The sequence below is a fragment of the Aspergillus undulatus genome (genome assembly GCF_047715775.1).
Source record: "Aspergillus undulatus strain CBS 261.88 unplaced genomic scaffold BDV17scaffold_96, whole genome shotgun sequence".
In the NCBI taxonomy this organism is placed as follows: domain Eukaryota; kingdom Fungi; phylum Ascomycota; class Eurotiomycetes; order Eurotiales; family Aspergillaceae; genus Aspergillus; species Aspergillus undulatus.
In genome coordinates, this window is record NW_027396700.1 from 1 (window position 1) to 60,959 (window position 60,959).

At 43.9% G+C, this 60,959-nt stretch overlaps 20 protein-coding genes across 20 annotated transcripts; 11 read left to right on the forward strand and 9 right to left on the reverse strand.

The window, feature by feature from the left end:
* Positions 1-2,650, forward strand: BDV17DRAFT_246335 (non-SMC mitotic condensation complex subunit 1-domain-containing protein). Its single transcript, XM_073756050.1, has 2 exons — positions 1-2,102; positions 2,178-2,650. Exons 1-2 carry the CDS (start codon positions 54-56, stop codon positions 2,352-2,354), a joined length of 2,226 nt encoding a protein of 741 aa, XP_073610112.1. The 5' UTR covers positions 1-53; the 3' UTR covers positions 2,355-2,650.
* Positions 2,501-4,996, reverse strand: BDV17DRAFT_277437 (putative oxysterol binding protein (Orp8)). The gene is made up of 6 exons (XM_073759433.1): positions 4,449-4,996; positions 4,292-4,368; positions 4,179-4,218; positions 4,048-4,117; positions 3,933-3,992; positions 2,501-3,867 (listed from the first exon to the last, which is right to left on the reverse strand). Exons 1-6 carry the CDS (start codon positions 4,532-4,534, stop codon positions 2,917-2,919), a joined length of 1,284 nt encoding a protein of 427 aa, XP_073610113.1. The 5' UTR covers positions 4,535-4,996; the 3' UTR covers positions 2,501-2,916.
* BDV17DRAFT_277444 (ubiquitin C-terminal hydrolase 37) lies at positions 4,997-7,187 on the reverse strand. Its single transcript, XM_073759434.1, has 6 exons — positions 6,680-7,187; positions 6,534-6,628; positions 6,373-6,472; positions 6,130-6,311; positions 5,884-6,068; positions 4,997-5,830 (listed from the first exon to the last, which is right to left on the reverse strand). Exons 1-6 carry the CDS (start codon positions 6,812-6,814, stop codon positions 5,268-5,270), a joined length of 1,260 nt encoding a protein of 419 aa, XP_073610114.1. The 5' UTR covers positions 6,815-7,187; the 3' UTR covers positions 4,997-5,267.
* Positions 7,188-7,301: 114 nt separating this feature from the next.
* On the forward strand, positions 7,302-11,527 carry BDV17DRAFT_246345 (putative nuclear envelope pore membrane protein). Its single transcript, XM_073756051.1, has 4 exons — positions 7,302-7,926; positions 7,980-8,128; positions 8,188-11,169; positions 11,231-11,527. The coding sequence occupies exons 1-4, from the start codon at positions 7,486-7,488 to the stop codon at positions 11,430-11,432; spliced, it is 3,774 nt and encodes a 1,257-aa protein (XP_073610115.1). The 5' UTR covers positions 7,302-7,485; the 3' UTR covers positions 11,433-11,527.
* BDV17DRAFT_246349 (rRNA-processing protein UTP22) lies at positions 11,427-15,104 on the reverse strand. Its single transcript, XM_073756052.1, has one exon. It carries the CDS (start codon positions 14,925-14,927, stop codon positions 11,622-11,624), a length of 3,306 nt encoding a protein of 1,101 aa, XP_073610116.1. The 5' UTR covers positions 14,928-15,104; the 3' UTR covers positions 11,427-11,621.
* A 351-nt stretch (positions 15,105-15,455) lies between these two features.
* On the forward strand, positions 15,456-17,772 carry BDV17DRAFT_301906 (cystathionine gamma-synthase; the record flags this gene model as incomplete). Its single annotated transcript, XM_073764341.1, has 5 exons — positions 15,456-15,500; positions 15,602-16,994; positions 17,045-17,228; positions 17,293-17,335; positions 17,408-17,772. 5 exons carry the CDS (start codon positions 15,456-15,458, stop codon positions 17,528-17,530), a joined length of 1,788 nt encoding a protein of 595 aa, XP_073610117.1. The 3' UTR covers positions 17,531-17,772.
* Positions 17,773-19,131, reverse strand: BDV17DRAFT_246359 (uncharacterized protein). The gene has a single exon (XM_073756053.1). The coding sequence runs from the start codon at positions 18,908-18,910 to the stop codon at positions 17,837-17,839; it is 1,074 nt and encodes a 357-aa protein (XP_073610118.1). The 5' UTR covers positions 18,911-19,131; the 3' UTR covers positions 17,773-17,836.
* A 531-nt stretch (positions 19,132-19,662) lies between these two features.
* Positions 19,663-20,758, forward strand: BDV17DRAFT_277449 (mitochondrial 54S ribosomal protein mL58). The gene is made up of 2 exons (XM_073759435.1): positions 19,663-19,733; positions 19,827-20,758. Exon 2 carries the CDS (start codon positions 19,915-19,917, stop codon positions 20,515-20,517), a length of 603 nt encoding a protein of 200 aa, XP_073610119.1. The 5' UTR covers positions 19,663-19,733; positions 19,827-19,914; the 3' UTR covers positions 20,518-20,758.
* Positions 20,759-20,842: 84 nt separating this feature from the next.
* On the forward strand, positions 20,843-22,989 carry BDV17DRAFT_277452 (M20 family dipeptidase). The gene is made up of 5 exons (XM_073759436.1): positions 20,843-21,071; positions 21,131-21,162; positions 21,222-21,289; positions 21,349-22,466; positions 22,517-22,989. Exons 1-5 carry the CDS (start codon positions 20,854-20,856, stop codon positions 22,698-22,700), a joined length of 1,620 nt encoding a protein of 539 aa, XP_073610120.1. The 5' UTR covers positions 20,843-20,853; the 3' UTR covers positions 22,701-22,989.
* A 638-nt stretch (positions 22,990-23,627) lies between these two features.
* On the forward strand, positions 23,628-29,768 carry BDV17DRAFT_285530 (DNA repair protein SMC6; the record flags this gene model as incomplete). The annotated part of the gene is made up of 15 exons (XM_073760728.1): positions 23,628-23,800; positions 23,848-24,367; positions 24,416-24,643; positions 24,697-25,256; positions 25,340-25,400; positions 25,460-25,725; positions 25,784-26,440; positions 26,490-26,592; positions 26,647-26,721; positions 26,865-27,007; positions 27,063-27,111; positions 27,160-27,257; positions 28,172-28,244; positions 28,304-28,900; positions 29,046-29,768. 15 exons carry the CDS (start codon positions 23,628-23,630, stop codon positions 29,766-29,768), a joined length of 4,326 nt encoding a protein of 1,441 aa, XP_073610121.1.
* Positions 29,769-31,009: 1,241 nt separating this feature from the next.
* On the forward strand, positions 31,010-32,591 carry BDV17DRAFT_246524 (putative mitochondrial tricarboxylate transporter (Ctp)). Its single transcript, XM_073756055.1, has 9 exons — positions 31,010-31,134; positions 31,196-31,250; positions 31,305-31,325; positions 31,380-31,511; positions 31,583-31,730; positions 31,832-32,089; positions 32,147-32,182; positions 32,253-32,402; positions 32,460-32,591. The coding sequence occupies exons 1-9, from the start codon at positions 31,105-31,107 to the stop codon at positions 32,515-32,517; spliced, it is 888 nt and encodes a 295-aa protein (XP_073610122.1). The 5' UTR covers positions 31,010-31,104; the 3' UTR covers positions 32,518-32,591.
* Positions 32,592-32,664: 73 nt separating this feature from the next.
* BDV17DRAFT_285533 (putative mitochondrial translation release factor (RF-1)) lies at positions 32,665-34,036 on the reverse strand (the record flags this gene model as incomplete). Its single annotated transcript, XM_073760729.1, has 3 exons — positions 32,665-33,642; positions 33,696-33,862; positions 33,937-34,036. The coding sequence occupies 3 exons, from the start codon at positions 34,034-34,036 to the stop codon at positions 32,665-32,667; spliced, it is 1,245 nt and encodes a 414-aa protein (XP_073610123.1).
* A 147-nt stretch (positions 34,037-34,183) lies between these two features.
* BDV17DRAFT_246526 (DnaJ and TPR domain protein) lies at positions 34,184-36,114 on the forward strand. The gene is made up of 2 exons (XM_073756056.1): positions 34,184-35,336; positions 35,393-36,114. Exons 1-2 carry the CDS (start codon positions 34,359-34,361, stop codon positions 35,975-35,977), a joined length of 1,563 nt encoding a protein of 520 aa, XP_073610124.1. The 5' UTR covers positions 34,184-34,358; the 3' UTR covers positions 35,978-36,114.
* A 137-nt stretch (positions 36,115-36,251) lies between these two features.
* BDV17DRAFT_285535 (protein-L-isoaspartate O-methyltransferase) lies at positions 36,252-37,143 on the reverse strand (the record flags this gene model as incomplete). Its single annotated transcript, XM_073760730.1, has 2 exons — positions 36,252-36,866; positions 37,042-37,143. 2 exons carry the CDS (start codon positions 37,141-37,143, stop codon positions 36,252-36,254), a joined length of 717 nt encoding a protein of 238 aa, XP_073610125.1.
* A 291-nt stretch (positions 37,144-37,434) lies between these two features.
* BDV17DRAFT_277506 (uncharacterized protein) lies at positions 37,435-38,786 on the forward strand. Its single transcript, XM_073759437.1, has 2 exons — positions 37,435-38,082; positions 38,145-38,786. The coding sequence occupies exons 1-2, from the start codon at positions 37,932-37,934 to the stop codon at positions 38,675-38,677; spliced, it is 684 nt and encodes a 227-aa protein (XP_073610126.1). The 5' UTR covers positions 37,435-37,931; the 3' UTR covers positions 38,678-38,786.
* BDV17DRAFT_277509 (putative dihydrolipoamide succinyltransferase) lies at positions 38,787-41,060 on the reverse strand. Its single transcript, XM_073759438.1, has 12 exons — positions 40,982-41,060; positions 40,721-40,908; positions 40,607-40,665; positions 40,485-40,556; positions 40,381-40,436; positions 39,977-40,333; positions 39,517-39,909; positions 39,397-39,456; positions 39,282-39,336; positions 39,163-39,230; positions 39,035-39,106; positions 38,787-38,946 (listed from the first exon to the last, which is right to left on the reverse strand). The coding sequence occupies exons 2-12, from the start codon at positions 40,885-40,887 to the stop codon at positions 38,902-38,904; spliced, it is 1,404 nt and encodes a 467-aa protein (XP_073610127.1). The 5' UTR covers positions 40,888-40,908; positions 40,982-41,060; the 3' UTR covers positions 38,787-38,901.
* A 180-nt stretch (positions 41,061-41,240) lies between these two features.
* On the forward strand, positions 41,241-41,775 carry BDV17DRAFT_296507 (NADH dehydrogenase [ubiquinone] 1 beta subcomplex subunit 9; the record flags this gene model as incomplete). The annotated part of the gene is made up of 5 exons (XM_073763308.1): positions 41,241-41,260; positions 41,313-41,445; positions 41,504-41,582; positions 41,647-41,688; positions 41,747-41,775. 5 exons carry the CDS (start codon positions 41,241-41,243, stop codon positions 41,773-41,775), a joined length of 303 nt encoding a protein of 100 aa, XP_073610128.1.
* Positions 41,776-42,145: 370 nt separating this feature from the next.
* Positions 42,146-42,703, reverse strand: BDV17DRAFT_285538 (histone H2A; the record flags this gene model as incomplete). The annotated part of the gene is made up of 4 exons (XM_073760731.1): positions 42,146-42,198; positions 42,247-42,450; positions 42,502-42,590; positions 42,651-42,703. The coding sequence occupies 4 exons, from the start codon at positions 42,701-42,703 to the stop codon at positions 42,146-42,148; spliced, it is 399 nt and encodes a 132-aa protein (XP_073610129.1).
* Positions 42,704-42,859: 156 nt separating this feature from the next.
* BDV17DRAFT_246880 (histone H2B family protein) lies at positions 42,860-44,112 on the forward strand. The gene is made up of 4 exons (XM_073756057.1): positions 42,860-43,500; positions 43,552-43,623; positions 43,682-43,769; positions 43,821-44,112. Exons 1-4 carry the CDS (start codon positions 43,329-43,331, stop codon positions 43,909-43,911), a joined length of 423 nt encoding a protein of 140 aa, XP_073610130.1. The 5' UTR covers positions 42,860-43,328; the 3' UTR covers positions 43,912-44,112.
* BDV17DRAFT_247060 (cysteine protease ATG4) lies at positions 44,055-45,865 on the reverse strand. The gene is made up of 5 exons (XM_073756058.1): positions 45,614-45,865; positions 45,255-45,545; positions 45,023-45,191; positions 44,741-44,968; positions 44,055-44,670 (listed from the first exon to the last, which is right to left on the reverse strand). Exons 1-5 carry the CDS (start codon positions 45,768-45,770, stop codon positions 44,313-44,315), a joined length of 1,203 nt encoding a protein of 400 aa, XP_073610131.1. The 5' UTR covers positions 45,771-45,865; the 3' UTR covers positions 44,055-44,312.
* Between the last annotated feature and the right edge of the window lie 15,094 nt (positions 45,866-60,959).

The following is a 60,959-nucleotide window of genomic DNA, read 5'->3' on the forward strand; positions in this document are numbered from 1 at the left end:
GGAATGCCATCAAACTGCTTGGCAAGTTAGTTTCAACGCATCCATTCAGTGTCATGCATGGCGGACAACTCTCTCTGAAAGAGTGGACAGAGCGTCTAGACGCTGTCGATGCCGAACTAAACGCGCTAAGGCCACCAGAGACCCCAGGATTCGATACTGGGGATGTTTCACATATCGACAGCGAACTTCTTGATGATGCGACACAATTACCGGACGATTCGCCATCGAAGGCACCGCGCATGTCAGAAGAGGAGAAGGCTGCAGCGATGAAGAAGGCCGCGGAGCAAGCCGCCACGTCAGAATTGCTTGCGCGGCTGCAACTGACCAGGAAATATTATAATGAAGCAATTCGCTTCATAGAAGTTCTCCACTCCGGTTCTAGTGTCGTAGTCCAGCTTTTGTCGTCGAAGAACAAGAGTGAGGCTATTGAAGCGATGGACTTCTTTGTCATGTTGGATGCATACAAAGTTGAAACTGCGCGTACCGGCATTCGGCGAATGTTAAGGCTCATTTGGACCAAAGGTAACAGTGATGAGGGCAAGGGAGTTCAGACACATTTGATCGACTGTTACAAAGGACTTTTCTTCGAAGCGCCAGATTCGTTTAGCCCCAATGATGCAGCGAACTACATCGCTCGAAACATGATCAGTCTCACATTTGGCGCTACCCCTGCTGAACTTACGTGTCTCGAGCAGCTGCTCAGCACTATGATGAAAGCTGGCCACATATCGGATGCTGTCATTGCTAAGCTTTGGCAAGTGTACGGTGTTCAGAAGAAAGAAATCTCCAGGACCCAACGCCGCGGTTCCATTATTGTGCTAGGCATGATTGCTTTAGCGGATCCTGAAGTCGTCATCAAGGAGAATGAAATCATGCTCAGAATCGGTCTTGGAAGCCTTGGGAGATCCGATCTGATTCTCGCGAAGTACACTTGCATTGCACTGACACGAATGGTTCCCGGCCGTCAAGCCAAATCTAAGGAGTCCAGCATCTCCAAGCTTCTGAACGACCACGCCGTGCTTACGAAGCTTGCAGCCATAGTCGAATCCGTCTCTGACAGCAAAGAGTGGTATGGTGTTGCAGAGCAAGCCATTAGCGCCATCTATGCTTTGTCGAAACACCCCGATGTTCTTTGCTCTGACATTGTCAAGCGAAAGACGAGAGCTGTTTTCCAGCCGCAAACTCAGCGTCCATCTTCCAGCCACTCTGGCAGTGAAGAGGAGCAACGGCCTGGGACAGCGTCATCCGAAAAGTCCAGTTCTGGACAGAAGACCTCCTCAGCAGCGCTATCTCAACTCCTATTTGTCGTTGGTCACATTGCGATTAAACAGATTGTTCATCTGGAATTGTGTGAGTTGGATTTCAAGCGCCGAAAGGCAGAGCAAGAGAAGAATAAACCTCTTGCCCCAGCCCAAAACAATGATGAGGCCGCCGAGGACGACGAGTTAGACCTCATTGGGGGCACGACCGAAGACGACTTCACAGAAGCGATGGCGCATATTCGTGAACGAGAGCTGTTGTACGGCGAGAATTCGCTACTCTCAAACTTCGGGCCATTGGTTGCAGAGATTTGTGCGAACAACAACACATACTCTGATCGCAACCTTCAAGCTGCAGCAACGATATGCATGGCCAAACTAATGTGTGTGTCGGCTGAGTATTGTGAGAAGAACCTCCCCCTGCTTATTACAATTATGGAGCGCTCCGAAGATCCTATCGTACGGAGCAACGCAGTCATCGCTTTAGGAGACATGGCTGTCTGCTTCAATCACCTGATTGACGAGAACACGGACTTCCTTTACCGCCGACTGAACGACGACGATGCGTCAGTCAAACGTACTTGTCTCATGACTCTCACCTTCCTCATCCTAGCTGGCCAGGTTAAGGTTAAGGGACAGTTGGGCGAGATGGCCAAATGCTTGGAGGACGACGATAAGAGGATTGCCGATTTGTCCCGCATGTTCTTCACAGAGCTGGCAGGCAAGGACAATGCTGTTTACAACCATTTTGTTGATATGTTCAGTCTACTAAGCGCAGAGCGCAACCTGGAGGAAGGCGCGCTCAGACGCATTGTCAAGTTCTTGATCGGCTTCATCGAGAAGGTCAGTTCATGTCCAAGACGAGAAAGCCCGTCCATTCGTTTAGCAGCAATTTGTTATTAACATATTTGACTGCAGGAGAAACACGCCCGTCAATTGGCGGAGAAACTCGCCGCTCGATTACCGAGGTGTGAGACTGAACGGCAATGGAATGACGTCGCCTACACGCTGTCCCTCCTTCCTCATAAGAACGAGGAGATCACAAAGACAGTGGCGGGAGGTTTCAATAAGGTTGTCAACAGCGCGGCTGCTTAGGCCTCGGGGCAGAATTCCACGAATTGCACATGACTGTAAATGCTTTCTATTTTGGGATCTATATACGGGTGGCTTTGGATGGCGCATCACGGGGAGGGGGTCTATTATTGTATATACAGCGTGATGATGAGCAATCTGATAATTCTCTATCCTTCTTCTACCTGGATCCCTTGGTATCAGTAGCGGCCTGTGCGATTTGTACATCGCGGCGGCCCGACAAGGTCAGGTATCCTCTTCATCCGTGGTGAGTTCCTTCTGCTACAGCAGCTCTAATTGTACATTGCGGGCAAGAACCAGACGCAACATCGTCTGAGAAACAACGTTCAAGTGCATTTGAAGTTTATAAGAGGCCCTGCCACTAGTGCCACCAAGATGAAATCTAAATTATTAGAAACGGTCTTATGACTCAAGGAGATAGAAGCTGATAGTAGAAAGAAGGCGAGTCGGCAGCATTTCAAGAAACGCCCACCCTACCATCTAGCTTGTTGGTTGGTATGTACGAGAAAATGAAGTTGGTGTATGTAAAAGATTCAGAAGGTATACTTCAGTTGAAATTCCGCACTTAGGCGCCCTTGACCTCACTCTCTTCTAGATGATATTGTTCTGTGCGGAGGCCCTCGAGCGCCTTCAGCCCTTCGTCGCTCAAGGCTGGCTTTCCCAGCGGTGTGACCGCGCCCGTGAAAAAACGCGGTTTCCATTCTTCGTTCTTTTCTTGCCGTTCAGCGGCCCGTTGCCGTTGCCGGTCTTCGATCTCAACCTTCAGCTTGGTGGCTTGGCTATATCTCTTGTCCAGTATTGCCTCGGTCACCCCGGACCAGAATTTCCGAGACTCGTTGGATAGTTGGCTCTCGTCGGGTGGCAAAGATTTCGCAACGGGAAAAAGAGGCGCAATATCAATCAGGAGTTGAGGCTCGCTTGACCCAGCCAGGGTGTAGTAGATCTGATTGTGCCATGATCCTGAGATTTTGGCCAGGACGTCACCCTCCGGAACGTCCTTTATCCTTGTAGTCGTATCCTTGTCTGGGTTGTAGCGGAAAATGACACCTTCAACCTTATTTTGAGCTCGGCTAATCCAGCCTTCCTCTAGGTATTGTAAAATCACTTTGGTCCGGGTTTTAGGACAGATGATGAAGCATGTGTCTGCCACAGTAATGGATAGAGCCCCTCTTAACAGGCCACCCAGATGAGCAGCAGGATGTGTTAGTTGATACTCTTCGTTGTCTCTTTTGTCGAGATTGATAAATATTCCCAAATTGTGCTGGCCTGGAGCGACGCGAATGCTCGTGCCCGTAAATTTGGCACTGATCTGATCGAATCCACGAGCAGAGACTCCTGTTTCTGCACAGTCAATATAGAATGCAGATACTGGCGGGTGATGAGACGTTTGTTCGGTCAAAAAGCACACTCTAGCCAATTTTCCGTCTCCATCTTTCACAACCGAAGCGCCGTTGACTGGGGCTCCCTGGGACGGCACGGGCACTTCGGGAAGGGTGGAACCGACTTCCCAGCTACACTGGAGGGTTGAGAAGCGGTCAGCTATATCACTAGCGGAGTATTCAATTCAAAGCTCAAGCTCACCCTGAAAAATTCACCGAGTGTGGAATTATAGGGTTTGCATGGCTTGCCCTTGATGTATTTCTGCGGAACAATTAGCGGAAGCGCATTCCCTTCGTGAACAGAATGGGAACCATACCAAGTCTTTAGTGAACCAGAATCTCAAAACCTCCAGCATGCGTCCCAGTGGTTCGTCTGATGTACCAATGCTGTAGGATTCCCAGTCAGAAAACAAGTCCCTAGGTAAAATGGATAGTCGACTTTGCTGACCTTGCGAAGGTCTCCGGTCTATCCAAATAGTTCCAGTATTCTAGTAATTCGGCAAGCCAGTCAGCAAAATGTACCAGGCATTGTATGCTATCGTCAAGGCTCAAACAACCCACCTAGATTGGGAGTTGGCTCCAGAAGTTGCGCGGGTAAGGAAAATCTCACGGAGGCAATATCGCTTACGCCAACAAATCTGGAACAAGATCACAATGAAAAGTTAGCACAACCATGTCATAAATAGAGATTTTGGCAGCAGACGCCCGGAGTGCGTACTTCCGAAGGATAGATAGGAATGTCTTCAACTTCGAAGATTCATCAGGTGCCTTCTCAGGCAAATCGGCTGTTGACGTGGAAGACATCACAATGTTGTGCTTCTGAGAAGATATGTGGAAATAGAGCTAGATGATCCAGCGGGCGAGCAGCTATTACAAGCTCGAGCGTACACAGAGAAGTTAAAGATTCGACAGGTCTAATTTCGGCGTCCAGACACAAATGTTATAGAACCAAAACACGGCGAGGGAGAGGCGCAACGGCGGTAATCGCGGTGAGGGTAGGATAAAGGACAGACAGTGACAACGATCTCCTATAATATCAAGGCAAAAAAAGTGAAAGGTGGAAGCTCAACGTTGGATAGATGTTGAGCCAGAGCGGTCGGTTTGGAGAGCAGGCGGTGACGTCTTGGGTCGGTCAACACTCCGAGTCTCCGAGTCTTCTTAACGCCACCGACCTGATCGCAGTAAGATGCTCGGTGAATAGAGTGTACAGATGTGAAATGTGAAATGGTTTTATGGGCAACACGGTGAGGGGCAACTCAGAAGGCGGGGGGACGAGGTCAGGGCGCGCTGAAGCTCTTTTGTCGCCGCAGGCTGCTACTTTTCAATTATCTAGTAGTTCGGGTAGTCTTAAGTCCCAAATCCATCCATGTGAATGCAGAAGCTCTCGTCCAATCGGCACATCACGAGGCCGTCCGAAGCTTCTCCCCTGGCCGAAGGCAGCTTGACAAGCCTTGTCTGAAGTGGCAGGCCCCTCCCTTCGTACATCATTGACCGTCACCGCCACTAACTCGGCGATACCATGCCCGGCACATCAACCCTAGCGGAACTCCTTCGTCTTAGAAACCAGATCTTCAATGACTTGCTTGCGCGCCAATAGGCGTAGCCATGTTCTTATGGCTGGCCCATAATCATACCGTCTTCCCGCGGCATACTCTTCATCCGCCCGCCGGGACTGCTGTTCCTCTCGAATCGCCGCCCGGAGCTCCAGTTGCGCCCTGCCCAGATCTATGCCTTGCTTCACTAATTCATCCGCTGAGCACCCTATATTCTCCTCCTGTTTGCTAACAGGCACAGCTGCCTCTTCAAGAACTCTTTCGGTCACTTCGTAGGACGCGTCGGGACCTAAAAGCGCGTTGTCGGAAAGGAAGGCCATTGTTTGCGGGTCGGCGCCGATTTCCCTCTGTTTGCCCGCAGTGATAGTTCTCGATATAGATTGAAGCTGTTTGATGTTCACAGCCAGCTGGCTAATGAGGTCAGGTAATGGATCTCGCGCAAGGCTCAGAATGGAGAACTCGATTTGGTCTTCTTCGTACGCTTCCATCCGGGCGCGTATGTTGGGCTTCACTAATTCTAGCCAATCGCTGTCCGGTTCAAACGGTCCTGTGCTCTCTATGTCAGCCTTCTTGCCATTATAGCCGATATACAGCACTCACCTAGAGCCTGAGGCTGGCGTTCCAATCCATCAAATTTCCACACCTTCCCCAAAGCAGGAACAAATGCAATGAAATGAAATCCTGCATCGGCTTCATGCTCCTCGCGACCACGTTTCTTCAATCGATTGCGCTTAGATGCAGCCTCGGATTTGAGTAGGAGGTCAGAATTGAGTATATCCATTCTTCTGAGCCAGTGTGTTAGCGGCAGCATAGAGGTAGAGTATCAAACGGCTTCTGCCAACTCACCTGGCAAACGAATTATGTATCTTCTTCACAAACTCGAAGTTGTTGATTGCGTCTCCCCTCAGTGCCGGCGTGAATGGCATGGTGAAGTCCTTGAAGCTCCGCAGATTCTCTCCAAGATCAGCTCCTTCAATGTTGTTTACGATATTCAACAGAGCAACGCTTGCACAGGAATTGCTCGCCGTCTAGGACAATGGGCAAGGTGAGTCACCAGCATTTCTGAGACAAAGACACAGAGGGACGAACCTGATTTGCAAACCAGAGCCCCTCAGGACAGCTCGCTTCCTGCTTGTCGGGATCATCCTCACGCCAACGGAACAGGAATATCAAGCCGTAGACAGGCTTACTGCACGGGTTCGCGGATGCTCAGTAAATGAGACAGCGGCAAGTAATTCGGATGCTCTTACTTCAGAAACGCCAGAAGTTCCTCATCTAGCGAAACTACTTCTTGGACTTTGATGCCTGTCACTCCAAATTCGCGGAGCATTACGTTGAAAATAGCCTTCGTCTGTTAGTATGGATTGGCTGATTAGATCTGAGTAGATGCAAATACAGGCTCGGACTCCAGCTCACAGAACCCGTTCCATGAATCCTTGTCATCCTTTGAGGCTGAGCGATAAGAATCAATCTTGCCGTCTATATCATCTGCTAGATCATTCAGCCTCCGTCGTTTCACGCGCCCACTCATAGTTTTTGGCTTAGGTGGAGAAGTAAGGTGTGCAGTAATGTGGATGAGCCGGAGAGAAGGTTGCGGGATCCGGTAACTAGGTAAAGTAGAATCAACTGAGGTCTATTTGGGATAACCTAGATGAAGAGATATATCGTTGCCGGATAAGTGAAGTGAGATGAGCTTTCGCTGCCTCGTAGGATCTTGCACGCTCCTGAGTCGCGGAGGAGACGAAAAGTTGAGATTCATTCAAGCCCACGAAGTGAATGAGTGCGGGAGGTGAAAGCAGGAGCGTCATCCTTATTGCGGCCGATCTGGATGCTCAAAGAAGGCAAGGCCGCAGCCTAATACTCGTAGTCTCGCCGTCCGTCCCGCGTGTAAGCTTAAAGCTGCTGGCGGAGTTGGCCCGACGGTGCTGGAGCTTCCCAGACTAGTCCTGATTCGGTGTGCGCGCGCGTCAAAGAAAAATATCGGCAATCAAGAGTTGCCATCTTCTTCACCTGCAACATCTACGAGCACCAGGTGTGCACCCAACCTACCCAGTACGGATTTCCTTGCGGGAGAGCTGCACTTCGAATCTGATAAGTTGCTTTTTATATCTGCCCAGCTTCCCATCGGCAGTTGGAACCCCTCGACTTTCAATCTACAGCACTACTACATCGCCCGCGGAAAGCCCGCGACTACAGCATGCCATGAGCGATACTCCCCGACTTCGCTCCGCGTTTCCTCAGACGCCCAGAACCACACAGAAGACGAGAGACTACAATCGCACACCTTCGAGGTCTATACCACGAAATGTTTCACCTTCCGCGCCTCTTCCAAAAGCACCAACCGCCGATCAGGACAGGGGCGCGGCGCTCATTCCATCCCGCATAGTCGACCCCCCAACACAGCGGATGTACGTGGCGGCCGTTTATGTTGCTCTCAATGCATGGCGATTATACGAGGCCTATGCGGCTTCCGATGACTTGGATTCTACTTGGCTGTTCTTGAAATGGGCCTCTATAGATGGCATCTTTCTCTTTGGTCTCCAGGCCTTGCGCATTCCCTGGTTGGAATGGGCTTTCCCGACAACACTTGCCCTCTTTCTGATTCATGTCGCATTTAACATCTTCTTGATGTTCCGCATCCCGGTATAGTTCATGTCTCAGAACTAATCGAGCCGGTGATTGCTAACTTCGATTAGATTCCCATCGGCGTATGGTTCTCAGGAATGGTGAAATTGGCCTATGATCGAGAACTCTCGATATCTGGACAAAGTATCAAACCTGGGGACATCATTAACAATGCATCCCTGATTCTCGGAAAGCAGATCGTCAATATTCTTCCCGAAGGGTAATTTCACCCCCCGTCTACTTCAGCTGATGGCTTGTTTTGCTAATTCAACAAAATAGGTCTGCCATATTGAACCCAGAATTGGCACCACTATGTTTGGATTCTCAAAAAACCACTATCGATCTGCCGATCCGAGTGAATCAAACCGATCCTATCTTGATTGAGCTGCTACGCCTCGATTTCAACAACGGCGATAGTGAAGTTATCACGATTCCTGCCAAGCAGCTGAAACAACTGAAGAAGCAGGCAGACAAGAGGCATTCACAATCAAGTTCAGACCTTCACCGTGACCTTCTCCTTCCAGTTCGGAAAACCGGACTGTATCGCCTGCAGCGAGTTGTGGATGAGTCTAAGCTTGAGGTTCGCGTGCGAGCTTCCGATTCTATCGTCACATCCTGTCCTCGTGCTTTGATCAAGAACTCGTACACGCATAAATGCCGTGGCGAGCTATCAAACTTGGTGCTGGCCGTTGAGGGTACGCCTCCGCTCAAGATCAAGTACAGCAGGCAGGTTAATGATCATGATCGGGGCTTCTCGTTCCAGAACATTCAGCCTGACCACTTACGCACTCCGCTTTTGGGTCACAGGTCCCTTGGACGGTTATTCGATGCACGAGAGCCCGACATTGCGTGGGCTCAAAGTCAAGTTATTAAGATACCTCTAAATGAATCCTTGAACATTGGGGGTGACTGGCTTTACATGATCGAGGAGGTTCACGATGCGTCCGGGAACGTTGCGAATTATTCAATGATCATGGAAGATGCCGATCGGCACTCTGCAAAGTCTCTAGCCCAGTGGCATCAATTCTCTGTTCATGAAATTCCCAAGCTATCGCTTTCCGGATGCAATGACCAGCACTTCCTCGAAGTCGCTCGTGGGGAGAGCCTCCCGTTGCCCATCAGATTCCTCAACTCCGACTATAGTTATGACAATGATGGTCCCTTCTCTCTAATATATTCTTACGGCGTTAATGGCCAAGAGAGTGTGGAGGATCCTGCTCGCACTGTTCGGCAGCTGTCACTGAAGACAATTGACCAGAAACCCCTTATCAAGGAACCGGGATGGTATAGCGTGAAGCACGTTTCGAGTCAATTCTGCTCGGGAGAGATATTTGAGCCCTCGTCTTGCTACCTGCATAACCCGCCAGAACCCGAGGTGTCGATTCGCTCCGAGAAGATTTATGACAAGTGTGCGAATAACCCAATCGGATTGCTTGTCGATTTAGATCTTACTGGTTCGCCACCATTTCGACTTCGATACGCTATCGAGACTTCGAATGGTGTTGAGACCAAACACCACGTCATTGACGGCTTACGCTGTCAGTTGGACTTCACCCCTATGGAGGCCGGGCATTATCGCTATCGCTTCTTGGACATTTCCGACAGCGTTTATGCACCTCGACCCTTGGAGAGTACAGTACCAGTCCTGGAGCAAGATGTGAAACCACCCGCTTCTGCACATTTTATCGGTACCAAGGATGTACGGAAGGCTTGTTTCGGCGAACCTATATCAGCGGATGTTGCTTTTCTCGGAGAGGCGCCTTGGACGTTAGAGTACGAGCTCGTCCATAACGGCAAGAAGATAAAACATAACCTCAAATCGGAGACCGCAAGGTCAACCATTGTGACAAACAAACTACTCAGCGGCGGCGGGTACAACCTCGTGCTAACAAGCGTGAAAGATCGCTCGGGTTGCAAGAGGAATCTCAATGAAATCCTCAAGATTGACGCTCGGTCCAAGCCACCCCACGTTGCTTTCGGCCTCATTGAGAAGAGCAGGAAATACTCGGCGCTTCAAGACTCCAAGGTTGATATACCTATTCGACTGAGTGGTGAACGCCCGTGGACTTTACAGTATAAGAATTTGGACTCAGAGTCTTCAATAACCACGAAGACTTTCTGGCAAGAGAACAGCTTCTTGACCGTGAGCCAGGAAGGGCGTTACGAGCTCATGGGAGTGACTGATAGCTCATGTCCAGGATCTGTCGATGAGGCAGCGAAAGTCTTCGAGATATCCTGGATTCCCAGACCCCAAATCACCGCTGTAGACGATACGCCTGTGGGTCCGGATGGCCTAGTCGCAAAAAGTGATGTTTGTCAAGGACAGGGTGACAGTCTCGAGCTTCGCCTAACAGGAAACCCCCCCTACACAATTCAGTGTGAACAGCGAAGAAAACTATCTCGTGGTTCTACATCCGCGCAGGTACGGAACCTCAAGACGGCTCTCCATAGTCTTTCTATGGAGCTGGAAACTTCCGAGCCGGGCGAATACTCTTACCGATTCAAGGAAGTTGGTGATAATCTCTACAACACCGACCCGAGAGGCAATCAGGTCGTGGTCACTCAGAAAGTGAACCCCCTACCCGAGGCGCGCTTTGACGCACCAGGTCATATCTACGGCTTTTGCAAGGAAGACGACAGTGGCGAGGAACTCATTCCTCTTACCATGGAGGGTGTACCGCCTTTCTCCCTTGAAATATCGATCAAACATTATGCGAAGGCGAAGCCGGAGATTGTCTCCATCCCGAATATCAAATCAATTCGACACAGTCTTCCCATCCCAAGACGACATCTTGACTTGGGCCAGCATGTTGTCAATATTCACAAGGTGAGGGATGCACGGGGGTGCGAAAGAACCTACCACACAGATTTGTCCTCGGTGAGAGTTATTGTCTCGGACGTACCTACGATCATCCCGCTCGAGTCAAAGGTGGACTACTGCGTTGGCGAGCGTCTTTCATTTTCGCTCTCTGGTCATTCTCCGTTCGATGTGTTCTACACCTTCAATGGCGTCGCCAGAAAGGCGTCCTCCCAATCCAACCATTTCCGTCGTATTGCGGAGAAACCTGGTGTCTTTACTATTACTGCCGTCAGTGATGGTGCAAGCGGCAAATGCAAGGCTCACAAAGACATCGTGAAGACAATACACCAGATGCCGAGTGTCAGAATCAGTAACGGTCAGGTCTCAATCGTGGACATCCATGAGGGTGGCGAGGCAGAACTTGAGTTTGAGTTCTGGGGTACACCACCGTTTGAATTCACGTATGCAACATCCGTCTCCTTTCCCCGCTCTTTTTGTCTAGTTTATCTAACAATTTTCTAGTTACATTCGAAGCACCAACGCTCGCAAAGGGAAGAAGCCCCAAATACTTGATATCAAGCATGACATTTCTTACGAACATTCGAAAATCATCAAGACGTCCGACGAGGGTACATACGAAATCGTGGCAATCAAGGACAAATACTGTTCTTTCTCTGCCCAACCATCAACGGAGAGGAACGAGAAGCTATTGACGGGTTCATGATTGCAGGAGAAGGTTGTTGTGGATTTAGTTTGTTTATTTTATATGACCATGTCCTATCAGTTTCCGTCTCTCTCCATTTCCAATAATGCCTTGTTTGGGTCCTTCTGTATATAGCATTGCAACGGCGCTTCAAGGTATCATTTTTTACATCACAACCAATGCCCAACTACTTACATATCTAACAAACATTCACTTCTTCTGAACATCAATGCGACTTACCATGCCCGACCCCAGCCTGGAAATCTCGTTCAGCATGGCCGTACGGTTGGTCGAGACCTGCGCCTCCGATGTAGAACCGTTCACTTCCTTAGGCATTGTCGAGTACGCAAGACCCAAACTCCAGCTTTTCGGTTTGAGATTTTGCGGATTCCAGAGCCCACCAATGGTATCAGATTGCTCACGTCCAGCGAATAAGAGAATGTTGGGACTGAAACAAGCCTGCAAATCACGAACGAACGCTTTGATGACGGTCTGTTTTGAGACGCGAGTCGGGTCACTAGGTACACTGACGTTCTTGAATTTGGATGTCGACGCTGAACGCTCCCGAAGAAGTTTTGGGCGAAGATGAATAACAAAATCGTATGGCTCCAAAGCGGGGAGGAAAAGCTGCGACACATCAAGCTCAGGTCCTTGCTCCCGTACTAGTTTCATTACGGCCTTCGCGAGCGTGCAAATTCGCGCAGCGACCACCTTCGGTGGCATTTCATACTGCGTCCATGTCACGCCTTCGGGATCGATATCGGAGCCGATGAACATGGATAAGCTGTTCATTGCTGGGTCAATACTTCGCCATGCGGCGAAACGGGTCCGAATTGTTTCGATTGCGGCCTGGTCCAACTCGCCGCCTAATTCAACGATCATTGGTTCTTGTTGCCAATCCCATCGGGAGAACGCATGCAAAGTTCTGAGGAAACCGGCCATTATACTTGAGGGGGTCTCCCAGGGATGTGGTTGGGTAAATACCCGTACCGCCATCAGCTCGATGAGTTCTTCGTTGACGTGCGCGTCGAACAAATGACAGCTGAACCAGTACTTGACAAGGCGTATGGTAGGGGATAGGAGGGGGAAACGAGTGCAGAGTGTTCTGATGGCCTGCGAGAGGCGGGGGCTATGAACAAAGAGTCGCTTGTGCGCAAAAAGTGCATATGCAACCTCCTGTTTTGTCTGCGGGCTAGCACCCTGCTCCTTGACCCTACGCTCAAGCAGTGTTTGTTCGCGGTCATGGTAAATTCGCAGACGGAACGTGATTCCTGATACGTGGGTGACATCGAGGAACGCGTTGTTGAGGATCTTGCTTTGTTCGTTCTCCAAGCCAACTTGGGCCGATGGGAACTCACTAGACTCGGTCAGGGCATCCCCGATCTTCACCAGAAAAGCGACCTTTGTCATCTGAATGGCCACAAGATCATCCGGCCATCGTGCAGAACTCTCAAACTGAAGCACGACATCGACAGGGGCAATGCCATGGCTTCGGTCGACGCGTAGAGCTGTGTATCGAAGCAATGAGCTAGCTGGTGCTAGATGCCTGACGGCCAGAGGGACCCCGTCCATGTCTTGTACCGATCTTTCCAAGTTATTGAAAGCGTCATTGATCAGCTGAAACGCAGAGCTTGAGTACGACAGTATGTTATCGCCGTTTCTCTGGAGCTGCTCGTCAAACTCGTCACCGACAAAGCCGATGTCGTCCTCGCCATACTCGAAGTGACGGTCCAGAATATGGAGAATAATCTGTTGCACTATCGACGAGGAGGAATCCTCCGTCCATACTAGACTCTCTCGAATGCTGCCATCTTTGAAGCGCCGAAGCTCGGCCTTCTCACCCCAGAATGCTCGGAATGAAACTGCTGCTTCCTTCTCCTCAGCGGACGGGCCGTGGTCGACGACGCGCGTAGCGTTTTCAGAGTTTAAGAGCAATCCCACAGACAAGCTGCGTACTCCTGTTTTCCGAAAGCCTTTCGTCTCCACAGACCAAGCGCCAGCAGAGGGACTGGATATGTAGATGAGATCAGCCCTGTCACCAAGAGCTTGGGAAAGTACTTGGTAAATAGCGCGCTCTTTCTGTATTGCTGCAAGCGCATCGCCAGATTCATTGGTCGGAAGCGTAAGAAGTCGGTCAAACCTGAGCAGCGGTTCATCAATCTTGAAGATGAAGACTTTCTCGAAGTTGTCATCTCGAGACTCATTCAACATTCTAAGGGTTGTGCCTGCTTCACGACGGAGGAACGAGTACGACCATGGTGTCATCTTGTAGAGGATATTCAGCCCACTCTTGCCGTCATAAACCACGGGGCCTTCGCCAGGCCACGGAATGTCGGTGGCAGAGAACAGAAGAGGTTCTGTCAAGTCCTTTCCAGAAAGATACTGCATAGTCGCCTTGAATAGTTGGTAGCTACTGTACGATTTCAGTAACGCCGGCTTTCCACTTGGACCTCCACTCTCAAGCAGGAGCGCCATGAGTGTGGACCATTCAAAGCCACCAAAGCCACCCTTGTGAAGTGATGACTGGAATCCACGTTGCCGAAGCCATATGCGACCAAGAAGGCATGCATCTCTGAAGGATTCACAACTCTGAGCAGCGGAAGACAGCATCTTGTGATAAAACGCAACAGTGGCCTCTGAACGGAGACATGAATTGTAAAATGGTGTAGGTTCATTCTTATCCTCCCCTTCTAAGCCATGGCGTATGTTAGCTTTCATTGGAAGTGTACGCGAGATGGGAAATAATAAGTCTTCGACTGCCGGAATGATGCGGATCTGGAACTTCAGGCGTCCAGGTTCAGCTGGTTGTAATATGACCGTGGGACGAAGAGCATCCCCATCCTGAAGTTCAAATTTCACATCCAGTCCCGTGGTTTTCTTGTTTTTGATACCAGCGGCAATACAGGCCACATAGTATGCTCGTTTGTGGAAATATCGGTAGTTGGTGAAGTCCTTCTCTTGGAATATCGAGCTTGGCATTGTCACAGACATATCCAGAACATATTGCGCTGCAGGTTTTGAGCTCGTCCTGAGCGCAAAGCTTCCGATCACATTAACGTTCGTCGGTCGAGCGAACGTAACCGGATACTTGGTGTCTTTTCCAGGACGCGGTTCGGGGTATGGGACGTAAACACCATGCAATTGACGCAATTCCTTCTCGGCTTCCAGCGGTGTTTTAGCCGGTTTTTCCGGCAGGCTTTCGATCAAATCCTTGACACCATGAAGAGTGTCTTTGAGTGTCGCTAGCTGTTTTTCGTAATTAGGCCTTGACTCTGCAATCAGTTCGTCGAGCTGTAACTTGAAGAAACTGGATTTGTAGATCCCGCTAGCAAGCGCCATCTCCGCAGAGCCTGAGCTGCCGGTTTGCCTGGCTGGCTTGGAGTTACCCTGCTTCAAGCCATTTGAGGCATCCACGGTCGATCGGCTGGCGCTGAGACCTAGCTTTGATACATCATCGCGAGAAACTCTGTCAGGAGATGGACTCAATCTCCGTCGCTTCGCCGTGTGGCTAGACATGCTGGAATGCCGGTCTGTCAGATGGAGCAGGGGAACTCAGCAGACGATCAGCAACCACAGCAATCTCGAAACTTTTTTTTGCAGTCATCAGCTCCGTCCTCCGATAAGATCACGTGCTGACACCCGATAACGGTCTTTTGCACGTGATTGTCAAGCCGGAGCCTACCTTAAGTCACTGGGAGTTCTCCGTGGGTAGGTAGGCTCAATGGCGCTTGATTGATGTTCGAATTGGCTTCGGTGCCTCAACCAGCATGGCTTATGATAACTATGGCTTGTATATGGATATAGCACTAAAGTCTGACTCAGTGCCGAACAGACTCTGCCGAAGTATGACTCCTCCCGTCGACCCTGACAGCCGCAATATGTAATTGGTTGAATTGCCTCGCCGACATCGCTGGCCGCTCTCTAATCTCTGTGCTACAAGCTTATAACTCCATTTTGCAACCCCAGTTCTACGTACTCATATGTCTTTATTCTATTTGCATAAAGAATCTATTTCCTGCACTTGAATAATCTGTTCAGACCAGCATGCTCCAGGAGACCGGAGGTTCTGTACCTCCTAACACCGATCATGTATGTATAACCCCGCGTACCCCGCGGTCTCCGAAGCCTTTGCGACCATGAAACGAATTGACACGCTCGGAGTCTGGAACTGCTCTGTTGACGATACATAGGCTGTCAGTGTATCACTTCCCACGTGGAAAGCGAACGTCGCGTACGAAGAAGGAGAGCCGTGGATCGTGAAAAAGATGCAGTGCGGTTATCCCCGATTCTTCGTCCACCCAATCATCCAGGAACTTGCCGGAGAGATAGTTTCTCGATTTGGGTCTCCGGACACCGAGGCAGCGACTTTATTCCCATCCCTGAAGACTGCACAAATGTGCCACTCGTTCATCCTATCGAAGATATCGCCCGAAGAAGCACACAAAGTCCGGATCTTGGAGTTCGCTCCCGCTCAGCAGCTGGAAAAGGAACTGACTACTATTAAGTCACTCCTATCATGTGTTATATACCCAACAGAGTATACAAAGATTGCAAAGCAAGTGTGGCAACATTCCGGCGACGGCATATCGAGTCGACGAGGCGAGTTTTGTCTCAGTGCGTTGAGGGACGATCTCCTTGTGGAAAAGAAAGGTTCCGGGACAGAATCAGCATCACAATGGATACACAAGGGCCCTCGGAGATATCAGGGACGGAGCTCAATCAATGGGCTAGGCAAGGGCGTATTGCACGGCGCAGCTTCTGCCAACCAACCTCAGGAAGGACGTGAATCAGTTCAATTTATTGAGGAACGCTTCGGGAGAAATTTAAGTACCTCATTGGCCACTCAAGCCAAAATTGCTGTGCGCAGGCGTATAGCAGGTGTCTTGACCGCAGACGTGGAACTGAGTGAAGCCTTAGAGAAGTCTTCGGAGGAGGGAAGAGTCGCAGGACTCCAGGAGTCTGATGTTTTCCTTTTCCCAACTGGGATGAGCTCAATCTTCAACTCCCATCGGCTGCTGCTCAAAGCCAGGGGCTTCATGAAGAGTGTCTGTTTCGGGTTCCCCTATATTGACACCTTGAAGATCCTCGAGAAATGGGGGCCCGGCTGTGTCTTTTACGGCCGTGGAGCTTCCGAGGACTTGGACGATTTGGAGTCACGGCTGGCCGATGGTGAGAGGTTTCTGGGTCTCTTCACTGAGTTTCCTGGAAATCCCCTTCTCAAATCGCCCGATCTTAAACGGGTCCGAGCCCTGGCTGATAAATATGACTTTGCCGTCATTGTTGATGAAACGGTGGGAAACTTTTTGAATATAAACGTGCTCTCCCATGCAGACATCGTGGTCAGCAGTCTGACGAAGATATTTAGCGGGGATAGCAATGTCATGGGAGGTAGTGCAGTGCTCAATCCGCACGGGCGGTATTATCAATTCCTCAAGAACACGTTCAATCAGGAGTACGAAGATACTGTGTGGATGGAGGATGTCGTCTTCCTCGAAAGAAACAGTCGTGACTTCGTTTCCCGTATTGAGAAGATCAACCATACGACAGCGGAAATAACAGCGATGCTCAAAAATTCCGCGCTGGGTAAGCTAAGATTGTGAGCAGTGCTGATGTCAAATCTAACCATCGTCCAGTCAAAAATGTGTATTACCCTAAATGCAACCCTTCACTGCCCTTGTACGATGCTTTCCGTACTCCAAACGGTGGCTACGGAGGGCTGTTTTCGGTCACTTTCCACTCTACAGCAGCGGCGGTTGCTTTTTTTGACAATCTAGAGGTTCTCAAAGGTCCCAGCCTTGGGACTAACTTCACACTGAGGTAAAGTCTTATGCATCACGGCGCTGTTGGGCTTCAGGAAGAGGTTGCTGACCGGATGCCTCAGTTGTCCGTACACATTGCTTGCTCACTACGGTGAATTGGAATGGGTACGTACTCATATTCTCTCTCTAAGGACTCGTCTAGTCTTCGGTCTAACTGGGCTAACTGTTGCTGTCTAGGCGAGTTCATTTGGTATAGAATTCGACTTGGTGAGGATTAGTGTTGGTTTGGAGGATGTGCCCACTCTTCGCGCTAAGGTGCAGCAAGCACTGGATGCTGTGGCTACGACTTCTCAAGAATAGACGGTCATTCATCGGATGCCGAGCTCAATCTCGATTGAAAGATATTCTCAAGGCTGTTATCAAACTGGACCGCCCCAATGCTACATGCACTTCAGGGCAGCCGTCGGTGCCTGGAGAGATCAAGCGCATACAGATTACTTGGTTGTCATTATTGAGCGACATAGCTTGTAGAACTTAAATCACGCGAGGGTATAGGTGACAAAATTCAGGCCATAACATGTCGAGATGATGCAAACAAGCATGACCCGTTTAGAGGTAAGCACAATAAGCGAGGAACTTCAGTTTAAGCAATAAGAAAAGAGGAATTCAATCATCGTTGACCGTCGTATTTGTTGGCTGGCTGCGGGAGGCTCCCATATCTCCGCTACCTGTTCGTCTCAGAGCCTGCCTCATGGTCTCTATGTTCAAATCACCACTCAAGCTGGGAGAAACTGGTCTTTGGACAGCAAGAAGTGGACTTTCTGCACCTCGAGAACCGCGATGTGGAGACAGTTCCAGCCCCTGTAATGATGTTGAAATGCTGGTCGGTGGAGAAGTTCCGAAACCATGAGAGGACACCGGTGAGTACAAAGGCGACGGAGAAATGTTGCGATATGCTGTTGCTGACGGATTTTGGCTACCCGCGCTCCTTTGAGGAAGGTCATTGCTAGGCGGATATTCGCCTGTTTCAGCATTTTCAGCATTCACAACATCAGCAAATGAGATGAAGCTTAGGCGCCTGATATCATTAACTTCCTGACTCTGATTGGCCAATGGAGGCTCTTCGGTATCACCGATACTCATCGCAGCATTCTCAGGTGAAGGTGACCGTAACTGCTGGTCAGTATGCACCCCGTTCGTGGCAGGCTGGTGTATGTTATGGGTGACAATTTCGACTGAATCCGGATTGAGCCCGCTGTCGGTAATTGCTGCAGAGGACGCTTCCAATACTGGAGGAATGTGATTCTCTGTTCGAATATGCGACGGGATTGATGGTGATGTCTGAGGTATCAGAATGTCTTCTTGAACACTGCGTTCAAAGATCAAGGATGCAGGCGAATTGGCTTGTAGTGGTGATCTTTGACCCGCCCGATCCGGTGATGATGGTGTTCTCCGGGAGGCTCGTCCTCGTGGAGGCGATAGTGAGCTATTGCCATGGGAAAGGGTCAATGGTCCTGGGCGGGAAACACTGGCGTCCATTGTGGAATACGACTCGTGAATTGAACCCATAGCGGAGTATGTATCCTGTTCATCCTCCCCTTCATTTACGCAATTGCAGCGCCGTGCAATAATCGTGCGTCTTGGTCTAGCGTGCTCGGAGTCACCCTCATAATGTGTCGATTTACGGGGGTTTTCTTGCAAGATTGCGCTGCCGCTTCCACTTTTCATGGCTTCGTTCATTGTCGAAATTCAATAATATCGGCTCACTGTTTCCAAGAAAAATGTGGGTGAGAGGGTATATTCGACAACCGAAACATTCATACGATAGCGGGGGCTCTGGCTCATTTGATTGATATCAAATGAGTGGTGCTTTGTCTGGCGATGATATATACCGACAGTCAACTCATTCGTTGATTGTGGACAACGAAAATGGACGAACTAATGACATCAAATCATGGAACCAGTCTACAGGCATTCACCAGAATCCGCAAGATTTCGTGAAAGCGCAAGGCTCGAGTGTCAGCAAAATAAAAGCCACCGAGGAACCAGCGCCTAGACACTCAGGAAGGTTGCTGGGGCTGAGAGATGAATTCAGGCGGTTCAGACGGAAAGTGTTCATGCGCAATCAGCGCAAGTTGAAGACAATAGGATCAAATGAACAAATTAGTTGTGCGCAGAATGTTTATGATTCGGACACATAACACATATCCTGAAGTACTATTAAAAGACACCAGAGTCTGGCGAAGGGGAACGAGGTATAGCGATAGATAAGAATCATCACGGCCCTGGCCTGCAGGTTAGAAGTGTGCTGAGATGCATGGATCCAATGGAATCAAGTGAGGAGCTAGCTGGAGTGGACACATGACACCTGCCAAGATCTCTCGGGACGGGGATGCACACAGCTCTTATGCAGTGGCTGACAAATTGTGCCAAATTCCAAGACCGAGCAGCGAGCGGAAAAAGTTGACGGGGCCTCGAGTCTTTGCCTGTGTCTTGTGCCGTCAGAAGCGTCTCTCAAGGACTCACACGCTCCATCTCCGTGCGAAAGACATTAGTGCCTCTAGTATGTATACTATCCTATCCTTTGGTGCTTTTGTTCAACGATATTGCTTAGCATCTTCCATCTTCCTTGAACTGACCGCTCGCTTGTCCAAAGGTGATCTGCTTTGTCTGGATTCTGTCCACTTAATATCGCCTCTTTCCTTGCCTTGTTCGATCTACGACAGTTTTAGGGAGATCGATTGATGATGGCATCTTTCGTTACTGTTTCTCGAAGACCGTTTCTGTGCTCACCATTCCTGCCTTCTTTCGAGCCCGTCTCTCTGGAATTTCGCCGAAGTCAATCCTCTTACAGGCGCACAAAACAACGCTTGCGCGTCAAACCCGATGCTTCTTTCGGTCCGTCCTCCGATAAAACCCAAGACCACATCATTTACAACCCTCCGTCGAGCTCTCCGTCCGTCTATCACACCCCAACGAAGTTTCTCCCTCCCGATGACGCCCGGAGGAATCTTCGCCCCAATAGTTCTGCCACTGGCCAAAATGTAGAGGATCTTCCTGCCGCATTTAAGTCAGCCACTGAGAAGAGATACCATTTGACGCCGTCAGACGTGCTCGAAATTCGCAGGCTTCGATTAAGCGACCCAATGACGTGGAGCCGAGGAAAATTAGCAAAACGTTTCGATTGCTCCCCGATATTCATCGCTCAGGTATGCGAGGCAAGCCCGCAGAAGAAGGAGATTCAGAGACAAGTTTTGGAAGCAGTACAGTCACGATGGGGTGCCAAGCGCCGGATGGCCAGAGAAGATCGCAAACTGCGGAAGGACGCCTGGGGCCGGGACGAATAAAGCTAGAGTTTATCTATGCTCCTGCTTTCATCTGATATACACCAAATTCTGGTCAGCGCTTTCTAGGGACCTGCCCGCAACAGCGCCTCAATCTTGTACAGTAGTAGCCAGGGTTGTTTAGCAAGCCATGTATTCTAGATTTTCCCTTTTGATTCGACTCCAATAGATAATGGCTGTAATAATTTACACTTGATAAGTCAAGCTAGTCAGGACGAATCATAGCCTTTCGATTAGATCGGGCTACCCAGCGGCGCCATCACAACCGAGATCCAGCGCGCTTAGCTACGGCCGTCGGGGATTGCCGTTAGGTAACCCACCCAGAAAATGGCAGGTCGCATGAATCACGACAGAATAATGCCCCTCCGTCGCATTGCTGCTTCACTTCTAGCAGACTGGCCGTGCCTTCCATCAGCTTCATCCTTCTCCAGGCGATTTCAACCATCACAGCACACTAGTACTTGCTGGAATAAACGCCCACTATCGTCCCGTCGCTCATATTACGGCTATATCAGCGACCGCAAAATGGCTCCCCAACTCGAGCCTTTTTTCAAGCAGTGCGTGCCCTTCAGCACGAAATAGAATACGGTCTAACCTAAGCACATGGCTGTCGTAGGGTCGATGACCTGTCTGGCTCCTTCATTGACCGTAAGTCTCTGTCTTGTCGACCAGCCTACTGCGCCAGCTGTGCTGATAAGCCTTAAAAGGTCTGCGCAAAGCTGTGGCAATCCCCTCTGTTTCCGCACAGGATGAGAACAGAAAGGATGTCTTCAAGGTACGCGCCGCAAACCTCGTGCCCCTGAGTCCTAGTCTAATTTCTGTTTGCTTCAAAAGATGGGCGAGTTTCTTGCCTCGGAACTTCAAGCCCTAGGAGCTGAAGTACACCAAAGACCTCTCGGTAAACAGCCCGGAAAGGAGCATCTTGATCTTCCTCCTGTTGTCATTGCGCGGTATGGCAATGACAAGAACAAGCGAACCATCCTAGTCTATGGTCACTACGACGTGCAGCCTGCATTGAAAGAAGACGGCTGGGCTACAGAACCCTTCGAACTTACCGTTGACGATAAGGGAAGGATGTTTGGTCGTGGCAGTACCGACGACAAAGGCCCAGTCCTGGGCTGGCTGAATGTCATTGAGGCTCACAAAAAGGCTGGCATTGAGTTACCGGTCAACCTTCTATGCTGTTTTGAGGGCATGGAGGAGTATGGCTCTGAAGGCTTGGAGGAATTCATCCACTCTGAGAGTAAAGGGTTCTTCAAAGACGCAGACGCCGTATGTATTTCAGACAACTACTGGCTGGGAACTGAGAAGCCCTGTTTGACTTACGGCCTTCGAGGATGTAACTATTACTCCGTCAGTGTCTCGGGCCCTGCTCAGGATCTCCATAGCGGGGTTTTCGGTGGCTCCGCGCATGAGCCGATGACAGACCTGGTCAATGTCTTGTCCAAGCTGGTGGATTCTCAAGGCAATATTTTGATCCCCGGCATCATGGATCTGGTCGAGCCAGTCACAGAGGAAGAGAAATCACTCTACACTAACATAAGTTACACCATGGATAATCTTCACGAGTCTTTGGGCAGCGAAACTGGTATTCACCCTACCAAGGAAAGAACCCTTATGGCTCGTTGGAGGTTCCCGTCTTTGTCCATCCATGGCGTTGAAGGAGCATACTCTGCACCCGGCGCCAAAACTGTCATTCCAGCAAAAGTGATTGGCAAGTTCTCCATCCGAACTGTTCCCAACATGGAAAGCGCGGACGTGAATAAGCTCGTTTTTGATTACATCAAGTCGGAATTCGCTAAGCTGAAGAGCAAGAACACGCTCGATGTATGGCTGCAGCATGATGGGAAATGGTGGGTCGCCAGCCCCAAACATTGGAACTTTGCGGCTGCAAGCAAAGCCGTGAAGCAAGTGTTCGGAGTCGAGCCAGACATGACTCGAGAGGGCGGAAGGTATGTGCTGAACTCACGCCGCGTTTTACACAAATGCTGATTCAACCTAGCATTCCCATTACCTTGACTTTCGAGGAGGCGACCGGTAAGAACGTCTTGCTTCTACCGATGGGTAGCTCAACAGATGCCGCGCATTCCATCAACGAGAAGCTAGACAAGAGAAACTATATTGAAGGAATCAAGCTGCTCGGTGCTTATCTGCATTACGTTGCAGAAGAGCCTACGACAGCCTAATATCGCTATGAGGGTTAATATGTCCTGGAAAACAAAGTCTCAAGATTCAGACTCCAACACAATATGGAATATGTTTGTGTTATGCAGTACTTGTGCATTGGCCAGCGCGAAAGCCTATATGGACTGCGTAGAGTTGTAGGTAGAAAGTGAACCATAGGCTGACTGTACACCGGTACGGAGAGGACACCCAAAAGCTTCCTACATAGGTTAGGTACAGAGCAGGTAGACCCGCCGTACACAACTGTACCGACGAAAGAGGGCTAGTTATTGATCACGTGAGAGGGCGCCGCTGTGACGCGCCGGCGCGACTGCAGTTCGCGGGCGACAACCACAAAAGACAAAGACAACCAGCGGAACCATATGCGTCGTTATCGCCTTTGTCCCAGAGCCGTTCAATGAAAATACCCAAGCCCACGATATAATAGATATTTTCCAGAAGCGAGGGGCCATTGATCCCTTAATTCTACGCGTCTCGCAAGCCTACTATGGGCGGTGTTGATTGAACTCTTTGATGTCAATACCACCTGGTCAGAATGTCAAATCGGAAGCGCACACAGGATTCTCAGGAACCGGTCGGCTCGGATGGTGAAGACTTTTCATCAAATCACTCCTCTGCTTCCCCTCGATCGGTACGAGCCCCGTCCCAGGTACAACAAATTCATGAGCTAACAAATAGGACAGCGAAAACGCGCTCGTGTGTCCGGCTCCCCAGAATCCGGAATATCAGAGGAAGGCTCTGCAGCTAGCTATTATGAAAGGGAACCTGAACGCGGCGTCAGATACTCCACCGTTGATCCTGACCAGGACGAAGAGGAGTTAGAATTACTCGCGACTCAAATGGTCCAAGAGAAGTACACCTTCGCCAGTGATGCGCCCAACGTGCCTTCAGATCATGGGATCCTTGAACGTGTTGAATGCTATAATTTCATGTGTCATGACCACTTCCAAGTCGAGCTCGGTCCTCTAATCAACTTCATTGTAGGAAAAAATGGCAGTGGCAAGAGTGCAGTTCTCACAGCCATAACACTCTGTCTGGGTGGAAAGGCTTCGGCTACTAACAGGGGCCAAAGTTTGAAGAGTTTCATCAAGGAAGGTAAAGAGTAAGTGTCGTTCATGCCATTGGGCTTCCAATACCTGACTTTCTCAGGTCTGCTACGATCGTTGTTCGAATCAAGAATGATGGCGATGGCGCCTATTTACCTGACGACTTTGGGAAATCAATACTGGTGGAGCGACATTTTTCCAAAAGCGGCGCAAGCAGCTTCAAGATCAAAGCAGAGAACGGGCGCATCATGTCTACTAAAAAAGCTGAACTGGATGCCATCATCGATCACTTTCAATTGCAGTTTGATAACCCCATGAATGTTCTATCGCAGGACATGGCTCGCCAGTTTCTTAGCTCCTCCAGTCCTGCTGAGAAATATAAGTTCTTCGTGAAGGGTGTCCAACTGGAACAGCTTGACCAGGATTATCGCCTAATTGAAGAGTCTGGCGATCAGATCGAGGAGAAGCTTCAGGCTAAAGCGCAGGATATCTCTATCTTGGAGAGCCGTAAAAACGCGGCTCAAAAAAGACTGGATATATCAGACCAGCAAGATTCTCTTAGGGAACGTATAAGGGATTTCCAAAGTCAAATGGCATGGGCACAAGTAGAAGAACAAGAGAGAGTATGAAGCAAACTAATATCATTAAAGTGCTAGGGCTAACTCATCCAGATCAAAGACGCTTTGGAAGCCGATATTTCTTCTACAGACAGCAAAAAAGCCGAGTTTGAGGCCGAGGTCGACAAATGCGACGCAGCAATTCGCGAGGCCGAGGCGGAGAGTGAAGCAGCAGCCGTGTATTCTAGAGAGGTATCCAATCGGGTTGAGAATGCTCAAAGTGAAAGGAATGATATTCAAGCCAGACACGATGAGAAGCTGAGTGAAAGACATGAACTTCATGTACCGTCATTTTCCTCATCTAATCAAAAAATATTTTTTCTGATTCTATTTAGGCTCAACACCGCGGAATCAAAGAGTTGGTGGACGATACGAGAAAACGAGCCGAAGGCATACAACAAAAGATTGAACAGGAAACTCAGCGTCTGGCCGATCTTCATGGTGGCGGTTATTCCCGGAAGTTGGAAGAGCTCGAGCAAGCCAAACAAGTTGCCGCGGACACCCGTAGGCGAATCGAGGAACAGAGTCAGGATACAAATCGAATTTATGACGACGTAAGACTGGCCGAGGAGCAAGTCAGGGCCGCAGAATCGCCGGTGTCACAGGCCAAGCGGGATGTTGAAGAAGCAGATTCCCTACTACGGAATCTTGGTCGAGAAAGTGGGAACAGAAATACCGGATTTCCTGACAAGATCCCAGCTCTGCTTAGGGCAATCCAACAAGAGCAAACCTTCAAGGAGAAGCCCATTGGGCCCATTGGTAATTATATGACTCTGCTCAAACCAGAATGGTCATCTATCTTGGAGAGCTCCTTTGGTGCGACGTTAAACAGTTTCATTGTTACCTCAAAAGGGGATGAGGCTATATTATCCAGAATAATGCGACGGGTCGAATGGTAATGCTTCCCGTTGTTCGCTTCCCTTGCTCACTTCATGCCGCTAATGGTGCCCCCAGCCAGGTCCAAATTCTGATTGGTAGTGGTGGTCACATAGATACATCGCAGCACGAGCCCGATCATCAATTTGACACCGTATTGCGAGTCCTCCAGGTGAGCAACGAGCAGCATCGGAGTATCTCACGACTAATATCGCAATTCAGATTGATAACGAGCTCGTGCGTCGGCAGCTGATCATCAATCATGGTATAGAGCAGAATCTCCTAATTGAGAACCTGGAGGAGGCCTCCTCCGTACTATTTGACGGGGACAGGCCTAGTAATGTCAAACGTTGTTATTGTATAAACCAGACAGACAAGCGCCGAGGGATTCACTTATCCTACAGCCGGGCTGGTGAACCGAGTCAGGCGCCTGTATCTGTCTACAATGGTAACCCGCGGATGAAGTCTGATCGTGACTCCCAAATCAGGTATGCAATATACATTCAATCTGTGTTAGGTTTCGGCTTACAGGTCCTGTCTCGACAGAGTACAGCGCGATACTGTAGCAAATCTCAGGCGAGTGCTAAGCAGCAAAGAGGAAGAATTGCGCTCTGCTCGGTCTCACTTGACACGCTGCAGACAAGCGCGTGAGCGACATGAACGAATGAGGCATGATCTTCGTGTTGAAAGTCAAAGGAAAGATGACCGCGTCGAGGAGCTCGAAGAGGCGCTTCAACGGGAGAATAGGGAAGGTGGGGATCTTGAGATACTTCAAGCGAGTCTCCGAGATATTGAAGCGGAAAGGCTCATAAACGAAGGCTCTCTGAAAGATGCTGTCGAAGCAATGGCTGATATGATGCAAACTTTAAAAAGGGTCAGGCAAGAGCTCTCGGCCAAAGACACTAAGATCGCTCAAATCAAAGAAGAGCTCAGGATTGCTGAGAGTGAACAACAAGTGGTGGCTGACAAACGGCGCAAGAGAATTGGCGAGAAGAATAGAGCACTCGAGCTTATTGAAGAGACAACTCGAAACAGAACTCGTCTCGAGCGAAAATTGGAGCAAGCCGAAGCCACAGTTCGCGAGTACTGTGAAAAGGCCGGTCTGGTTTCAGAGCGTGTTGAGATACCTCAGGGCGAAACCGCCGATAGCCTGGACAAGAAACTCACGAGGCTTCAAAGGGATATGCAACGATATAATCAGGAGTGCGTCAAGAAATATCTTCGTGTGATGCACCGGCTAATGAGGTTCTAGACTTGGAGGTACTCGAGAGGAAATCCGCAGCGATGCCCAGAAAACAAAAGACGACTATGATCAGGCACAGAGACAAGTGGAGGAGTTCAGGAAACTTCTCGATGTACTACCACTCCCCATTAACACCGAGGCTGATTGTTGCTAACACAACACACAGGCCCTCAAGAGTACTCTCAAGTATCGCAAAAAGCGCTGGCGTGATTTTAGGGCACATATTTCCTTCCGCGCCAAAGCACAGTTTAGTTATCTTCTCAGCGAGAGAAGCTTCCGTGGAAAGCTCTTAGCGGACCATGAAAACAAAGTTTTAGATCTGCAGGTATGTTCGCCCATCGCGTTCTGTCCAGCATAACTAAATCACGGATACCTACTTCGCAGGTTGAACCCGACATCACCAAGGACGGTAGTGAGGGGCGTGGCGCGAGAACATTATCTGGCGGCGAGAAATCGTTCTCTCAGGTCTGTCTTTTACTGGCGCTCTGGGAAGCCATGGGATCGCCTGTTCGTTGCTTGGATGAGTTGTAAGCAGAGCAGTACTGGAAGTCGCTTGGGCCTTTCACTAACAACCTTCCGCAGCGACGTTTATATGGATCATATTAACCGGAAGATGGCGATTGATATGCTGGTATGTATCCGAGAACGGACAATTGGGCTTTACTAAGTCTATCTCCAGTTGTACGCTGCCAGACGGTCGATTGGGCGCCAGTTCATACTTATTACGCCCGGTTCAAGGGCTGAGATTAGTCTTGCGCCTGATGTGAAGGTTAAAGAGTACGTAAGATTTGTTAAAGTCCGCAAAGAATATAGCTGACTCTGATTTCTTGTAGGTTAGCAGAACCGCAACGGGGTCAGGCAAGACTGTCATTTCGCCAGTAATACGTCCTCATCTCGAACTCTCTTGCAGACGACTTTCTCCATTCAGGGCATTCCACATCTCTTTCAAACGCTATGATGCCATGTTCTGAAGAGGTCATTGAAGGCGTCATGAATAGTACTACTCTCTCATTCTGCGTCTTCGTGGACGGGTCATTCCCATTGTACAGTGCTATCTCTATCTCTGGAATAATATGTGTAAATTTTTGAGAATTGTCAAGCTGCGGTAGGGTAGCAAGATACAAGAACAAGCAAGTCCAAAGGCGGAAGCAAAGGTGCCCGCTCGCCAAACAGGAACACACCACGAGTATCGCCATTTTTTACCGCCTCCAAGCTACAAGACGTCCACCTTCCACCTTCACCTCCACCCGACCACTTTTACCACTGTCAGCGCACGACAACATCTCACTTTTCTTGAACGTTTTTCTACCTAGATTATTGTGACTCAAGACGCCAGACCCCCGGACATCCTGATCACATCACCCTCCAGCTATTATAAGCACCACGCATCTGATCACTCAATTGCTAGAGCGAACACCTACTTCTACCACGACTCCGTACTCTTTCAGCTATTCACTCCGCTTCGTTCGGATCATTCTGCAGCTTTCGCATCAATTTCGAACAAGGCCTTGTGTACAAGTTAACGTTTACCTGGCAAAGCTAAATACCGCACTTCAACCACCTCACTTCCTGCTCACACTCCACAATGGCCGACGCTCTCGCCACACAGCTCAATAACACAAGTCTTGGGTATGCCAATTGTCATTTCAAGGTCTCTGGCATACCTTTGCTAACGTGCCTTACTTTATAAGGGATGCGAATTCAGATCTGAAATGGAAAGACCAACTAAAACTCCCAGCAAAGGATGGCCGACCACAAACAGAGGTTGGTTGCATCAGAGAAAATCCACTTGCTTCTTTCGCCAAGTTAACTTACTTCTTCAGGACGTGACTGCTACCAAGGGACTAGAGTTTGAAGATTTCTATATCAAACGAGAACTTATGATGGGCATTTTTGAAGCTGGCTTTGAGAAGCCGTCGCCTATCCAAGAGGAAACAATTCCAGTGGCTCTCACCGGGAGAGATATTCTGGCCAGAGCCAAAAATGGCACAGGAAAGACTGCCGCGTTCGTCATACCCACACTCGAACGTATCAATCCTAAAAGCACAAAAACTCAAGCGCTTATCCTCGTCCCGACACGAGAACTCGCACTTCAGACTTCTCACGTCTGCAAAACACTCGGGAAACATCTCGGAATCAATGTCATGGTTACTACTGGAGGTACTGGCTTGATGGATGACATCATCAGGTTGAATGATGCTGTCCACATCCTTGTAGGAACACCAGGAAGAGTGCTGGATCTTGCCAGTAAGGGTGTTGCGGACTTGTCCGAATGCCCCACTTTTGTGATGGACGAGGCCGATAAGCTGCTTTCTCCCGAATTCACACCTGTTATTGAGCAACTTCTTTCATTTCACCCCAAAGACCGACAGGTCATGCTCTTTAGTGCCACTTTTCCGATGATTGTCAAGTCTTTTAAGGTGGGTTTGAGACTTTTCCAGCCTACATTTGGTTGTTATGTTAACGACCAGGCAGGACCAACACATGCGCAACCCCTATGAGATCAATCTGATGGACGAGCTTACCTTGCGCGGTATCACTCAATACTATGCATTCGTGGAAGAGAAGCAGAAGGTCCACTGTCTCAATACGCTTTTCTCGAAACTACAAATCAACCAATCCATCATCTTTTGCAATTCAACTAACCGTGTGGAACTGCTGGCAAAGAAGATCACAGAACTAGGCTACTCGTGCTTCTATTCACATGCTCGGATGCTGCAGCAGCACCGTAATCGTGTGTTCCATGACTTCCGAAATGGCGTTTGCCGCAATCTTGTTTGCTCGGACCTGTTGACACGAGGTATTGACATTCAAGCTGTCAATGTGGTCATTAATTTTGACTTTCCTAAAAATGCTGAAACCTATCTCCACCGCATTGGCCGGTCCGGTCGTTTTGGGCATCTAGGTTTAGCCATCAACCTCATCAACTGGGATGATCGCTTCAATCTATATAAGATTGAGCAAGAATTGGGAACTGAGATACAGCCCATTCCGCAGAATATCGACAAGAAACTTTATGTATACGACTCTCCGGACACCATTCCCCGGCCGATTTCGAATCCGGCCCAGCAATCACAGGGAGGTGCTCCAACATCAAACAACAGTAATGGCGATCGCCGTCACAATTACCACGCAACCGGCGGACACTATCAGCCGAGAGGGAGGGGCTCTTATCGCGGAGGCCGTTGCCAAGGTCAACGTCGCAACATGCAGAACGATGGGCCTAGGTACAACATTCCTCAGGGCCAATCCGGTGGTAAACCTCAGGCCCCGGCACAGGTATCCTAGGCGAGTCTCTTCAGCACTGCAGACTTTGAAATGTCGTGCTCTGCATTTCTCCTCGAGTATCTGCGAATACTGTCCCCAAAGTACCATTTCTACGTACTTTCTGCTGTTTTCGAACTCCTCAATACTCTGCCTTTCTATTACTTGTGTTCTCTTTCTCATCAGTTCTATTATATTGCGCTAGTCTTCTCGCTTGTCCTCTGTCCTGTCCTCTATCCTCCTATCCTGGGATTGCTGCTGCATGGTTATCCTGCGTTGTTCCTTTCCCACTCTATTCATTCCTCACCGATTCAACTGACGCATACAGCACATCTAAGCTGCAACAGGCAGGTGCCGTTGATTTTTTTTCGCCGTTGTAAATACGCTTTTCTCTGTCGTTTGGTCCGGTCCTTTTCCAAAGCATGATTCGGAGTTTTCGGTCTTGTCTTTGGCGGGACATTAGTTGGGCGGCTGTTGACTATTACCTGGTCATCCCTCACTGACCTCTGATGAAACATTTCTCGAATCTGCTCACTGGCAGCTTACGGCACATATACTCAGGAGTTTTCAGGTTTGGTTTGCTCTATTCTCGGGTTCGCCTCGTTGAGTATCCACCTCGTCCAAGGCGTTCTTGCGTTTGGTGCGGTTATATCGAGGGCGGATCTGTACATTGTCTTTAAAGTTCATCGTTGCATCTTCACCTGCTATTTTCTATCCCAGTTCGTTCTCTGACATTGGTTGTTTCACTCAAGCCGGGCTTCAGGAGGAAGAGCTCACAAATGCGGTTCGTTTCGGTACCCTCCTTGTTGAGATGGGCAGCATTATATCTTCGCCTTTTTTCACACTCGCCAATCCAGGTTTCACAGACATCCTCTTGTCATGTCTGCGGCTAGAGTTGAAGGCCAGTGAGGGGGTTGTTAGCATCTACCTCCCGAATGGTCACGGACTCTACGCCACAACCTACAACAGGATGCCATCTGCGCCTTTACGACATGTCAGGAGCTGATATTGAAGGGTGTGAAATGAAAGGATAAAAAAAAAGAAAAAAAAATAGGGAGGGAGTTTAGAGGCTGATCCAGTGTATCTTGAGTTAGCGTCTAACAATTGTCAACTTATCCCTCCACACTCATTGCCCAAGCCTCTGCGGGGGAAAAGTTAGTTACATAGATAGTCAGATGGATCTCAAGCAATCCAAGTAGATACTCTGTATATAGTATCGACGAGAAACTGAAACTATCCGATTGCGGTGTGAAATCGGCGTATCGGGTCTCCAGGCTGCTGACCGAGGCATGACATTGCCGGGAGCTGCTTGGGCTTCCTCTCCGACACCGCGACGTCTTCTCTCCAGTGAATTCCAGCAATGGCTACCGCAGGAAGCGACCGGCGGAAGGTTTGTCTATGATCTAGGACTCGTCCAAGAAATAGGCTAATCACTAGTATCTGCATCCCAGCCGAGCACACTAAGATCCATTCTTGCGGGCTCTACTGCTGGTGCAATCGAGATTGGTAACGTTGCATACCCAAGCTTTCCTCCAGCAACAACGCTAACATGATGCTCAGCGATCACATATCCAGCCGAATGTATGCGCATGGTTCTCATTCTCGTCCTTGACCTCAATACTAATTATCGTCCAGTTGCAAAGACTCGATCGCAACTCAATCGCAGACTTCCTGACTCGAAGAAGCTCCCGTGGCCGCCGATTGGGAAACAATGGTATGCCGGGTGTACAACCCTGATTATTGGGAACTCGCTGAAGGCCGGCATTCGTAAGTTTGGGGACCCGCGCCCATTTATCGTGTTGGTGTTGTGGGTATTAATGCGTCGCAACCCTGCTTAGGATTCGTCGCGTTCGACACATTCAAGTCAATGCTCCAAGATGAGAGTGGGAAAATATCAGGCCCAAGAACCGTCATAGCTGGCTTTGGAGCTGGGTTTACCGAGTCACTGCTAGCAGTAACTCCGTTCGAAAGCATCAAAACCCAATTGTCGGTTACATCCAATGTCCCCAGTCGTATCAAGCCGGGGTTCTCTCTCCGCGGCCACCTGTCAATCGGTAGCTAATGCGATGGCTTTTCAAATTGCGCAGGATCGACGACCGCAAATCTGCGAATCCGCGCATGCGCGGGTTCATCCACGGCAGCGGGGTAATATTCAAGGAGAGAGGCATTCGCGGTTTCTTCCAGGGTCTTGTTCCTACGACGGCGAGACAGGCCGCTAACTCGGCCACGAGATTCTCAAGCTACACGATGTTGAAGCAAATGGCGGAGGGCTACGTTGCGCCTGGCGAAAAGCTAGGAACAGCTAGTACCTTCGCGCTTGGGGGTATGGCAGGTCTGATCACTGTGTACGTCACTTCCCGTCTTGCATCATCATATGAAGAATTTACTGATGGATTATTCAGATACGTAACCCAACCCCTTGACACGGTCAAGACTAGGTATGGTCGCACATCTTAGGCTCGCACATGTTGGGGTCACTTAAGATCAGCAGCATTAACTGCGATATAGGATGCAATCGCTCGAGGCGAGCAGGAATTATAAAAACAGCTTTGTCTGTGCAGCGCGAATCTTCAGGGACGAAGGTTTACTAACCTTCTGGTCTGGAGCCGTTCCAAGACTGGCAAGGTTGATCATGAGCGGCGGCATAGTGTTCACGATGTTTGTTCAGACCATAGACATATACCTGTGCACATTTAACTAATATTCGCACTCTAGGTACGAAAAGTCAATGGACGTCCTTGACTCCATAGACCCCGAAAGAAAATATCTATGATATCGCTGAATCTGGCGGCCTCGACCTAGCCGTCGCACTGATTGTATAACGGCACCATATTCATGGAAATACACCTATCCCATAGAAAGCAAATCCATCATGGAACTTATTGTACAACCTTTACAAAATTTCCCGTTTATGCTACTCCTATACCCCGGAAGCGATTGCCAGCATCTCGCGGTCAGTAAGCCACATTCGCACACTGTCCATCACGGTTTCCAAACTCTCACCTCCCTCCAGCACATCGTCCAAGTTGTGAATTGTGCAGCCACTTCGGTGATCCGTGCAACGGCTCTGGCCGTAGTTGTAGGTTCGGACTTTATCTCCTCGGTCCATCTTTCCTATACCACCTAACGCCCCTCGACGTAGCTCGACCAATTCCTGTTCCCGCGCCTGCTGTCGGCCTTCAGCAATCCTTGCCCGCAGTATTTGCCACGCTTTTTTGCGATTTGCTTGCTGCGACCGCGAATCTTGCATGGAGACCACGATGCCGGTGGGCAGGTGAGTTAGGCGAACAGCGGATTCGGTCTTGTTAACGTGCTGCCCACCAGCGCCCCTGGCTCGCATCTTCTCTGAGCGGACTTCCTGGGGGTCGATGTACCAGTCGCTGCTGGGATCGTCGAAGTTGAGCGCACTGTCTGCGCCAGACCCTGTGTCCGGGAAACTAGGAAGAACCATGACACTAACAGCACTAGTATGCGTGCGACCCTTGGCCTCTGTGGTCGGGACTCGCTGCACTCGGTGTACGCCTGCCTCGGTTCTCAGAAGGTCGTATGCTCCTGGAGCTTCAACTTCCAAAACAGCCTCAGTCAGAGCGTCTTCTCGGCCATCTCCAAGCTCCCGCTTTATTACGGTTGGGCGTAGGCCTCGGCGAGCACAGAATGCAATATACATCTGCAGCAACTCAAAGGCAAATATACTGGCTTCATCACCGCCCGCACCTGGTCGTATCTCGAGCAAGCATGGAAGGTCTGCAAACGGATGGCGTGGAACGAGGGCGCGTTTCAAGTCATTTGATACCGAGGTCAGTACAGCTTTGGCGGTTTCTAGTTCTTCGACGGCAAGGGACCTCAGTTCCGCTTCGGATTGCGGATCCTCTAGTAAGGACTGCAGCTCTGATATGGACTTCGCGATGTCAGTCAGGTGCTTGGTTGCCTCAAGACGGACAGGCGGCAGACCTTATTGGCATTGTTCCATTGCTCTAAGGCTTTTGTAACTGGGCCTAGCTCGCCAATGCGCTTCGCGATTTTCGAGTCAAACGACGTCGCCAGTTGACTAGAAAGAGACGCATGCTCAGTCGCTAGGGTACGGGCACGTACTAATAGAGCAGGAGAGAGCTCGCTGTCTGAAAACTCAGATATACACAATCAGTATCAGTCGTAGTGAAAGCAACTGGATGGCAACACGTTGTATACCAACCAGTTTGTAGGCCTCGCCGCTGATAAAATAGACGCGGATTTCGGGTGAGTCTAGCAGACCGTGCAATGCACCGTGAACACACCCAGGGTACAGAAAGCATGGTGGAGTGAGTGATACTGTGTGCCACTAACGACCATGCAATGTCCGCATTCATTCCGATGGTGGTCACGTGTGGTAATTTTGGGTTGTAATGGACTGTAAAGGCCAGTCTGGAAGAACCTCAAAGTATAGAAACCGATAGATGAACACGATTCACTCATGATGAAGGCTGCTGTCACCAGTTATAATGTAAATTGCTCTCAGGCTTCTTGCGAGCTGTGATATATATTCCCTCATTCCGTTCCTTTCTCTCTTTTTTTTATCTTCCTGGTCGCGATACCTATATTACCATCGTCTCCGTTTTACACTTTTCGACTCCGACCATGCTCCTGCTATCATTCTATGCCCTGACAGCTTTCCTTGCCTTCGTGCCAGGTAGCTTGGGGCAAGAGTCGTCGATTGCTCCTGATACACCTGTATCGTCCTTAATCGCTTCCGCGAAAACACATCTTTCTAGTGGCTCGCCTCGGGACGCTCTGGTCTATCTCGATGCGGCGATCTCAAAAGACCCGACGAACTACCTTACGGTCTTTCAACGCGGTGCCGCCTACCTATCACTGGGGCGTCGGACGCAAGCGCAGGATGATTTTGACCGTGTTCTTCGATTGAAACCAGACTTCGAGAGCGCTCTTCTCCAAAGGGCTCGCCTTAGGTCCAATACGGCCGACTGGTCAGGCGCATTGGATGACCTTGAGAGAGCCGGAAAGAAGGACTCGCCCGAATACAAAGAATTTCTGAATGCGCGGGACGTTGCCTTTCGGGCACTGCAGGCAGAGAAGAGGGGCGACTGGGAAGCATGCATAAGTGAGGCGAGTGCCGCTATTACCAAGGCCAGTGCATCTCTCAGTTTACGTCAAGGCCGAGCGCATTGTCGCTTTGAGAAAGGCGAGCTGGAAGAGGGGATCAGCGATCTCGTGCACACGTTGCACATCTCGCCTGGCCTAATAGACCCGCACTTGCAGATTTCGTCTATGCTTTTCTATACTCTCGCAGACAGTGAGCAGGGTCTTTCGCAGATACGCAAGTGCTTACATTCAGATCCGGACTCGAAACCATGCAACAAGCTCTACAAGCGAGAGAAGCAGCTGGATAAGCGTCTTCGGAGATTACAAGATGCTGTATCCGTGCGCAAGTTCAACAACGCTTTAAACCTCCTGGTGGGTGTTGACGGTGAGCTCGGTCTCATCGACGATGTTAGGGGAGATGTAGAGCAGGCAGTGGAAGCCGGTCACATTTTTTCTGACTCCCAGGGTCTTCTCTATGCGTCGTTGATCGAACGAGCTTGTGAGGCGTACAAGGAGGTATGTGGACTGCTGAAGATGTTTTGCTCTTGACATGACTGATCTTTGAAACACAGGTACATATGCCCAAGCGCGCCTCCACGTTCTGCTCAGAGGCACTCGGGTTGAATCCCCATTCTTTGCCAGCACTCTTGTTCAGCAGCCAGACTGCTCTGGATGAGGATAGGTTTGAAGATGCCATTCGTGATCTCAACACGGCGAAAGAACATCACCCTCAATCCAGGGAGGTTCAGAATCTCCTCCAGAAGGCTATGGTTCTGCAGAAGCGTTCCAAACAAAAGGACTACTACAAGGTATTGGGTGTGAGCAGGGACGCTGATGAGAGGACAATCAAGCGAGCTTATCGGCAGTTGACGAAACAGCATCACCCCGATAAGGCCTTATCCCAGGGTGTCACCAAGGAGGAGGCCGAGAAGAAGATGGCCGGTATAAACGAGGCATACGAGGTACTATCCGACGCCGAACTCCGGACACAGTATGACAATGGCGTGGACCCCAACGATCCAGAGTCGCAGAGGTCAAATCCTTTCCAGCAAGGTAGCCCGTTTGGAGGTGGTCAACAGTTCTTCTTCCAACAGGGTGGCCCGCAGTTTAAGTTCTCCTCAGGGGGGTTCAACTTCCCTGGTGGTTTCCATTTTTAAGGGACCAGCATTGGTCTATGGTTTATTCAGCTATCGTTCTGACTTTTGAGACAAATCAGATTTTCTTCTTCCACTCAGCTAGGACTCTGTAGCGATCCTCAACCGAACAGCATGCTTCGTATTACAATTTCCTTTGTTCTGTGCATAATGTGCTAAGGTGACTCGCTCTGCGTGATGTATTCCCAATTTTCTCGACGAGGTGTCTCGTTTGCGCCAAAACGAAAGAAACAGATGGCCTCGCAGTGATACTAACTCGGTGCCTGCGCGATTTTGGCTACTTTGGTGAATCAGTAAGAGGCACGTAGCTGACTGAGAATACTTTCTCTTTGTGGATGGAGCCATCCTCCTTCTTGTCCACTACCCAGATGTACTGCCCGCCGCCGAGCGCTACGCTGGCCGGTGTACCTTCGGCGCTGACAGGTATGAACATCCGTCCAGGCGCCTTCAGTTGCTCGACGAGCAACGGATGGAGCTCTTCTGCCGCCGCACCGACGTGAATGGCATCATACGGTGCCCCCTCCGGCCAGCCACGGCGGCCATCAGCCTTGATAAACTTGACGCTTCCGGTGTCTAGTAGCTTTTTGCCCCCTTCAGACCTGCTCATGTTGTCGTGCGCTAAAGATACTAAATCTTGTATGTGGTCGACTCCAATGACTTGTCCCTTTGGACCTCCATTGGATGGTGTACCAACGACAAGGTTGGCGAGTACGTGGGTCAGGTACCCTGAGCCGGAGCCAATGTCTAGGACATGCGATCCGGGTCGAAGGTAGTTGATGAGATATTCGCAAGCATGGCCATGCATGTGAGGGGCGGAAATCGTCGCATTGTGGCCGATTGGCTGCGGGGAGTCGGAGTATGGTCTGGAGGGCGCATAATGGCCGCGGTCAACCTTGTTCACTCATTAGACGCTGGTGGCTAGACAGAGGGCCTTCGGGTGCTTCTGTTTGGAAGCTAGGCAGTGCTCATGTAGCAGCGTAGTTCTGGGTAATCTGGAACTTGAAGTGACAGTGTGTGCAAGTGACAGTGTATGCTGTGTGGGGTAGACAACGGGGCAGTGTGCTCACCTCCATCATTGCCCGTTTCACTCTCTCATTTTTGATGAGACCTTCTCTGGATAAGTTCTCGATCAGTTCCTTGTTTGTCGAGCCGGTGCAATACCAGGCCATTGTATTGGATCTTCTAGATATTTGTTTTGTTGCGGTGGTGGTGGGATTCAGTCTCTTGAGCATGTGGGCAGGTCACGGAATGCCTAGTTTGAAGCATCACGCTGATGCGTTCGGAAGATTAGGTACTGTAACGCTGTTCGCTGAGATGGAGGTGAGATTACGGGTGACGCTGCAATGGTGACGCCATTGCAGCGTCACCGATCACGTGGTTGGCCGCTCACTTAGGCCCTTGGTACATCCTCGCCCGTAGGGCTCGAGTGGTAAGGCGCGGTGTTGTAGTTGTGGAGATTTTCCTGCTTTGGGTCTTATGCGTTCTCTGGTGTTACTGCTCCTGTTGGCGGTTCGTGTGTGGGTGCGCGATCTGGCCGCTATTGTCAAATGATCGGCGCGCAAAATATATATACTCAAGTTACATATCCACAAGCCGCCAGCGGGTATTGACTGCACCACATTCCGCCATAAATGGAAGACACACAGGGTATCAAGTACCACAGCAGGGAGTGCCTTATCACCACGCGACACTGGCTTTAGAAGCTGCTGGGCTAGAGCGCAAAGCCCATAGCCCGTCGCATATAGCTCACTGACACTGAAACCCACAGCGCGAGAGAACCGAAACCTTGAGATCGCCTGAAAGTCCTTATCGACAAAGCCGTCGCGCCGTTGAACGATATTACCAGACTGTCGCCATCATCGCATCTACTACGTCAAAAAATAAAACCAACAAAGTATCTGGGCGTGGTCAGGTTCAGAAGACCATACTATCCAAACACCAAACCCGATAAGCAAACATGGACACAACAGCAGATGAAGACACAAGACATGAGGTGAACTTACTCATACTTGATTACATGCTATGCATGGCCATCCACACGGCCATGCATGCGACAAAGAGCAATACAAACGGGTGGGACATGACCTGGTTGGAAGACACGATCCGGGGTAAGTGGCGAGAATATATCAAACCTACAAGATTCGGATGGCTGAAGATTCGAGATACCTAGCATTAAGGACGGGACTCGCGGCGGCCAATAAGTTACCGATTATGCTCCTGATCAAGGCGCAAGTGTTCGAGATCATCAGCATATTGAAGGATACAGACACACGGCCGAGCGTACTGGCGGAAATGGCAAGCGGTTTTTTATTCAACTGCAAGTCCGTGAACTCCGGCCTTATCGAGGCCCAAGCAACTACAGCTGCTGTCCAGCTCTGCGCCCATGCAGTATCCAGAGCGCATCGAATTTTAGATGACCACGCTGGCGAAAATCCAGCTAGATACGCACCCACTCCCTCCGAGGGAGAAAAACCAGGAAACTTACCGGTATGTGTCGCCAAAGCGCTGCCAACCATGGGGATCTCTGCAGAGGCTGTGTACAACACCAGCCAGTCCGTGCATATACATGATACAATCAAGTCCCTTTTTGATACCATGCAGCTACTTCCACCTCCCGTGCTCCTGCAACTTGAAAGAGGAAAGCTCGATGGATTAAGCCGCGCCGAGACGCAAGAGTTAAAGTATTTGGCAGGCATGGGTTAAAAGTGGATAAAGTACTGTGTATCAAGAAAAGACATGTAGATAACGAGCCAAGGCCCCAAGCCAGGCCTGTCCCGATATAAGCTAAAACACAATGACGGCCAGACAATGCAATACGTAAGCTGATAAACAAAATCTACACCTGCATTCACCTATTGCTATATATCAGAATTGTGGAATTGAATAATTTACAGCACGACACAAGGAGAAAAAGGGCGACAACCCGCTTAACCCAACAGCATACGCCGGGGGTCTTCAATATACTCTTTGACCTGTTGAACCACCGTTAGTCTGGTACTTCTAAAAAATAACGCAGAGAAAGTGCACGAAGAGGGCAAAGCGCCGACGGGGTCTAGGTACCTTGACAAGGAAAGTAACGGCCTCCCTGCCATCCAAAAGTCGGTGGTCGTAGGTAAGGGCAAGGTACATCATCTGACAAGAAGATTAGAGTTATGACATTAAAGTTAAGATCATACAATTCGACTCACCGGGCGAATTTCAACCTTTCCATTGACGGCCACGGGCTTGTCTTTGATGGCATGGAGCCCAAGAACAGCTGAAATACATTAGTTCATCGTTCCACAGGAAAAGCAGGAGCTCGACGTACCGGTTTGAGGAAGATTAATGATGGGGGTACCCATGAGGGACCCGAAAACGCCACCCTAAGTAAACAAACAATCAGCATCCGACTGCGCCAAGAGTCAAAATCGCGATATGCTCACATTGCTAATCGTGAAGGTACCTCCAGCCATGTCCTCAATGGTCAGCTTGTTGTCGCGTGCCTAGTAGGTGGCCGTTAGTATCCCTTATTACGGCAAAAATCCGTTGAAACGCGCTCTTACCTTCTTTCCAAGATCCGCGATAGATCTCTCAACGCCAATAAGATCCATAATTTCTGCATTGCGGACAACCGGAGTGACAAGCCCCTTCTCCGTAGCAACAGCGACACTGATGTCAACGTAATCGCGGTAGACGATAGTATCACCGCCGTTGGGACCCTCAATAGAGGCATTGACGGCAGGAACGTCCTTCATGGCTAGGACGCAAGCGCGGGAAAAGGCACTCATGAATCCCAGCTTGACACCCGTCTTTTTTAGGACATCATCTTTGTACAGCTTTCGGAATTCCATCAGAGAAGACATGTCAACCTCATTGAAGGTGGTAAGGGAAGCAGCAGTGTTCTGAGACTGCTTCAAACGCTCAGCGATTCTTAGTCTCATCCGATTCATTTTGACCTTACGAGTCGTCTCAGTCAGCAAAAAAAAAATCCTTGAATAGGCATTGACGAACGATACAACTCACCCTTCTCTCCTCACGGCCCCCAAGCGCAGGCTTCGCTTCTTCCGAAGACTGGGTCTTGGATGCCGCCTGCTGTGTCGGCTTGGAAGGCTTAGCCTCTGGAGGGGGAGTACTTGACTGCGAGGGAGCCTTTTCAGAAGTGGGAGGAGCCGCAGCTGGTTCCGGTGCCTGTGACTTTTCGGCATCTGAGCTGGTAGTAGCAGGTTCTTTCGGCTTCTCGCTCGCCTCCTCTGACTTCTTTTCTGGAGCACCACCAGCTTCCAACTTAACAAGATCCTGCCCGACTGTCACTGTGTCCTCTTCATTCACAAGGAGCTCCTTGATGACACCGGACTCCGGTGCATTGACCGAAACATCAATCTAGAACCTGTGAGCAAATCGCACCAGTCGCAAAATATATGACCCACCTTATCGGTTTCAATCGTTGCGATTTCCTCGTCCCGCTCGACATACTCTCCGACCTCTTGCATGCAAAGTTAGCGAAGCCTCCTTGGGCACCGGTAGAACCTACGTTTTGAGAATTGCTTCAATGTCCCCTCCGTGATGGATTCCGCCATTTGTGGGACCTTGACGACGGTGTCGGCTACATAACAGTCAGTGGAAGCCCACAATATGGCGATGTGACCCGACTACCATAGGTTCGAACCTGATGACTTCCGATGGAGATGAGATTGACCTTCGAGAACGCATCCCTAACAGCGATTAGTACAGGCGGACCCAAGAAATGCCGAAACTGAGAATAGATACCGTAGTCCGGTGGTGGATTGTAGACCGTGACTTGACCTGACCGCGATTCTGCCGGCCTCAGATCCCTTGACCGACGTGAAAGTCCTGCAGCATATTGGACGAGGTACGCGAGGCATAGACCTCAGACGCTGCGCAGAAAGCTGACGAAAAGATGATCGGCACAGCATGGTAATTGTAGGGAGCGCAGACTGTGAGGTTGTGAGCGTCAAATTATAGGTTCGGTTGAAGGGATATAGCAAGAGTGACAGCAGTGAGGTATACCTATAGCAGTTCCAAGGCGAGCTCCAGTCCGGGCCGAGAAATACCGAAATTCCCTCAGCAGGCGCGCCGGCCTGACTAAACTCGGCAGGCGACGGATTATTATTACTACGGAAATCCGGCGACGCAGAGAGACCAGTTTAGCATGTTCTTCCCCGTTCGGGATCTCAGTCTGAAGAAGGGAAGGCGATAGCTAATAATTTGTGATTCAAAAGCTTCGTCAAATTGTTCTCGTCTGTTCTGCTTGGGCGTTCTTCTTACTATGTCCGTCAACGCCGTCACGTAAGTTGCCAATGACTATCGAATTTCCCCCGGTCCTAACGTTCCTGAATAGATCGCTCTACCGACGTTCCTTGAAGCTCGCTCTGGACTGGGCAGTTCACAGGCATGTATGGAGAGGACAGGCTGTCTATATTCGGTCTCTTTTTGAGGCAAACAAGGACATTCGCGACCCCCGGCAACAGAAGGTAAATGCGTCTCTCTGTACAACCGTCTTCGAAAGCTCTCGTTCACCAACATTGCTAGGTCATACTCCGAGAGACGGAGAAGCTACTAGAGACATGGAAGCATCCTGATCCCTACCGTGCACCCACTGCCCCTGGTGGTATGTTCTTCTGAATACTCGATAGAGCCCACCTCACCCGCTAAATTACTGACTCGCGCAACAGGAAGCAAATACGAGAGAAACTTGCCTGCTCGTCAACTACCGTGTGAGTGGAGCCCTGTTTTGTCGCTGGCATCGGAATGCGATTACTAATTTGCTATCAGACGCTTCGGGAGGCGCTGGGGATCATTGATACAGAGGGCAGAAAACAGACACCTTTATCTTGTATGTAAAACGCTGACAACGGGCGACTTGCCAGCTGAAATACCACGCCGGTCCAACACCTTTGAATCGCAACAGTTAAGAAATAGATTATGTAGTATAGCACAATGGACAGTAAAGAAACTGAAAAATGGTCGATAGAGGGACATTCATTTTAGGTCATTTGAACTTGTCGGTATCATTCCATGCCCGTGGGCATAATTTACAACAATAAAAACAAAAACGCATAGAAATTAAAAAGAGCCATAAACGTGCCCAGTCCAGAACCCCGTTATCATATCAGTAAGAGAACCAAACCACGCCGAATGACAAACCCTAAGCAAAGAAAACAGCAAAACATTTCACAGCTCCTGGCTACCCTTTCCGGCCTTGGGAGTCTTCTTGGGGAGGAGGTCTAGAGAAAATTAGACAGCTATCAAAGCGCGGATATCGGGGAACGTACTCTGGTGAATGTTGGGAAGAACACCACCCTGGGCGATGGTAACGTGGCCCAGGAGCTTGTTCAACTCCTCATCGTTTCGGATGGCGAGCTGGAGGTGACGAGGGATAATACGGGTCTTCTTGTTGTCACGAGCAGCGTTTCCAGCAAGCTCGAGGATTTCGGCAGCAAGGTACTCAAGAACAGCAGCCAGGTAGACGGGGGCACCTTATTAATCGTCAGTGGGTGACAGGCGAAAGGGTAACAATGCAAACTAACCGGCACCAACACGCTGAGCGTAGTTCCCTTTGCGGAGAAGACGGTGAACACGACCGACGGGGAAAGCCAAGCCAGCCTTAGAAGAGCGACTGTATGTTGATTAGCTGAGAATCGCTAAGGCATGCTTTTTCGAAGGGGAATAAACGTACGACTGCGCGTTCTTGCTGCCGCTAGCCTTGCCACCAGATTTGCCGCCAGTCATTTTGATGGATTTGGGATAAATTCGTCTGTTGTGAATGCGAAAGCGAAGCGACGTGTGATCGAGATGAGATAAGGGTATGGTCTGGGAATGATAGGGAGAAATGGGAAACGGACGACAGTTACCGTGAAGGAGCGGAGGGCATATATAACGACACCACGAGAGTGACGCTGGGTCGTCCAGACGCGTTTCGGATCACCCTCTCGCTTAGCGGGGTCAACCAATCATTGAGCGGATCATCATCCAGTGTACCCGTTGGTTGGTGTCGTCATGCTGCGATACCAGATTCAGGAAAGCGCTCAAGCTAATCGGAGAATCTTACGATACCGTATTCTTGGCAGTGGCCTAAAGCCAATCCTGACGCGTTTCGCGCATTCCGCGCTTCCTAATCATACAAATCATACGACACGCTTACGGTATCGAAAATCTGCCTCCTTTGTGCTTTTCGGATCAACATGCTGTTTGGAGCCGAGTATAAGTAGCACGCCTCCCTCGTCACCGCGTATTCTTAACTTTCATCCTCCTACTCATTCCACACCTCCACATTCACGCGTCAACTCCAACTTCATCTATACTCCGTCACTCGTCTTTTTTTAACAACTATTTTCCGATATCAACATCTTTGAAAATGCCTCCCAAAGCTGCCGAGAAGAAGCCTAGCACTGGTGGCAAGGCCCCCGCTGGCAAGGCCCCTGCTGAGAAGAAGGAAGCCGGAAAGAAGACTGCCGCCGCTGCCTCCGGCGACAAGAAGAAGCGCGGAAAGACCAGGAAGGAGACTTACTCTTCTTACATCTACAAGGGTGGGTTTCGCGAACTTTGACGCGTTTTGGACGCGTGCTAACTTGCAATAGTTCTCAAGCAAGTGCACCCTGACACTGGTATCTCGACTCGTGCCATGTCTATCCTGAACTCTTTCGTCAATGGTATGTGGAATTGTTTACTTCAGCGTGTTGAGTTTGTATTTATTGACTTTTATGGCAGACATTTTCGAGCGTGTCGCGACGGAGGCATCCAAGCTCGCAGCCTACAACAAGAAGTCCACCATCTCATCTCGGGAGATCCAGACCTCGTGAGTCTCATTCCGCAGTTCCATTGAGGGTTCGATTCTAATTTGAGGCAGTGTGAGGTTGATCCTCCCCGGTGAACTCGCGAAGCACGCCGTATCTGAGGGCACCAAGGCCGTTACGAAGTACTCTACCTCCGCCAAATAGGCTTTTGTCGACTTTTTTCTCTTTCTTTTAATTGCACGGATATGTTTTTGCTTCGTTACTCGTCATCTTGAACGGTTTGAGGCGGCGGGTTAAGGGTGTTCGCGGGATTTTAACGTGTCATGGGATGGTCTTTTTTTCCTATTTGTTCTATTTCCCCTCGGGTCAACTGTTGTGTTTCAACGCCTTCACTTTATCTTATGGAGGCATGGATGCGGTGTAACATAACTCGGGTTCTGGAATCGGTTGTATAATTACCCTTCCTCGAATTCGAATCCAAGCTTTCATGGGTTCATCTAATGCTCGTGTTTCTGGTACCTTAATGGTCAGGTCCCATGCGTATTCTGGTGTCAACAGATATCTTCTAGCAAGTACATTGTTTACTGCGTCAAGTGTCAGAATGATTATTCGTCGTCATCGAACGCTTCGACCTCATCCAGCGCTTCCCTTCGGCCTTGCCAGGTGACGCTGTCGCTCTCGTTCAAAATGTTGATGATGGCTTCACCTTCCATAGATGTTACACGACCCTTCCAATCGTTCCAATCTTCTTCGTCTTGGATCAAAAATCCAATGAGCATACTTGGATCCATATCTTGAATATGGAGTCTCCTGAGGCGACGAGTATGGTATGAGTCGAGTTCATCCTTCGTGTACGAGCCAGGCTCGCTGTGCTTCGGGGTAGGGCGGGTGTTGTGTGGGTCGAGATAGAAGAAGTGTGATCCCTGAACCCCTACAAAATAGTGTGAAGCTGATGGGCGTCCTCTGTTCATCGGCCGCCATTAGCATAGGACCTGGGCATCAAATGGGCGTTTTACAGGTTTTCTGGGCGTACCCTGCGATGCCAATTGACTGTGGGTGCTGTAATACTGCTTTTAAGCCAGTCCAGTAGACAGCAGTAACTCGGTCGATCCCGAGCCTAAGGCCCAGTAGTATCAGCGTGGGGCAAACAATGCCCTGTTCATTTTTGGCGATACTTAGAAATTTGTCCTGGTAAACGTCTGAGTTGTCGTCTGCGATGTATACTCGAAGCGTCGACCGACTAAAATCCGCTGAAAGGCCCCTGGTTTGTGTATGAGCAATCAATCCTTGTCTACTTGTCTCTCGTGATCCTTACTGTATGCATCGGGCAGTGGCAGTCGGTCCAAACCATTCCCCGGGGTGTTTTCCGCAGAATTCCGCGCCGTGCTTTACAAATTTGTGTATGGAGAATGGGGCATCTGGGGTGTCGGCGAACAGTGCGAGCAGTCGCTCTTCTTCCTTGGATCTATCGCTCCGTCGCCATTCTATGTCATATTAGCGCTCCGGTGTACCTTATTGGGGCCTGCGCTACGCTCGAACACTCGTACCACGACCAAGTGACAATATAGCCATGGCGTTCGCCAGCAGGCTTTGGCCTGATCTTATCATGCAACCCCATCCTGTGTCGGTTGTAAACCCTTGTGTTTCGATTAATTGGCTTCTCAGCCGCACACCCAGCGTTAATGACGGGTTTCCTTCTCGGTCGGCATCTTTGGGTATGGGTGTAAAATTCGATCTGTATGTCATCCATATCTTTGACTCGAAGTCCAGCAGAAATGCTTCTGGCCATCCCAGTGTGTTTGTATCGTGCACTGTTGGTTGTTGCCCGTTTACGTTCACTTGTTGTTTCAGCATTGGGTCTGATTAGATTTTATCGCGTTCCTTTGTATGCTTTCCTGGTACTTACTGGGGTTATCGGGCGTGGCCACGGCGGGCTCGGGCGCAGGGTACTTGATACCCAGGCACCATATTGGCGAACCTGGCTCCTCGTCGTTCTTGGGTTCCGGGTCCCAGAGGTACTGGACGATTCGTTTCCTGTATCGTTCTATGTCCGTGTTTTTCATGTTTTCTGTGTCGGTGTGTTACTGGATCGTTGGGTGTTGGCTGTTTGATCTGCACGGTTGTTGTGACTTTCTGCGGTCGGAGCGACACGCGCTTTTGTCAATAACCGCAGCGCGGCGCGGCTCGATACAGTGGCTGTGTTTACACTGTTCTCTTTGACTGTAGATATAGTAGTACTGTCATCAGGTATAGTATGGATGTCCATCTAATGACTGGGGGTCCTGAAGGTTGTGCGGGGTCAAGGTTGGTGGTGAGGAGGTCACGGGGCATGCATCTGCGACACGTGAAAGTGCAGGTAGCTAGGTGCGGGGTAGTTATCCTTGGGCAAGGAGTACACAGTGCAGCTACGGTGGGACCGGTGGTGCAGTATTTTATCTTGTGTGTTTATGTGCATGGTCAGGGGTGTGTTGACCCTGGTCTTGGCCCGGTACGCCTGTTTGGCCAACAGTGTAATCATGTGTTGCGCATCATCCTCACCCGTGGTTAGAAATATATATGTGGGCTACGCAGGCTGCTCTCCTTGTAAACCGCGCCTACAGCCCCTGGATAGTAAGTATATCAATAGACGCACATATACTGCCCCCATACATACAGTAGCCAACAAAACACAGACGCACAAATGGGAGAACAGGGCACCAGCTAACTAACAGGGGCAAGGGCATTTGGACACCCTGCAAGGCATTGACTCAATGGTGTTTGAAGAATCTGGTAACCACTGAGTAATATTGTAAGCTCTGCAAGCAATAGAATGCGGGATAGAGGTAGGAGAGATAAAATAATATAAAAGGATAGGTATATATTAGTGATAAGACTAATCATCAAGACTTTTTAATGCCTCGTAGTAAAAGTAGAAAAATTTACAGATTATATAATTAATAACTGTAAGGTATCATTTTAACAATGCCTGAAAGATTGTTGTACGCATATCCTGTTCTACGAGATGAGGCGCGAGGTATCTCCATCTCCCGTTACCCCCCGATTACTTATATCTTAGCCAGCGTTCCTGATTCTTCCTCGGATCTGAATCTAGGCTGCGGCATAACCGCAATCGCGGCTATAGTGTCATACGCCTATTGATCTTCGTTGTTGTTCAACAGGCTGAGTCATGTTTTAGTCAGCCACATCGTTCTTCCAACCGTCACGGCTTCGAGCTAGCTCTGATCAATAACTACTTCATGATATATTAGTAAACCACTTCCTACAGTAATAGCATGTCCGGAATTGTTCAGGACTGCCTTTGTTTTTATTCAGCTTCTATTTCCTATTACAATTACTAATAACTCTAGGTCACTGATATTAAATCCTCGCTTCTGGGTCTATCCCTAGACAGGATTATAGATATATTAGGTCCCTCTAACTATCTGCTATATAGCTTTGCTAAACTAGGCCTCCACGATAGCAAGCACCTCTACTTTACTATAGCCAAGTTCCTGCTAAAACAAGTTAATTAACTAATTTATTAACCTTGCCCTGCTCTTCTGTTATGGGTTCTGTAGCGAATTGGGACCCGACAGGCCTATAGTGAAGTATGGAAGTGGATAAGTTGATGCTATTCAGAGACCGCCGGCGGCGGGAGCTAACTACCTATGCTGACTAAGAGCTGAGTTATCAGGGATGACCGATATACCGAAGTATGCACACTGCGTGACAGGTTCCTCGTACGAGGCACCTTTTCAGTTGTTACTCGGTCATCATGTGACCTCATACGAAGACCCACCCTCGCCTATCTCCTACTTCTTCCACACAAGCATAACTACCTATCTTTTCCTCCTTCAACAAACCTTTTATGTATATATAGCGCGGTATAGTTCAGCGTAAATATATTATCCCCTTATATCTTCCCTTTTATCTCTACTTCTCTAAGCTATTCTATAATCCTGTTCCTTGAACTACCTATAAAAAGTTGTCATACGCCTATCGATCTTTCTTCTTGTTCAACAGGCTGAGTCATGTTTTAGTCAGCCACATCGGTTCTTCTAGCCGTCACGGCTTCGAGCTAGCTTTCATCAACAACTACTTCATGACACATCAGTGATCTGCTTCCCACAAAAGTTATATTATATACTCTAAACAAGTTAACTATTACCTCCTTCTACTAGATTCCTAGTATTTATCCTTTAGTAGCTTTATTATTAATTACTAATATCTAATTAATTATCTCTATATTTAAGTAATATAGCGAATTGGGACCTGACAGGCCTATAGTAAAGTATAGAAGTAGATAAGTTAATACTATTTAGAGACTGCTAGCAGCAGGAGCTAACTACCTAATATTAACTAAGAACTAAGTTATCAGGGATAACTAATATAGTAAACTATATATATTATATAATAGTCCCTTCTAATCAAATAAGGCGATAAATTAAGTAGATGATACCTGATAAGATAGCTATAATAATAATAATAATAAAATATTAGAGACCGCGGTATTGGTAATAATCAATATCTTACTACCTAAATATAAAGATCTGCTCTATTAAATCTAGCAGCGAAGCTATACTATATATAGAAGAAATAAGGGTAAGCTCACTAAAATAGGAAGTAGAATAATATAATATATAACCAAGCAGACACTGACTAATAATAAGTTCAGTAAAGCAGATTCTTAGTAATCATTAAAGGTTAACATACCCCCCTAGCGTTAACAAGGTCATATACAGGCTTGATATATTAAAATATTAGCTATACATGTTAAGCTACTAGTCTAGTCTATAATAAGGCTCTTTGTATTAACTAAACCAAGTATCTTCATGAATTCTTGGTATTTTTAGTCTAGTAAAACCTTTGTAAAGCTATCTACAGGTATCTGCGCGCTAGGAACCTATTAGATATTAATATACTTTGCCTAAATTTCGTAATAAAGCTATTAGCTATGTATATTAACATGTTAAATATTACACGCCGTAGGCGGTTCATTGATTCTGAAGAGGAAGTTGTTAATTCAACTAAGAAGTCACCCGTCGAACAAGTAGAAGTCCGGGCCATATAACTAAGATATAACTAATACATCTCTTCAGAGGCCTGTATACCACAAGTACTATAAAATTAAAATAAAAAAAAGATATTATCCTTAATAAAAAATAGCTTAAAGCATGAAAGTAATAGGAAGGATGGCTTTGTCAAGCCTTGTCTATAGTAATAATAAAAGGGAACTAGCCTATCCTTCCTTATCTATACTAGTATTATCTTTTCCTTCCTTGAATACCTTGATAGCTTTATTTACTTGAATATCTTTAACATGGACCTATTTATCTTTATCTTCCGGATATCTGTTGTTGACGCTTCTCCTAACCATCGACGGTTAAGAGTTCCGGGTATTACGTAACCACTACGGTTACCAGTTTAACTACTTCGCGCAACTTCTACTTACCCGTGATACTTTTCCCTGTTTTCTAGCTTCAAGTATAACCACTAATATCATGAAATTAGATTACTACTTAAAATATTATTTAATAACCTGGTAGCATGTCCTTGGTTAAACCAGGACTCTAATTAGCTATAAAGCTTTTATTTATATTATTTACTTTACTAAATTTAATATTAATTTATAAAATACCCCTAACTTTATTAACTCTAGTACCCTGATAGCTAGTACCCTGCTATCCTTCTTAAACCTATTTCTACTAGTTATTCTATTATATCACGGGTTTACTAATCCTTGCCTGCTTTTCTTTATTACTTCCAGGAACTAGTTTATTTATTTTTAAAATTAAGCTTATACCTCTAAAATCCTACTTTACCTAAATCTATCTTATCTCTATTAACTAACTAACTCTATTAATTTTATTATCCTTACTTTAACAAATTATATCTTTATTATTAATTTTATTGATTTTTTCTATTATTCTAGTTTATTATATTTTATACTTTATTAAAATCCCTAAGCTTCCTGATACTAGCTTCTATTATCTTTGTTCTTAATACTAGTAAAACCAAGTGAGTATATTATTAAACTTGCTTACTAACTTAATTATTTCTAATATTATTCTAATTTATCTAAGATTAATAACTTTAATAGTCCTATACTTTACTTAATTAAATACTTTATTACTAATTACTTTTTACTAAAGTTTTCTAAGAATCTTAGGTTCCCTGCTAACTAGGTATTAAATAAGTTTAATTTAAATTAAGTAATTCTTAAATCCTTTTATTTATTTAAATTAGCTAGTATTACTGAGATTCCTGACTTTCTTTTATAAATTACTAAAACCTTATTAATTAAAACTAATTAAGCTAATCCTGTTAAACTTCTTAGAGTTACTTAATTTTATTTTATTTTAGTAGTTTCTGCTTCTGCTTCCGGTAATCTTAAAAGCAAGAACCTAGTTTAATTAATTATACTTGCTATAAATCCTGCTCTAGAACCTAAAGTTTTAATAATAGTTAAGAACCTAGTTCCAAGAATTAAAAAATAAGTCCAGAGGCTAGTAACTTTATAAAGCTCTTTTAAAGATCCCTTACTTAAGCCTTTTATAGTCCGCAGGACTGCTTTTAGTATTCCTATTTTATTAATTTATTTTTAATAATATTATACTAGATATTAAATTCTAGGTCCTAAACCTAGGGTTAATTAATAGTCTAAAGGTTCTATTAATTCTAAAGTTAATACTATTTCTATTAATCTTAAGGGTTCTTTATATTTTAAAGAACCTGAGCCTAGTATTATTAAAAGAAATATAACTAAGAAGACCTGGGGAATATCTATTCCTAAACCTGGTTTTACTAGAACTTTATTTAGCTTTATTATTATTTTTTAAAACTACTTCCTTTACCCTGTATTTAATTCTATATATCTTTATAGAGGAAACTGAAACTATTCTATAAGTTTAATTTAATTTTTATAAACTTAAGCTATAGCTATTTCTAGTTTTAAAACTAATATCTAAACTCTTTATCAGGACAAGCCTTCTATAAATAATCTATTTATTATTATTTAGTAGAATTAAAGAGATACTAATACCTGCTTTAAGTAATTTAAATATTATTTTAATAAAAGGGCTAACCCTGTATTAAAAAACCCTTTTTTATATACTAGTTTCTCTAGTAATATTCCAAGAAGTAATCCTTTAAATCTTAGTAATTCTCTTAATTTACCTGGTCCTTTTAATAACCCTTCTAGAAATTAGGGTCTACTTTCTAAAAATAAAAATAATTTACTTAGATTTCCTAGATTTCCTGGTTCCCCTGGACCTCCTAAACCTTTATTATTATTTAATTAACTAGATAGTAATACTAATAGTAATCCTCTATTTAATAGATAGACTAGTTATTAAAAAATAAAAGAGATTAGTTACTTCTAGCCTGACCTTAATAAGGATATTATTATTAAATAAATTAGTAATATTATATACTACAAGGATATTAATATCTTTATTAATTAGATTCATAATATTATAGTATATAAAAAGGAAAATATAATAAAAGTAAATATCCAAGCTTGTTTTTATAAAAATACTTTTAGCTAGTTTACTATATAGCTTATAAACCTTAAGAAAGTTACCCTTTATACTATATTTATAGAAATTAGCTAGCTTATTTATTTAACTAAGTATTTTAAACTTAACCCTTAAGCTATCTTATATAAACTAATAGTTCTATCTTATAGTTATTCTAATATTTATTCCGGCAAGACTCCGCAAGTATTTACTAAAGAAATTATATATTTATATAGAGCTACTGAGATTACTAATTCTTATAATTAAATATTAATAATATAGAGTTAATTAGATTTAAATTTATAATATAATATCCCTATTTTTAAACCTGAGATAAGCTTGGCTTCCTTCCTTGAGAAGCTTAAATAATATTAATATTTTTAGTAAAATATTACTATAAAGTACTATAAAAAGCAGGATAATTATCAAATTTCTAACTATAATAATTATAATAATAGTAATACAGGTCCTAACTCTAAAATCCTATACTAAACTAGATTCCCTCCTACTACTCCTTATAGTTACTAACCTTCTGCTAATCCTGTTATTAGCTACTAACTATACTATCCATAGTTATAGTTTTAGTTATTTTACTAGTAGAATACTATCCCTATGAACTATTCTATTATTATTTTATTATACTAAAGTAATTATCAAGCTCAAAGGCTATATTAAAACCAAGGTTAGTTAAACCTGTAGCTATTAAATAATTCTAGATATTAAAGTTAAAATCTGAACTCTAATTTCTAAAATAACTAGTTAAGTTATAGCTATTTTAATAAAAATAGAAATAATTCCTAAAATAATAATATAAATTATTAGCCCTGGAACTAGCCCTGTTCTTTAAACTAGAATTCTAGTAATAAAAATTAAGGCTAGAATTCTAATTAAATTACTTGAGTATTTACTAGTAAAGTTACTAAATTTAATACTAACTTTGCTAAAAATCCTATTCCTGCTATAAATAAGCAAGCCTACTAGGTTAATCCTTATAATCCAGGAAATAGTTTTATTAACAAGCCTTAAGAAATATATCATGGTCAAGCTTTTATAAATAAGCCTAATTCTAATATTCTAGGAAATAAAAACTTATTACCTGAACCTATTTTTATTTCTATAAACTAGAATATCTTTTATACTAATACTTTTAATATTTAATTAACCTTTAAAGCTAAGATTATTAACCCTGAACCTATTATTAATTTTTATAACTAGTATTATAAATATTTTAAGTTTAATTTTATATTATACTAGTACTTTCCCTATTCTTGGTTTACTAAAACTAACCTAGTTCCTATTATTCTTGCTAGTTCCGTGAATATTATTAAATTTAAATATTATAAAAATAATAATTATTCTCTACAAGAACTTCTCTAAACCTACTATAATATTATTATAAGAGTTAGTCTAAATATTATTAAAGAATTTAAAAATATCTATATTAATACTAGTTATTCCTAAATTATTATTAACTCTACCTTAGCCAAGTCTATTCCTGGTATTATTATTGAATAAACTAATAACTATATTATAATTAAAAGTATTAAGTTTACTAAGAAAGCTAATACTATTACTATTTTTTTATTATTTATTCCAGGAACTTTCCTTAATAATTAATAAGGTTTTACTAAACTTTACCTTCATGCTTACCTAGTTAATAATCTTGAAGCTAAATTACTAGTTAAAACTAAAGTTATTAAACAAGAAAGTCTATTACTAAATTTTAAAACTAAGACTAGTATTATTACTTTATATACTTCCCTAAACTTCAAGATCTATTATAAAAGCTATTTATATTAAATTAAAAAGGTATTTATTATTACTTAAAAATAAATAGTTATACCTCCTTATTTCTATACGAGAATTCCTATAAAGATACAAGTTTTATTACTAATAAACCAAGATTTTATTTTTAAATCTTTTATTTATTTACCAGGTATTCCCTGAAGTTCTTTATTTTTAATTTTAAATTTATATACTAGTTTTACTATCTATACTTATTTAGTAGATTATAAATTTTTATTTATTAAAGTAATTAATAAAACTAATAAGCCTGTTATAATTACCTGCTATTATTACTTAGGTAAAGTCTCTAATTCTAACTATATTATTACTTATTATATCAATTTAGAAACTAAAGTTCTTACCTAATAATATAATTAATTATTTTCTAAACCTTTTTACTTTAAATTTAAAATTAAGACTCTGTCCTACTATAATTTTATTAAATAATTATTTCTAAAAATATACTATATTATTTTTAGAACTACTAACTATTTTATAGTTATAAATTTAACTAAGAAATTAAACCCTGAAACCAAGCTTGGTCTTCTACCTAATCTTTTTATTAAAACTAACTTCAAGAATATTACCAAGCTCTTAAATAATATTATAATTTATAGTTAAAACCTTGAGGTTATTAAATAATTCAGTTCCCTGGTCTCTTAGTTTAATATTTAGGTAAATAAGGATAATATAAATATTAGAATTATTAATATACCTAAAGATAAATAGATAAAAATATTACTAAAAGAAGGATAGGAAGACTAACTTCCTAAACCTTAAGTCTATTATATTAATCTAAAAAGTAAATAGTATATTAATACTATATTTAACCTGCTATATTAATAGTAAAAAATATTTTTTATAAATAACTATACCCTTTCCGGGTACCCTATCTTTATAATCTAAAAATTAATATTATTAAGTAAACCTGGTATTCCTTTAATTAAGAAAAACTATATTATTATTAATATATAGGGTCTTAACTATAAATTTATTCCTGATTTTTATCTTATCTTAAACTAAAGCAAAATTATTAATATAATTTATAAATATAACTATATTAATATTATTAATACCTGCAAGTTTTTCTATTAATAGCTAGTTTAACAAGATTACTAAAACTACTTTATTATTATTATTTATTATAGTCAGGAAATCTTCCATGTTACTATTATAGAATATATTAATAATATTCTTTATATCTAATATTAAATAAACCTGAACTTAAAGGACTTTGCTAGTTTCTATAAAATATATATTAATAATATTATTATAGCTTTAAAGAACCTACCTGAATATCTATAATATTTTAAGTTAGTATTTAAATACTTGTAGTCTTTAAATATCAAGCTTAAACCTGTAAAAGTATTTCTAGGTTTTCTTTTAATTTAACTATTAAGTTAATAAATTAATATTCTAGGTCTAAATACCCTTGAGGAAAAGCTTTAAAGTATTTAAAAGCTTAATTTCCTAAAAAACCTTTAAGCTTTAAAGATTTACTTAGGTCTTACTAGCTAGTTTTACTATTATATTAAAAAATATATAAAGTTTATTAAACCTCTTGAAGCTTAGAAAATAGTACTATTATATAATAAATTTACTAAAGGTCAAGCTTGCTATAATTATATATTAGTAATACTAGTATCTAAACCTATAATTACTAAAAAGGAAGCTTTTAATTATTTATAGAAAGCTTTCTTAAACTTACTATTCTTGATTTATTTTAACCTGGAGTATTATCTGTTTATTAATCTTAATATTTTAATAAAGGGTATAGGAGCTATAATATTTTATTTAAAAACTAATAATATTAAAGATTCTCTAAACTTAAAATTATTATTAATTTTACTTACTTAAACTTTAATCAAGCTAATACTCTTCTTATCTCAGGTATTAATTTCCGCAAAGTAAAATTACTAGCTTATTAAACTAGAGGTTTCTTGCCTTGTCTAGGTTCTCTAAAAAACTTATTATCTAATTAATATATTATATTAGTCTATTATTATTTATATAAATCACGTGTTTATAGTTAGTATCTTAAAATATATATTATTTAATATAATTACTTTAAAATAATTAAATCTCTACCTAGTTTAAGCAAGCTATTATATCTAGTAATTTAAGTTAAAGGTCTTCTATAAACCTAGTAAAATTAATATTATTACTAATATTTTATCTTATTTACCTAGACTTGAAGACCAATTTCTAGCCTGTGAAATTAATCTTGATATATTACTTGATATTAAAGCCTATTATACTAGTTCTATTATTAAATTTAGTAATAAATTCAAAGCCTAACTTTAATAAAAATATTAAAATAATTTTTAAGCAAGCCTGATTCTTTAAACTCTATATACTAATCCTGAAGCGAAGCTTCTATATACTAAGATTAATAATCTATTTTATATATTAAAAAAGGAAGTAAATAGAGACCTCTATAAAAAACTATAATTATATTTATTTTAATTTATAGTTACCAAGTTCTTCTAGATAATCCATGACTATTATAGTTATTAAGATCTTGAATACTATCTTTATTTCATGAAAGGTATCTTTATCTATTATAATTATAAAATATTAAAGGAATATATTATTTAATATTCTAGTTATTAAATAAATATTCCTTGAAGGTATAAACCCTATAATACCTTGTAGCCTGTTTTACCTGCCCTAGTTTTATTTAATATTATTACTATAGACTTTATTATTACTCTACTAATTACTATAAATAAATTTAATATATTATTAATTATTATTAATAAATTTATAAAATATATTAACTTAATTCCTGGATATAGTACCTGGTCTATAGAATAATAGGGTCTTATATTTATTAAATACTATTAATTATATAACTAGGGTTTCTTTTAATATTTTATCTCTAATCAGGATCCCTGTTTTATATTTATTTTCTAGAAAAGTATAATAACTACTTCTAGAGCTAGCTGGTACTATTCTATAGCTTTTTATTTATAAATTAATAGTTAATCTGAGTAAATAATTCAGACTATTAAAATTATTTTTTATTATAGTTATATACAAGATATCCCCTAGTTAAATTAATTATTTTTTATTTTTAATATTATAAATAGTTCCCTGAACACTTCTATAGGTAAAACCCTATATAAATTATTATTTAGTATTAAATTTTATTAACCCTAGAATATCTTAATCTAGTAAGTATTTAAGCAGGATTTCTTTATTTATCTAGATACTAAAGAAGCTTTAAACTTTACTATAGTTTATATAAAGGATATCTATAATTAGAAATACTTATTAATAGAATTCTATCCTAATAATCAGGTTTATTTAAAATTATATTAAAATTATTATTTTCCTAGTAAATTATATTTAAAATTTTTATATCTTTATTCTAGTCCCTTGAATGTCCTTAAATATATTAATTATTATATATACTTATTTAAGCTTTCAAGAACTTGGAAAGTCTACCTAATATTTTTTATTATATAGTTAGAGCTTGCTTGCTAAAAATATAATTATAATCTATATTATCAAGAATTACTATAGCCTGAAGCTATTTTTAATAAAAGATTCCCTAAAAATAAAGATTACTAGGAAATTAAAGCTATCCTAGGAAAGAAAACTTGCTTATTTAATTAAATTATATTCCCTGTTTTAAATACCTAGTTTAATAAAAGGGATACAGGCTTAATAATAATAAATAGATTTATTAAATTAACCTTGACAGCTCTAAAGAGCTTATATAGGAGTATAAAAAAGGTCTACTATATTAATTATATAGAAATATAGTATTACCTGGTATACTAATCTACTTAATATTTTCTGCTACTATTTTCTACTTTTAGTAATTATTAACAAGGATATTAGTCTTATAAGCCCCCTATATTGTTAATACTTCTCCTAACTATCGATAGTTAAGAGTTCCGGGTATTACATAATTACTACGGTTACCAGTTTGACTACTTCGCGTAACTTCTACTTACCCGTGATACTTTTCCCTGTTTTCTAGCTTCAAGTACAACCACTAATATCATGAAATCAGATCACCGCTTAAAGCGTCGTTTAACATCTGTACTAGTAAACTAGATATTCAAGAACTTGCTTTCTAGTTTAACTAATATACCTCTAGTATTTACTAATAATTTGATTGACTTCCTAAACCTTACTAGACTTATTAATAATTAAAGGCGGTTTAACTAGCTAATAGCTAAAAGGGTTATTAAACCAAGCAGGGGAAGTTTTATCCTTAATATCTTTATTAATAAAAGCAGGCTTAAGCTAAATAATAGAAAATATAGGATATACTTTCTATTTAGCTAGTAGTTTACCAAGCTAATAAGTAAATTATTTTATATGTTTGACTACTAGAAAAGGGCTAGTAAATTAACAAGTAAATTTATACAAAGATTAAGCTCGCGGTAGTAAATAGCCTTAGTATAACTAAATATAAGCTTGATTACTAACTTGTAATTTAAATAGCTTATAATTCTAATTATATACCTGCTTGTCATACGCCTATCGATCTTTCTTCTTGTTCAACAAGCTGAGTCATGTTTTAGTCAGCTACATCGGTTCTTCTAGCCGTCACGGCTTCGAGCTAGCTTTAAGGAACAACTACTTCATGACACATCAGTGAACTGCTTCCCACACTGCTTTATTTATTAAAGCTTCTTTGGTATCTAGCCAAGTAGTAAAGTCCTGTTTAAATATATATTTTAAGAGATTCCACGGCTATTAAAGCTTAATACTAAATAGTAGCTTATACAGGGTTTTTTTTTTATAGATTAATTAACTAATAAATTCAGGGTATTAATAATTATAGGCAAGTACCTTTTCTAGTAATTACTAAATTCTAGTATATAAATATATTAAAATATTATTTTAATAACCTGAATAAAATACTCAGATTAACTATCTGATTAAAAATAATATATAATAATATATTACTAGTTAACTTGGAGGGCTTTTCAGAATATACCTTTCTAGAAATTAAAAGTAAAATAAGGGTCTTAATTACTAATAAAATCTCGCGGGAGACCCTAATTATATTCTTTTATATACTCTATTATAGCAAATCCTTATTTTACTATAGTCAAGGTAGACTTGCCTGGAACTAAGCTAATATATTTTAAAAATTTATTAACAAGTACTAGGAGTATATTATAGCTATTATTATCTAGTAAATAAATTATAAAGTCTATAGTAATAATATTAAACAGGACTACTACAGGGATAATTAGCTATAATAAGCTAAATAGCTTATAACAGGGATAAGTATTACCTCTATAAGTAAGGTAGAATTTAATATATTTCTAAAGTTATTAGTAACCTTGATATATAGCAAGACCCTTTAATTAATTTATATATTTATTAAATCCCTGATAGCTATACTAGTTATATACTAGGTAGAATACTTCCTTATTTAACCTATAGGGTATATAAAATTAAAGTTTATTAATTATAACTAGCCTGCTAGCTTCAGGATTATCTACAAGGTCTTATCTTAATAAATAGAGCAAGTTATTATTAATCTAGTAAGGTAGATTTATAGAATCTTGCTTTACTATCTTAATAATAAATTTAGCCCAGGGATCTTTAGTATAGGCTTTATAAATCTAGTTCTTAAATTTATTAAATACTAAATTCTAATAATAGGAGTTTTATTAAACCTAGCAGGAGTATTTTAAAAGCTATTAAAAATTTATTAATACTAGGAAAGCTTATAGTAAGTTACCTATATTAAGATTAATATTATTTAGAGAAGGTTTACTATTAGTTTATAGTAAATAGGATAGTATATTAGCTATAATATTTATATAACTAGGCTTATAATAAACTTGTAAATTAAATTATAATATATACTAGGAAGCCTGAATTAACTAGAGATTTAAATATTCTAGTACTACTATATTTAATAATATCTATTTTATAATACTAATAGTAGAAGAGTAGTTAATATAAATAATTAGAGTAATAGTTATAGTCTCTAGTAAATACTTAATTATTTAAAATATTTATATTAAATATAATATTTCTAGCTCTGTTAGCTAATAGCAAGTTTTAGTTAAAGTTAGATATTAAAATAAAAAAAAAATTAGTTTAATTTAAATTCTAAGAGGTAAAACTAAAGGATTCTTATAAACTTATCTTTTAATAATATAATAAATAATTATATTATAAGCCTTTTTAGATATATTAAGATTAATATAAAACTATCTTACAGGATTAAAATATATCAAGAACTTTAAATTATTAAATTCTTTTTATATATTATTAAATATAATAAGCTCTACTAAAATAGGGTTAATAAGCTTAACTAATTTTAAATATTTAGCTCTAACCTGGCTACCCTTTACTAGTACCTTGTAAAATAGTACTATTTTCTACTACTATAAGGGATCTATTTACTTAATAAATTATTTAATATAATAATAAAAGTACTTAATAAGACTAAGGTAATACTCTAAATCCTTTAAGGTCTCAGGGAATTTCAGGGTATAGATAATAACTAGTTTTTTTTTAGGGATATTAAGTCCTAGTATATTAATATATTAGCTTAATAGCTATATTAATAAAAAGTTAATAAATATTTTTTATAGTTTAAGCTTTATATTCAAGCTCTCGAGCTTGCTAAAAACTAAATTTAGATATTTAATATATTTATCTAGCATGGGTAATATTATAATAATATTATTAATATATACTTGGCAGAACTCCCTGAATTTAGTTAAATATAGATCTATTTACCTCTAGATATACAGGATAAAATTAATAAAATTTATTATAATAATATTAAATATCTCCTGGCTATAATAAGTTATTATAGCTAATTAATTCTAATATTCCCTTTAAACAGGCTACTAATAGAAGAATTTATATATATCTATTATAGTAATATCCTCGAACTAATATAATAATCTTTTTTTATTAAAGAATAGGATACAGATCTAGCTTTACTTCCGTATTTATAGTATAGAGGTTAATTATAATATATCCTTTTAGTTTACCTAAAATAGTCCTTTATACTATAAAAATAGGGTATATTAAGGAAATATACTTACAAGTTTTTAATAACTTGCCTGAGGTAACTAACAGGTTAAAAGTCTTATTAATAAATTTATAATCTTGCTAGCCTAGCTAATAAATATAGGGAATTAATAAATAGTTCTCTTAATTTTTTTTTAGTAGAATCTATATTTACTATTCTTCAGGAATATTAATAATATATTTAATAATTAACCTTTAAATATTATAGTATTATTTAATAACCTGGTATAGCTATTTAATAATAATATTACTAGCTTCTCTATATATAGTAATATTATTTAGTAGGATAGTAATTTAACCAAGATTTCTTAAGTTTAATAATTTAGGTAGAACCTCTTTAGTAGGTTCTTTATTTTTATTAATATTTACTTGCTATACTCGAATTATTACTTATTTAATATACTAGTAATAACCAAGAGGCTACTAGTTAAATTTAGGTCTAGGGTAAGTAAGTTAATCTAATAATAATATATTTTATTATACTTGAGCTAGTTCCGTGGCTTCAGGCTTGACCCTAAAAACTAATATATATTTAAAATTAGTAACTATATTAATTTTAACTCTACAAGTAACTATAATTAGTTCCAAGGATTTATTAATTACTTGGATAAATAAGAAGTTTATATTAACTAGATAGTTATATATAACTAGATCTTTAGACCAAGCTCTAGGTATAAATAAGAGGTCTTTATTTAATAAGAATTTAATTTTTATAGTAACTAGGATTTATCCTTAAGAGTAAGGGGGTACTATAATCTATTTAGCTAAATAAATAGGTCTATTAATAATTTAATAGGACTTTGCTTAATTAAAAATAAGGAAAGTTAAATTCTTGCAGGATTTAATAAAAATAATATTTTTATTAAAGTTAAATTTAAAGCCTTCTTGCATGAATACTTTAGTTCTAACTAGCAAGTTTAGCTTTATATTATTAACTAGGTA

Coding starts and splice junctions, on each gene's coding strand:
- BDV17DRAFT_247060 (XM_073756058.1), bottom strand. CDS start 45,770: ATGAAAAACACGGACATAGAACGATACAGGAAACGAATCGTCCAGTAC. Junction 45,546..45,613: donor GGCCACGCCCGATAACCCCA/GTAAGTACCAGG, acceptor TGAAACAACAAG/TGAACGTAAACGGGCAACAA. Junction 44,671..44,740: donor CAGTCAATTGGCATCGCAGG/GTACGCCCAGAA, acceptor GCCGATGAACAG/AGGACGCCCATCAGCTTCAC.
- BDV17DRAFT_277452 (XM_073759436.1), top strand. CDS start 20,854: ATGAATCACGACAGAATAATGCCCCTCCGTCGCATTGCTGCTTCACTT. Junction 21,163..21,221: donor GTCTGGCTCCTTCATTGACC/GTAAGTCTCTGT, acceptor AAGCCTTAAAAG/GTCTGCGCAAAGCTGTGGCA. Junction 21,290..21,348: donor ACAGAAAGGATGTCTTCAAG/GTACGCGCCGCA, acceptor TTGCTTCAAAAG/ATGGGCGAGTTTCTTGCCTC.
- BDV17DRAFT_277437 (XM_073759433.1), bottom strand. CDS start 4,534: ATGTCTTCCACGTCAACAGCCGATTTGCCTGAGAAGGCACCTGATGAA. Junction 4,369..4,448: donor TTCCTATCTATCCTTCGGAA/GTACGCACTCCG, acceptor ATCTTGTTCCAG/ATTTGTTGGCGTAAGCGATA. Junction 3,868..3,932: donor CACTCGGTGAATTTTTCAGG/GTGAGCTTGAGC, acceptor TCAACCCTCCAG/TGTAGCTGGGAAGTCGGTTC.
- BDV17DRAFT_246524 (XM_073756055.1), top strand. CDS start 31,105: ATGGCTACCGCAGGAAGCGACCGGCGGAAG. Junction 31,326..31,379: donor GATCACATATCCAGCCGAAT/GTATGCGCATGG, acceptor ATTATCGTCCAG/TTGCAAAGACTCGATCGCAA. Junction 32,183..32,252: donor CTTGACACGGTCAAGACTAG/GTATGGTCGCAC, acceptor ACTGCGATATAG/GATGCAATCGCTCGAGGCGA.
- BDV17DRAFT_246359 (XM_073756053.1), bottom strand. CDS start 18,910: ATGAACGAAGCCATGAAAAGTGGAAGCGGCAGCGCAATCTTGCAAGAA.
- BDV17DRAFT_277449 (XM_073759435.1), top strand. CDS start 19,915: ATGATGGCATCTTTCGTTACTGTTTCTCGAAGACCGTTTCTGTGCTCA.
- BDV17DRAFT_277509 (XM_073759438.1), bottom strand. CDS start 40,887: ATGCTGTGCCGATCATCTTTTCGTCAGCTTTCTGCGCAGCGTCTGAGG. Junction 40,666..40,720: donor CAATCCACCACCGGACTACG/GTATCTATTCTC, acceptor AATCGCTGTTAG/GGATGCGTTCTCGAAGGTCA. Junction 39,107..39,162: donor GAAAGGTTGAAATTCGCCCG/GTGAGTCGAATT, acceptor TCTTCTTGTCAG/ATGATGTACCTTGCCCTTAC.
- BDV17DRAFT_277444 (XM_073759434.1), bottom strand. CDS start 6,814: ATGAGTGGGCGCGTGAAACGACGGAGGCTGAATGATCTAGCAGATGAT. Junction 6,473..6,533: donor GAACTTCTGGCGTTTCTGAA/GTAAGAGCATCC, acceptor GAACCCGTGCAG/TAAGCCTGTCTACGGCTTGA. Junction 5,831..5,883: donor ACGCCAGCCTCAGGCTCTAG/GTGAGTGCTGTA, acceptor TAGAGAGCACAG/GACCGTTTGAACCGGACAGC.
- BDV17DRAFT_277506 (XM_073759437.1), top strand. CDS start 37,932: ATGGACACAACAGCAGATGAAGACACAAGACATGAGGTGAACTTACTC. Junction 38,083..38,144: donor GTTGGAAGACACGATCCGGG/GTAAGTGGCGAG, acceptor CGAGATACCTAG/CATTAAGGACGGGACTCGCG.
- BDV17DRAFT_246345 (XM_073756051.1), top strand. CDS start 7,486: ATGAGCGATACTCCCCGACTTCGCTCCGCGTTTCCTCAGACGCCCAGA. Junction 7,927..7,979: donor TCTTGATGTTCCGCATCCCG/GTATAGTTCATG, acceptor AACTTCGATTAG/ATTCCCATCGGCGTATGGTT. Junction 11,170..11,230: donor ACACCACCGTTTGAATTCAC/GTATGCAACATC, acceptor ACAATTTTCTAG/TTACATTCGAAGCACCAACG.
- BDV17DRAFT_246349 (XM_073756052.1), bottom strand. CDS start 14,927: ATGTCTAGCCACACGGCGAAGCGACGGAGATTGAGTCCATCTCCTGAC.
- BDV17DRAFT_246880 (XM_073756057.1), top strand. CDS start 43,329: ATGCCTCCCAAAGCTGCCGAGAAGAAGCCTAGCACTGGTGGCAAGGCC. Junction 43,624..43,681: donor CCTGAACTCTTTCGTCAATG/GTATGTGGAATT, acceptor CTTTTATGGCAG/ACATTTTCGAGCGTGTCGCG. Junction 43,770..43,820: donor TCTCGGGAGATCCAGACCTC/GTGAGTCTCATT, acceptor AATTTGAGGCAG/TGTGAGGTTGATCCTCCCCG.
- BDV17DRAFT_246335 (XM_073756050.1), top strand. CDS start 54: ATGCATGGCGGACAACTCTCTCTGAAAGAGTGGACAGAGCGTCTAGAC. Junction 2,103..2,177: donor TGATCGGCTTCATCGAGAAG/GTCAGTTCATGT, acceptor ATTTGACTGCAG/GAGAAACACGCCCGTCAATT.
- BDV17DRAFT_246526 (XM_073756056.1), top strand. CDS start 34,359: ATGCTCCTGCTATCATTCTATGCCCTGACAGCTTTCCTTGCCTTCGTG. Junction 35,337..35,392: donor CTTGTGAGGCGTACAAGGAG/GTATGTGGACTG, acceptor TTTGAAACACAG/GTACATATGCCCAAGCGCGC.